Source organism: Jatropha curcas, chromosome 9 (genome assembly GCF_041381405.1).
Source record: "Jatropha curcas cultivar XTBG-Jc1 chromosome 9, XTBG_Jcur_1.0, whole genome shotgun sequence".
Lineage (NCBI taxonomy): Eukaryota > Viridiplantae > Streptophyta > Magnoliopsida > Malpighiales > Euphorbiaceae > Jatropha > Jatropha curcas.
In genome coordinates, this window is record NC_143159.1 from 22,105,131 (window position 1) to 22,177,219 (window position 72,089).

Below are 72,089 nucleotides of genomic sequence, written 5' to 3' on the forward strand. Positions count from 1 at the left end.
ACCAGGTGATTTAACCTCAATTTTCGTTTACTCATGGTGTTTCTTTCAAGAAATTGTATTTATTGATTGCACTTTCGTTCATGGAATTAACAGATTATGGTCTAGGAGGAGAAGTTTCAATACGTGGAGATATCTACAGTTATGGGATTTTATTATTGGAAATGATAACAGGAAAGAGACCGACTCATGATATGTTTGAGATTTCCAAGGTTATGGTAGGAGTTGAATGCTCCATCGAGTCACCAAGAGATTGAATGAACATGACTAAGGTTGTTCATGAGCTGCTCAAGGTTAGGGCTGTACTTGAGAAAACTACAACCAAAAACCATAACAACAGACATCGGTACCTGTATTTATTTATTTATTTATTTTATTTACTTTTTTTTTTGTATTTAATTTATTTTTCTAATATCTGTTGGTGCTAGACAATGTTATTTCATAATGAGCTTACCGCGTTATCTTGGAGGACAAACAGAGTAAACAAGAGCAAGGTTGTAAGTTCATTTTAGCTAAACGTGAACAAGATCCTGGCCAGGTGTTAGAATTTGTTAGATATTTGTAGAGAGATCTTTTGTGGTTCAATTCCATAAATTAAGGAAATGAAACATAAACAAACAATGGTGTTACTTGTGAATGTGTGTGCATAATTTAGGAATGTTGTCTCAATAAAGATTTTTTTTTTTTTTTGTTGTCTTATAGATTGTCTAATAATAAAAGTGTATGTACAATCAGACAATAATTCTAGTTCGAATCTCTCTTTTTGATACTTAAAAAAAAAAAAAAAAAGAGAAAGGTTTTAGTTATTGTATTACTTAAAAGAAACATTATTTTGTAACCATTATATTGGACATATTGTTTAGTTGATTTTTATTATTTATCACAAGATTATTCAACTTTAATTTTTGACCGTCATAGCTAAAAAGATTAAAAAGAAAAACTTTATTATAGTTTTATTTTAGTCTAAATAAATGTTGGTTATATTTCAAAATTTTTTTTATTTTAATTTAGGACAATGATACGACAGAATTAAAAGTGTTGTCAATTTTTTTAAGTTTGAAGAAAATTATCATTTCTGGTGATGACTACAATTTTCATCTCCCGTCCACAAAAGACAATTATAGCTCATTTTTCCTAATTCAAAATTTACATCATTCTCATTTTGATTTATTTAACAACAATAATATTTGGATTGCAATTCTGAAATGGGTGAAAATTCATTGTTTTATTTTATAAAAGAATTTCTATAGTAAATTCTTAATTCTCTCTCCCTTGTTTGGGTCGTTGTTGGTATGGTAATGTAGAGAGTAAGTTTTGGCTTTGCATTGCTTTTCATTACTTTCTTTTTTTTTTATTGCTTTTCATTATTTTTTTATTAATTAATTTTTGATTGGTTGTGATATGAATTGTGAGGGTGGTGGTGCTTTTATGATCTTTTAGCTTAAGTTTTATGTCAGTTTTTTTGGAGATTGTGAACACCTCAATTTTGTATCTCAGATAATTGGAGTAATCCATCAAATGGAACCTGAATAGAAACTCAAAATCAACGCAAAGTCGAGAGGCGAGGCGTACTGATTCAACTCTCTCTACGGTATCATTTTCAAAATAGGTCAGTACCAACGGAAACTAGACTGAAATATCTTTCCAACGATTTAGGACATGTATTGGAGTTGAAATGAGCTGCAAACCCGTCAAACCGGACGAAGGACCAAACCAAACTAGATATGTGAACAAATAGCTTTTCTTGATGTGTGAAGAGGTGATTAGGAAAAGGAGAGTTCGAAAGTTTTGTGTAGGTTGGTCAGCTTTTTAAAAGTATTTTTGAAAAACTGTATGGCATTCCCAGTTCCCACCATTTCATTCTTTTGGTGACTGTTACATGTTAATGGTCATTTGAGAATTGTTATCCGTCATCTTTTCGTCTTTTCTCTTCATAAATAGGGGAAGAAATAATAGGTTCTGCAGCCTCATTTGTGCCTAGTGACTCCTCTTTATCTTCAAGGGGGTTTCCTATAAAATTGAATCATCATTTTAAAAATTATTTTGATTGGTGTTGAAAGGATACTCATATTGTTTTGGAAACATATTTTTTAAATCACTTGAAAAATGCATACTAAGGCATAATTTAATGGTAAGTGCATATATAATCTGATAATAGATTTAGGTTCGAATCTCAATACTAAAAAAACAAAAAGAAATCACGTAAAAAGTTAATGTTGATGCGCTTTTAACACATATATTCATAATATTTTTCTTTTCCAAGTTCAACTATTCCTTAATTTCTTGCTTAATAATAATAGTTATGACCTATTCAATTTATTGAAAAATTATAAAACCCAAATAAAAATAAAAAGCTAGTCAACAGTCAAATCTTTCTGCATATAGAATATTGACCTAAATGTTCAAACCTTACCAGTATAAATACCCTTCAGCCTTTTCTTTTGAAACATTCTTCCCAAAAAAACAGAAAAAAATAATCTTCACTTAGTTTTGCATTGGGAATTGTCTTCAAGAAAATTATGAGGCTACTCAACATTACTCTGGCTGCATTCTTGCTTCTTTTTTTACATGTGCAACTATTCCAGGCAACTAGAATATTATCTGGAGACCTGAACAAAGGACTTGGTCTTCAGTCTCTTCAAAGGGAACCTGTCCCTCCGTCAGGTCCCTCAGGCTGCACCAACGGTCCTGAGAGCGGCGGACCAAGCTGTCCTAATACTGTTAATGTCAATCAAATGAATTTTGCTGGTAATGCTCTTCCTCGCGCTTATCCGCGTCCCATGGTTCAGTTTGGAGTCGCTGCTAATCACAAATAAGAACATTAATTCACAACAATTCTAGCCTTTTTCTGTTCTTTCATTCTTTTTTTTTTTTTTTTTTTTTTTTTTGTAATTTTTTTGTAATCAATTTGTACATCTTTATTGTGTAAGATATACATAGATTTTCATTTATACTATTCAAAAAGAACATTTTGTAAATTTTTCAATGAATAAATATATTCTGGTTATTTGAAACTTCTCTTTTCTTTTTCATTTATGTATCTATAATATATGTAATGTTTATTCATATTTATTTACGAAGCTGACCATCATTTCTGGAGAAAACTTCCGAATCGATTATGCATGCATACTGTTTCTTTGTTTGTAACAAATGAACGTAAATAAATATTAATTTGATTTATAAACGAGAGTCGTATATTAAAAAAAATCAATTGTAAACAAGTTTTCATGTTCGATTTAACAATGAAAGTTTTTGTAAGAGAGTTACTTTAGTTGTTTGTTAATGAAACAAAATAGAAAAATGATTGAAATTTTCATTCTAACCCAATTCTTGGTTTTGGTTTGTGGATTCTTGCCTGAAATAATAGACCAATTGCTTGATTTGAAGCTTCCATGTGCAGAGGAGACAAAACTAAAATAGCCAAAATTTGCGTATTGAAATTGAAGTCAGAAAGTGGAATAGGCAGCTTCAAATCCAGCATGCCATCAATTTTTTTAATTAGCTTTCCTTTGACTGATGCTAATTAAGTCAAAGCTTACTTATCATTATATTAAATACGCTCATGATATTTTCTAAGAACTGAACTAATTATTAAGACCATTATTCCTTTTATTTTTATTTTTTTATTTTTTTTATTATAACTTAAGGTGACTGAACATATGAGGAAAATAAATACCCTATGTGTTTTAGTATTACAGATCAACTTTCTCATATTGTAATAAATTTATCACGGTACAAAAAATTTAGAATTTAATTATAATTTGAGAAAGTCCAATTATAATTTTTTTTTTTTTTTTTTGATGGAAAATACGACTGCATTAATCACTGGAATAAAATTGATACAGGTGCTCAGGGATGACATTTCATACTCTAAAAACAGCTTCTCCATAGGAGGCCCTCGCAGGTATATGAGCTCCACGATTAGTCGGACGACGAATCCACCTAACATGAATTTTAGGCCTACGAGCTAAAATCGTTTTAAAATCCTTAATAACACAACCAATTTCAGAAAAATCATCTAAGAAAGAGCCAAGAGCATTGATTGCCCTAAAGTTGTTACTTTGTTGATTACAATTAAGTAAATTGGTTTAAAATTCAAATTGTATGATTCTCCTAAAGTTTAGGATTAAACTTGCTTAGAATGAATATATGACCTGCATCAAACTAATGAAAACATTAATTTTTTAAAAGTTGTTCTTTTTTTTTTTCAGTATGTGGTAGAAATACCTTCATTTTAACAAAAAAAAAACATTTATTTTCATTTCTTTAGTACATGAGTGAGCTTAAATACCGTATTTAAGCAAGCCAATCCCACCATATTTATAGTGGATATATGTTTGTTGCTTTTAAGGTTACTTGTAAAAATTTGATACGTATATGGAGAATGACTAAGCATTGACAAAAATCTGTTATCTAAAACTATATATTTACTAATAAGAAATTATTAAAAATATTGTGGGCTTTGATTACCATTAAGGATCAGGTAAGAAAATGCTTCATTTGTGCAAGTGGTTGGCGGAAGTAGTAATAAATTACCTAGGCTAAACATATACGTTTTCAACTACTTAGTCGAATTTCGATATTTCACATCTTTTTAAAAAATTATTTAATTTGTTTAAATTATAATGAATTATTGACTGAATTAATTTTACTACTCTTAATTTATTATTTGAGTAAAAAACTATTCAATCACTATTAATCATATACAAAGGGGTAAAAATAGAAAAAAAAATTATTTTTTATGAAATTTAGAAATGTTATAATTATTTAGGGATATAGTAATCTCTCAATTGCGATAAATATTTGGAAATAAAAGAAGCAATTCAAATTCTTAGTTTCCATTTATCACGTTGAAGTAATACCTTGCTAGTTTTTTTGCAAGAAAATTTAATGTGAGACTTTGATCAGGCTTATATCTTTGACTAGCACATGTGAAGAAAACTAATAGAAAGAATAATTGCAGACATTGGAAATTTCTCTATTGCTTGAGAGTTAGGATTGCTCCATTACGGCGGCTAGGATTTCGTTTCAGCAATGATGACATTCTTTCTCCATAGGGAAGTTAGTTTCCACTTGTCCTTGTTTTCTCGGTTTTCTTGTTCTAGTTGTAGCTGGTAGTTTTCTATTTTCATAGTATTCTTTTATAAGTTTTTACGTTCCTTTGTTTTCGTCTATTTTTATTTGTTTCTTAGGGTTTATCGTTTTGTCAGTACCTGTCTCTTAACTAGATCCTTTTGTTTGTTTGCTTATATCAGTTGTTTATCTATTATTCTATTTCCATTATCATTAATTTGCAGTGGTGCTATGCGGAATGGATAAACAAAATACTTGTCGTATACCTAAGCGAAAGGATAAGAACGTGATTACAGAAGATGAAGCAGAAGTATTGGAGGCTAATATTGAAGAGGAAATTGAAAATACTGATACAGGTTCCCTATGTTTGGTGGGAAAGTTATGGATAAACCGAAGCTTCAATAAATTCGCACTTATGGAAACTATGGTAGGAGTTTAGAGAACCAAATATGGAAATTGAGGCCAACGAATGGAGTAAAGACATATATCTTTTCCAGTTTAAGCAGCAAAGAGATAAGCAGGAGATGCTATCTAAGGAGCCAGCGGATTTTGACAAGCATATACTGGTTCCAAAAGAAATTCAAGGGGAGGAAACCGACAGATATTGAATTATTTTCTACTTTGATTTGGTGTAGAGCTTATGAACTACCAATTAATTGTATGAACGGGGGGATGACAAAATCCTTAGTGAAAAATTGGTTCTTTATGGAATAGGGTTCAGATAGTAATGTTACTTGGGGAAAATTTATAAGGTTTCGAGTTTTACTTGATTTTGATTAGCCTCTATCTCGAGGTTCGATGGTGAAGATGGCTTCTGGTAAATCCATTTGGGCCCCATTTCGATATGAGGGCTTGCCAAATTTCTGCTTCCTATGTGGCAAATGTGGTCATTCATTCCGAAACTGTGATGATAGTGAAATAGAGAATACTAAGGTGGAAAACACGCAATATGAGGACTGGCTTAAAGCTTCTCAAGAAGAATGAGGAAAGTAAATATGAAGGAGAAGGACAATAAAGCTAAAGAATCAGTTGCAAGGACGATGATGTTTTCTGAGGACAGACGGAATGAGAATCAGCCACAAGGAGGAGAAGAAGATACTGTCCAATCTGTTTCCCATAAAAGGAGAGAGGAGCCCGTTAATGACCAGGTCCTTTTGTCCCAAACTATTGATTTTCTTAAGCAGTTAAAGGATATGTACTGCAAGAAAAGTGAATATTGTAGAATATTTATAGTCTTATGTATTTTTACAGTATATACTTTGTATAGTATGTGCAATTTGTACAAAATATACAAGTTTGAGCTTTTAGGCCCAAGTGGCCCTTTTGTTTGATCTTGTCATTTTTCTCATGGACTTCAACATTAGACTTCTTACTTGGGCCTTCCATTTGGGTTAGTGTCAACAATAATAATTATTGATAAATATATTTCAGGGATATTATACTAAATGTCAATTTTTAAATTTTATTTTTTAAAAATGTCAGTTTGACTTTAAAATTTGAATTATTGTCAGTTATGAGATATTTTTACTTTTGTACCATTTTTTAATTTGTAAGGCTCGTAAGGCGTTAGTTTGTTAGTATTTTAGTGTTTTAATTTCTTAATTTTTCCTTTTGTATTAATTTTCTATTTTCATTATTGTTTCCTTTTTTTTTTTTTTTTGCTGTGTTTCTCAGTCAACATTCTTTGTGCCAATATTTTCACAAGCGATTAAATCTTCTTCTTCTTTCAGTCATAAACATGAGAAATCGCATGCATGCACGCTCGGAATGAGAGTCCTCACCAAAAAATAGATTTTTGTTCTACAATCTCATTTTCGTTTCGCTTTCATTTCTATTCTTCAATGGAAAATCAATACCTAATTGACGATTTCATCTTCATAGATATTGTTTTTATTTTAAAGAGATAAGGTAGGACTCTTGATTTTATTTGGATTAATACTAATGCGGTATATATATATATATATATATATATACACCGTATTTACCGTTAAATCGAAAAATCTAGTTTTTTGGTCATTTGTTTATTCAATTATGAAAACAAATCACAATTATTTCGTGTATATATCTAGTTTTTCTATTTTCTTTTTCTAATTTACTTGATTCTTTAGAGATTGTGGTGGGTTGAAGGATAGGCGGTTAGTTTTAGGGTTGATTATGTTTGGACTTTGTTTTTGGCATGCTTATTGGAGGTGAAAGATTGCATCATTAGGAGATTATTTTGAAGCAGAGGTGGTTACTTTTAGAATAGTTGCTTTTGTTTTAAGAGTTGCCATTTCTTTTGCAAGGTTAATTTTAGTATTTTTAAATTTATTTTGATCAAATTTGTTATTATCTGAATAAATATTCTTTTCTGACATATAGTTAACTTTAAAACTTTACATTTGACATTTGTTAAATTGCCCCTATATTTTCAAACAGGTACCGTTATTTTCAGAACACATTTTCTTTATAAATGTTAGAGCAACAAATTATTCATAATGTTACAATGACGAAAATGCCCTTAGAAGCAAGAAACATGGTATATACATGTTCTATTTGGCAAATATACAAAACACTTTAAGTGCAAAAAAAGATAAACAAAATATGTGAAATTAATTAAATAGGAGCAAAATATACTACTTAAGTTGTGTAAATAAAAAATAAACTGATTAGTAGTTTAGGGTTTCTCTCTTCCTCTTTTCTTTCTCGTTTATTTAACCCTAGCTTTCATTTGGGGTTGTCGTTGTTAATCAGCGGTAGCCCCCTATTTTTCTTTTTTCTTCTCACTCATAATCTTTTATTCTTTTTTAATAAACTCAAATCTATTTTCTTTTAATAGATTTATTTTTTCTTTTTTTTATTATTATTGTTACTTTGTCTCCATATTTGAAGTTCTTTTATCCCTCCTTCTATAAGGGTTTAGTCATTCTTTGTGAATCTTTGTTCTTAAAAGGTATGATATTTGCTTTTATTTGATTGGAGAATTGAAATCTTATTTTACTGATGTATATCTTCAACCAATGGAGCCTGACAGTGAAGCCTGTTCCTCTATTGATGCTATTAACACATAGTGGCTTGAACTTATCCGTTTATGTCATACACAGCAAGTTGTTGGAAAAACAATCCAAACATAAAAAATCTGGAGAAGTTATTTTGTGGTCCAAATCAATTAAAGGATCAGTTGCTAATATGAAGCTTTATATTGGTCAATGTTATCTTCAAGCGAAAAATCCAATATGATTTATATTAGTTTTAGTTTTATTATTCAAAAAAATATAGATAAATATTTTGTTGTTAAAGGATTAACGAATTTTCTATTAATTATGATAGTAAGTTTTATGTCTGGTCAAATTGAGTATTTGTAATACTTGATTTTATTATTAATGAATTATATTTCTCAAAAAAGTCTTTTGTTTTTGAATTTATAACAGAAGTTATTTCACCTTCAACTCTATATCAAAATTCCTGCTTTCATCTAGCCTCTTGACACATAAATTGCTCCAATATTGAATCGTAGACTGAGATTCGCTAAGCTTGATGTCTGCAACCTTAATTACTAAATTGATGGAAAGATCGGTTATTTGACATCTTCAAGTGTCAATACTCTTCAAAATTGATTAAAAACTTAAATAACGCCATATTTTCTGACTTTTTGCTAATGCAAAAGTTTTATTTATGTGCATTATTAAAGCATGAAATTTGTTTATGCAAACCTGTGGCAATAATTGTTTATGCATAAAAGATTTATTTTGTTAAGAATCTCATATTACAGACATAAAAATGTGAGAAGCTACCTAACTAATTGGTCGGTGCTAACCTCTTAATATGGGTTAAGCCAAGTTCAAGCAAGTCTAAATAATAGATTTTCCATCTCATGAGTTCGATCTTCCCACCTCAATGGCTCAATTCAGTTACAGGGAACGATTAGTAAGCCCACATAAGTTATTAAAATGCATATTTTTATTTAGTTGCATTCACCCCATTTGATTACAAAATAGAAGATGAATCAATATTTATAATGATGGATATAGAAAAACGCTATATAGAAGCATAGAGGAATGGAGCTGAATGAAGACAGCAACAGAATAATTCCTCTCCTGATAATCTTTGGTTGCACTTCTCTGTCAGCCAATTTTGGGTACCATAGTCACGACATGATTGTCGTCGATGAAGACCCTGACCCTATCGCACCGGAAATCCCCTGACACACGCGACCCTTCTTTGACAGTATTGGCCTTAACCTTTGGGTTCTCTGTCATGATAATAACCGTTGCTGCTTCCCCATTAGTGCCAACTAGCTCCGGCCATGAACTCTTACCTGCAATTTTCCATGAACATCATTGGCTAAATCTCATATATATACTGTTTTCTATTAATAATAAGGTTTCAGTAGAACTCACCTTCACAACTTGACATTTCACTTCTTTTTGCTTTTTCTCTGTCGACTCTCTCTTTGAATGATGGGCTTGGGAGAATACAGAGAGTATTTATACTAGAAAATGCTCCCGGTTCATTTTCAAGTTAGCCGGCAGGAACCGTAGAGACGGGATAGGTTAATACAAACTTTCCTTCTCTTTTTTTTTTTTTTTTTTTTTTTTTTTTTTTTTTTTTTTTTTTTTTTTTTTGTGTGTGTGTGTTTTTTGCTGAGATGGGCCATTTTGGACGATGGTTTTTGGAGCTTGTTAATTGTCTAAAGCACTGGGCAGCAACCATCGCCATGAAGACAAGACACGATCAATCTTACAATAACATTTTCCTTATACAAGACACACATGTAGGACGCGTACTTGGAAAAAACCAAGAACCAATATAATAACTGAGAATTTAATTGTTACTTTCTCGTTTTTATCTTTTCCATTCCCATCCCAAGTAATGATGTACTAAGCATCAGTGACTTGCATGATTCTTACTCTTGAAAATTTTTGCAGGTAGAAATGGCAGCTTGTGTCGGCTTTGTATTAGAATTCCAATGGCAACTGCTAAACTATTTTGCGGGATTTGGGAGTTTTTGTGAGAAGGCAAATAAGGGCAATAAAAGAAAAATACTCCAGGATACTAGTGAAAACTTTAGTCTGATAGAAACCAAAATAATATTATACATTAAAAGGTGAGAGGAATGAACAACGCACTAGGGAGAAATGAATAATTCTAAACCTCAGTTCCTTCCAGCTCCTAATACTGCGTTGATTTCTGGACACTAATGCCTAAAGCAAATGGTCAAAAAAAAAAAAATAATCATCTAGCTGCAGATATGATTAAAAAAAAAATCATCCCAGGTTTCTGTATCCTACATTTTATTTTCCAATAATAGTTGGCCTGCTAAAGTTCTGGAATGTAAAATCTATTGTGTAGTCTTCTTTCTACCACGGCCCCTCCTTGAAGTGCCTGTAACTCTCTTTGGAGGTTCTTCATCACTTTTCTCATTGTCACTGCCTTCATCAAAACTGTCTGTTTTGTCTGTGGATTCTTCCTCTTCTTTTGGCAATTTTCCTGAAGATTCCTTCTTTGAGAGCTGATCTCGAAGCCCTCTAAGTTTCTGTTTCTTTGAATTCAAGACCCCAACAAACTGGAAGCAGAGGATGACCAAGTCAATCCTAAATGTGACGAGAGATGAATGATGAAGATTAACTCTATTAGCTAGTTTCTGTTGCAGCATACTCAACAATTTAACAAGTAAGAAAACCCTTAGCAATGGACTCTTGGCTGAATTGCATCTGAATTTAGCATCTCCAACCATTACCATGAGAAGCTGGTTCATTCTTTCCATTTGATCTAATTCGCCAAATTGTTTTACAGATACAATAGGAAGACAGCCTATTCCATTTCATTCACAACAATTAAAGGTAGAAAAGCATAAATACTCAACCTAAGTCCTTGCCTCAATTTTCTCAATAAAAAGTTAAAACTAGTGTTTCATACTGAACCTCTGTCATGTAACAGGTACATGCAGTCAAACATTTGATGAGATACTGGCATATCCCAAAATCAAATTCACAAGGATATCACAAATCAAATCCAATGAGTCGAGAAAAATTCGGCGCATTTACCAAACATGGGATTGATATTTTGGCGTTTCCTAAACTTAAACAAGCTTGTTACTTGACATTTTGATACTATAAAAACATTACCACTGAAGTCTGAGCTACAGTAAATTCAACTTAACATAAAACCGAAGAAACTAAAATCTTCAACAAAAGTTCTTTTGGAATATAATTGTACCAATCTTCTGCATTGTACTTTATAAAGCAACATCAAATAACAATGCGACCACACTTGTAAACAAAAGTAGCATCCTGTTAACAAGAATTCAAGACTCACCTTTGCATATATTGCAGATTCAAATTCCATCTTCTCGCTGTTAAATTTCTCACTTTGTGCCAAACACTTCTCAGCTTCCTCCTTCATCCGCTCAAATGACCGAGTCTTGCTGACAACTTCTTCCTGTAGGTACATGGTACAATTGCACCCATACATATAGCACCTAATTACAAGTGATGCTACTCATAATCATCTATTTAACATGCACCAAACGGAAGTTACTCTGCATAAAACAATAGAACAATAAATTAAAAACTTACACTTAGTCTTATATTTGCATCGATCAGAAAATCCAAGATTCCTGCAGTAGTCCTCTTACAGTCAGGCGAAGGCTTGCATTTCCATCGCCATTCTAACCTAGTCCCTTCCTTTTCAAATGTCCATGACAACTACAAACACAAATCATCAAAAACCTTAATTTTCAAAATTTTCGAAAATTTTCCGTTTCTCTCGAACTTTCTCAGCAATTTAAAAGAGAATAGCATAAACATTAAATTAAAAATTGTAAAACCCAAATTAGGCAAATTACTAACTCGTTTATGGCCATCACCGGCATCCGCGAACCGATAGACAGAACCAGGCTGTTGAAACCCTAAGTATTGCTCAGCTAAATGAACATACTCAGTCACCGGCTGGTCCCACTGCGCTGCTCTCTCTTTCACATCCTCTTCTGTCGCTATCAATTTGACAAATGAACAAAGAAATTGTGTTCAACAACTAATAAAAGCACAAGAAAATAAGAGTATATACACAGAGAGGAGTCGATAGGTTGTCACACCATGGCAGACCCAAGCGTTGAGCCCATCAGTGATAGAGAGGTTAAAGTGAGTATCGAACCATGTTCCTTTGACGAAAATTGGTTCGGCCATGTCGGCGGAGTGTTCGAGCTTCAGGCACGTGTGCCTAGCTACTGCTGCCTCCGTTGTATCCATTTTTGAAGGTTGTTTGAGTTTCTTCTTAGAGAAGCTGTTAAGAACAGTAAAGTCTACAAGTTTCGGGGTTTTATTAAATCCGGAAAGTGGGAGATGGGCGATCTCTGACTTGATCAGTTGATCCTTCCCGCTCTCTTTGTCTCCAAATTTTACTAGTTGGGCCTAATTTTGGGCCAGCCTTTATCTTTGACTTTCAGTGGACGCTCATGGTCTGCAAAAACAAGTACAAGCCTAAATTTATATGTAGAAAGTGCTTTTTTCCTTTCTTCTCTTTCTCTGATACTCCTGCTCCATCAGTTACTAGGGTTTTTGTATAGCCACATGACAATAGGCTGAACATAGAGATATCTATAGAGAACCTACTTTCAAACCAAAATTGAAACCAATCAGTATGCCAGGTTAGGAGTTGACTACAACACAGGAACTAATTTCAATCTAAAAATAATTTATCTTTCCTGTGTGGAATTTTCTTATGAGTGAAAGTTTATTGGATTCGAAAAATATAAATTACTTATAATGATGTTAATGGTGTTTTCAAATTAATTTATATCAGCATCCACTGTTCTTTTTCCAATGTTATCCTCGTTTGGTATATCGCATGTCTGGGTTCAAACCTAAAAGGTTACTGGAGGTCATCTTGTTACATCTATTTCAGTCACTAAATGCACACAATAGTTGCATATCCGTCTCTGTTTGCTATTTCATTTGTCTTTGCAATTCTAAAGACTTTTAATTTAAGATGCTTATGCCAGAACTAATACAAGGTTCCTTTTGTTTTAACATTCAATGTACCACTGCTTATTGGCATGGAGTAAGGCACTTGTAGAAGCTCTGAAGAATACATTTGATAGTCAAAATGTATCCTTTGTAGAGACTGATGGGAGCAGGTATAAAGCGGAAACAACCCTCTTCGAAACCATATGAGGCAAACTAAAAACATTATCGAACAAATCAATAAACTGACCTCTTGAAGCGCAGAATCGCTCACCGGTCTTCTTTCCAGAGATCTTGGAGTCACCCACGATCTTCTGCAGTAATCCCTAACTATCTCTCTTTTGGAACTCTCTGAGTGGCAGAGAATAGAATAACATCCGTCTCTTTATTCTTAGGGTTTTCCAATCTTATATTAAAAAAAACTCTCTTCGATAGGAAGATATTTTTTAATATAAAATAAATTAAATAAAAAATTATTTAATTAAAATAATATCAATTATTTTAAAACTAAATAATTTATCTATTATTTAATACACCCTTAACTTTCCAAATAATTAGGGCACTACAGGGACCACAGGAATAAAATAAATCAGGCTACTAATTATAATAAGAACCTATGTAGACCAACATATTCTTATTATAATTAATCATGAATTATTCCACTAAAAACTCATGACTGAACTCCTTATTTATTTTACAATTCCACAACATAATAAAATAATGTTCCCCACGTTAAGATTACAGATGCTGTCATTTAAATAACTTACTGACAATTTATTTAAATCACAATATAACTTTAAGATTGTCGCTCAACTTATTTCATGTGTCGGATTCAATATCCACCTGCAGGGTTTACACTATGAAACCTTATAAGCTTACTTAAAGTGCATCATCAATCTCTTAACCGAGACATGGATTCTATCATTAATTAATATTTCACAAACACAAAATATCTTTGCCCAATTCACCGAGAATATTATTCCAATAATGAAACTCACCCTTTAATGAATCAAAGCACAAGACAATCAATGTTTGGTCATATTAAAATAAATCAAGATTAAGAACAATAATCATTATTTCTAATGTCCTAGAGAATATGTTTAACAGTCAGTACTAAACATCCATTCTCTACTTGGTCCAATTAAATACATACAAAATGTACTAATCACAATTATTGTTCATATGCTAATAACATTTATTTAATGCAAATTTCCAATTAAATACAAAGAAATAATTGTCAATAGAAAATCATTCATAGCTATACTATTACATATGCATGGTTAATAGTATATCTCTATCAGAGACTGCTAGATTTGCAGGGTACGCAAAAAATCCAAGTGTTTTCTTAAAGAATGGAAGTTACTCTGCTTTTCTGGAGTTGTTTATGGAACAGGGTCCCATTCTGGAGGCTTAAGGTAGACTAATTTTCACTGGTAATATTATCCCTTCATAGACATGTGAATAATGAATATGGCTTTGATGATGATGATTTTGTGCATTGATATCGTGGGATTCTGTGGCTCCAGTAATAACAAAATCTTATGTTGACCAGTGCTAAGATTAAGGAGAGAAGTATGTAATTATGTAAATATTTCATAGTTGTATTCTTTTCTACTGTATGAATAGCTGTATCCATGAAGAAGAAATATGTAATCCTGAGAGTTTCTCTTATTTGTAATTTGGAATCCCTTTTCATTGACATGGTATCAAAGCCTCGTTGCTCTGTATCAATTTTACAAGGTGTGATCTAAACTTTAAGCTCTCTTTACTTGTTGCTTTCTTGTTGACATTGAGTATGAAAAATCAGATAGCGTATCAATCAAATTTAATGGTAAACACCTATGGTCTTTGGGAATTTATTTTCAACTATATGTTGAAGGAAAAGATTTTTCTGGAATTCTTGATGGTTCAATTTCTACACCTAAAGATGTAAAGGAAAAGAGTCAATGGAAAATTAAAAATGCTAGTGTCATGCGATAGAGATATACTATTAACCATGCATATATAATAGTATGTTTTTAGTGTTATTTCTTTGTACAATTATTTCTATGTATTTAATTGCAGATTTACATTAAATGAATAAATTTTTTAGTATATTTTATAATAATGGTGTTAGTACATTTTGTATGTATCAAACTGGACTAAGTATAAAATAGTTGTTTTATACTGACTATTAAAACTGACTATTAAAACATATTATCTAGGATCTTAGAAACAAGATTTATGTTCTTAATCTTGATTTAATTAATATAATATACATTGCTTTGTGCTTTAGTTGATTAAAGAGTGAGTTTCATTTATCGGGACAATAATTCTCGGTGAATTGTTCAAAAGCAATTTGTATTTGTTAAATATTAATTAATGATAGAACCCGTGTTTCGGTTTAAAGGATGACCATGCGCTTTAAGTAAGCTTATAAGATTTCATTGTGTAAACCTTGCAGGTGAATTTTTGATTTGACACATCAAATAAGTTAAGCGACTATCTTAAATATTAAAATTGTTATTTAAATAAATTGTCAGTGATTTATTTTTTTTAACAAGCATCTGTAATCTTTACATATGAATATAAATTATTATGTTAAAGCACACAATCCCATTAAGACAGTATAAAAACATTCAAGATCTATCAACAAGGAATGATCTAAGAGATTACGTCCAAAATTTGCTCTAAACGAACATCGATGGTGTATCAAATGGTGAATACAGTTCAAAAATAGGTGCACAAAACTAGTTTATGCGATCATTCAGTTAGGCCTAATCCTGTCATTTTCGTATCATCAATTCACGCCTCAAAATAGCCAAGAGCAAGCCTTACTCTAGTTTCATTAAATAAGGCCACACCTCGTTGATTCTCAGATTAGAATTTAGCGCCGCGTTGTACAAGGTCTAGCCTTATCGAATGTTGATCTTACAGGACCATGTCCTATGACAAGTTTGATGCACCATTTATCAAGTTCTCATTAACTTCTATTTTTCATCAAGACTTTTATGCTATTCTAATTCTTAATTAGTTCTTTAGGGTTAGAAGGAAAAGAATCCATATAAAATAGTCCTTGAATATTCATTATTCTTATCTTTTCAATCATAAGTGGTGATAAGTGTGCAAGAGACTAGGAATTTAGCCTTGAAATCAAGATGGTTATGAGATACGAACCTTTTCAAAAGTATGACAACCAAGTTGCAGCTGAGAAGGAGAATGGGAAAGCAACTCAAGGAGCCTCTAATTCAGGTAGTACCAATATAGAAAAGGCAAATACCAAAACTTCAGCAAGTGGAGGAGGTAACAAATGTACTAATTGTAATATTTTGAAAGCTCCCAACTCTTATACAGATTTACACCTATCACGTTTTACATGTGTAATGTATCAGGCAACATTCCAAAGAACGTTCACAAAGAAAATCAGTTGATGTGGTAGGGAAACAAGATGAAAATGAAGAATATATGTTTTGTGCACTTGATGGGGATGATGACGAGGAAGAATATGAATAAGGAAAGTATTTATGCAGTGAGAAAGTTCATTCTTTCACTAAACTTAAAAGACACAAATCAAAGATGCAAGCTTTTTAGGACCGGATGCATATATGAAAGGCCGATCATAGGTTTATTTTTGTAGTTATTTTAATATAGATTTTTATTTGGATTTTTGGTACTTTTAATTACTTTAGGAAATTTTTATATAGCTTTAGTTAAGTGCTATTCAATTTTAATTTTTGCTTCCTTGATTTTATTAAGCTCAAATTAAATGATTTTTGAGGGATTTTTATTAAGATTGGAAAAAACTTACCTAGATGGGTCTATGGCCTCACTTATAGATCAAACAAATAAAGTTAAAAATTCTTTAAAAAGTGTTCTGATTTTATCTTTATTTTCCAAATGTATATTTATAAATATCATCGTTTCAATAAAAATCATTAATTTCATTGATTTAGCACATAAATCGAGTCATGGATCCGGTTTAGGTAAGTTTTTCTGATTAGGAAGTAGCTAATTATGGAAACAAGGGAGTTTGAAGCTGAAAAAGGCAAGAAAAAAAGATATGATTTCAAGAGGTAGTATAAAACATAGCCTGCCCATGTTATTTTGCACAGCCGTATTTTCTTAGTTGCTGGAATTTCAATTTGGCCCGTGTTTGAATGTTGAGCCCATGTCATATACCGAGATTTGGACATGTTTTTATATGAGACCATGTGAATGTTGAAATTTTGGAAGGAAAAATGGAAATGCACAAGATGATTAATAATGTTTTGTACTTCATTAAATTAACAAAAGAATGTGCCTATTTATAGGCTTACAAGTGAATCAAATAAGATCTAAAAATACTCCTAAAAATCATTAATCCTAATAACAAAAATATCAAATTCTATGCAGAAAATCAGCACTAAATAAAATTGAAATCTCAAAATATTTTTAATAATATTATTTTGAATTAATCCTAACATTCTCTCTTAATTCAAACATAATATTTTTTATTACAATAATTAACAATTAAAAATTTTTAATCTAGCATTTGAAGCACCTCTCTTCAATTAATTTTGTTGCAGCACATCTCTCCAACTCATCATTTTGATGCACTTCTCTCCAAATATTGATGCACTTCTCATCAAACTAGCAAATGAATTTTAATTGTTCTTTTTTTTTTTCTTTTAAAGCACTTGTCTTCAAATATTGATGCACCTCTCATCACTTTCTTTATTCTGGAGCACATCTCTCCAATGTTCTCTTGGAGCACTTCTCTCCAATATTCTCTTGGAGCACATCTCTCCAATACTCAAAGAAGAGTTCCTTACTCTTGCACAAAATTTGATTGATTTTTATACCTGCAATCTTTTTGAATATGACCAAATTTCTTACAATTAAAACATTGAGGTTTACCTTTATGCTAATAATGATCTTCATCATGATTATCTTTCTTGCATATGCCACATGGTGGAAATTTTCCTCTTTTTGATAAAAATTTGTTCGTTTTCTTGGCAACAAAAGCAGCCTCTATAGTATTATCTTTTCTAAATGCTCTCCGTTGCTCCACAGCTTCTAGTGCATTAGTTAGTTCACCAGCGGAAATTTCAAAAAGATTTTTTGTATCTTCAAGAGAAGAAATTTTGGACTCAAATTTTTTGGGTAGACTTATTATAATTTTTTCAACCACCCTTCTTTCAGAAATTTTTCACCAAGTAATCTAATTTTGTTAACAATGGACATGAGATTGTTAACATATTCTTTGACACCTCCAGATGTTTTCATTTTTTGCATCTCAAATTTTCTTTTAAGATTCAAAACTTGCATCAATTTCGTCTACTCGTTGCCTTGATACTCATTTTTTAATGAGTCCCATATCTCCTTTGCTGTTTCACAAGTCATAATACTTGTGAAAATTATATCCGAAACAGAAGAATGAAGGCAGATTTTTGCTTTGAATTTTTTGGCATTTTCTTCGCTATGATTCTTAATTTGAACCATAGTTGGGTTGGATGGCAATGGAGGGATTTCCTATTCTGTTTCAACATGCTCCCATATGTCATAAGCTTGTAAATAAACTTTCTTTTTAACAGCTCATAGCTGATAATTTTCACCAATAAAAATTGGAGGTTAAGAAAATGGAATAGTATTTGTGGCCATTTAACAGACAGGCTCTGATACCATGTTGAATTTTGGAAGGAAAAATGAAAATGCACAAGATGATTAATAATGTTTTGCACTTCATTAAATTACCAAAAGAATGTGCCTATTTATAAGCTTACAAGTGAATCAAATAAGACTTAAAAATACTCCTAAAAATCGTTGATTCTAATAACAAAAATATCAAATTCTATGCGGAAAATCTGCACTAAATAATTGAAATCTCAAAATATTTTTAATAATATTATTTTGAATTAATCCTAACAATGAAGACTCACCTTAATTGATTTCTTATCCTAGTCAATCAATACACCTAATTTAGAAAGCAATCAATGATCTAATTCTTCTTTAATGCGATTGATTTCTTTCTCATCAAGAAAAGTTATTTCCCCAATTAGATCCAATGAAGCCATGGATTTACGAAGTCTAAACAAGGAGAATTATATACCAAAATTTCAAACCTTCATTCTACAATTTCATTCTCTACACAACTTTTTCTCTCTAAAGACTTCAAGTAAAATCAATGGAGATCGAGATTCAAGAAAGCACTTCAAGTCAAGTGCAATTAGTTTTTATTTTTAAATTTCTACTTCTTTTGTTTTCAATTTTCTTCATGCTATTGAGAATATTACAAGTTTATTTGTGTTTAATTTCTTTACTATGTTGAACTAAATTTCTTTACTAGGAATTTGATGTAACTTAATATGATTCTAATTTATGAAGTTAGATTATCATTTTCTTTATTTATGATAAATTTATTATTGTGCTTAATTTTCCAAACTGACTATTTTCCTTTGAGTTGATTTATTTCAATAAATATTATTGAGAGAAGAATTATTGGTAAGGAAAAGGTAATAAATTTAATGGAAGTAATAACTTAATACAAGAGCTAAGGTTTGACTCATGGGAGGTTTTATGAAATAACCATAGATTTTAACGATTTTAATTCATATTTGATTATGACAATGGAGAGATAGATAATTGAATTTAACATAATTAATGCAAGAGCTAGGGTTTGACTCATGGGAGGTTTTATTAAATAACCATAGATTTTAACGATTTAATTCATATTTGATTATAACTATTGAGAGATTGATAATTGAATTGAGTTAAAATAATTAATAAACTCTTGAAAAAGATCATTAGTGAATTTATGTTATTTCTTCTATCATGAACTATTATAAATTGATTATCAAACTAATGGAATAAATTTGATAAAATTAAATAAAGTCAAATTCCCCAATAGCTTTTATCCATTGAATTTTTCTCTAATTGCTTTGTTTGATTTCTTTAAATTTAATTTTAATTTTTGCTTCTTTTCTTTTAATTTTTCAAACAACCTTCGTAATTGTCGTTTAAGTAATAATAGGTTAAAACAATTTTTATATTTGATATACAATTCTCGTGAGAATGATATCTTACTCGGTCTTTATCACTTGTTACAAGTTCTTACACTTGCAAAATTAGTTATTAGCGAATGTGATCATTGATGGTGAAAGTCAAGAAAATACTATTGGTAGAGTAGTTGTTCAAAAGCTTTTATAAACCTAAGCTCACCGGCATCCTTATATTATAGGGTGGATAAAGGAAATAGGAAGAATACAATTCAGGGAACTCTGAAAGGTTCCTCTTCCTGGTAAACATGTTGATGAGACTTATTGTGATATTGTTGACATGGATTCTTACCATATTTCGCTTGGTAGACTTTGACAGTTTAATTCTGATGCAAAGCACTTGCATCTCCAATGATAACGTAGATTTCTCTTATTTAATTGTCACATTAGAAAAATGGAAAGATTTGTTTTAAAAAATAAATACTCTTTAATGCATATGCATATTTGATATGTCAAGGTGATGTGTCAAAAAAATTGTTTACCACACTTTTTATTTCTAGATGGTCTGTTAGATAATATGAAAATTTATTTTTTTTTTAGTAATTGATTGCATATTGAATTATGGACCTTAAGATGAGAAAGAAGGGAGAAAGAAGGGAGGAGATGCACTCTTATATTAATTAGGGAAAGAAAACCTACCAAAGCTTCTAAAGTGGAGGAAAGTATTTTTATTTCAACTAGTTTTTAATATTGTGCATTGCGCTTGTTGCTTCTCATTGTAGTTACTCGTTAATTAATTTATAATTTTCTTTTATTATTCATCAAGAATTACATTCATTTTTTTATTTATTTTTAAATAAAAAATAATTGAATATAATAATTAATGAAATATAAATAAAATTATAAAATCAATTGATAATAAGATAAAGTATTTACTACAATTCAATTTTCTTTCATATTCATGTTCTTCAATACAAAATTGGAATGAAGATATTCATAAATTCAACAATTGAAAAAAATCATTCTAATTTTAAAATTTTAATTTTATTATAGAAATATGAAAATATTACTCAACAATAACATAATAATAATAATTTCCTTACAGAAAATAATGATTTTCTATTAAAAATAAACAATAATAATTATAATAAAAAAATAAAATAAAACAACTTGTATGAGTAAATACAAGTTAAAAATTGAATACATGAAATAATAATTAGACTTAAGATTATAATATTTTATGCATAAACACAAAGTAAAATTTAGAAAATTTGAAGGTTCAATTATAACTGATAATGAATAATATTAATAACATGTAGAATAATATTGATTTTAAGTTAAAATTAATAAAATTAAAATAAATACATCAATGATGAGCAATTATATGTCCAAAGATGAATGTTTGACATGTCCTTGATAGCAAAATCCTTAATAGTAAAAGTAAAGAAACCATTGGTAGTCAAAGTAAATAAAATTTACAGAGATAAGGTATATATATATATATATATATATATATATATATATATATATATATATATATATATATATATATATATATATATATATATGGTGATATATAATATAAAATTTCTAATTAAGATAGGACAAAACTTCTTCAATATTATTGTAATTCTTAACTAAGAATTTTATATAGTATAAATATGAAAGTTGCAAAGTTGGAGAATCGACTATTAGATACTCCTATAATGTTATTTGCTCGACAATTATATGATATTTTGTTCTACTTGAATGTTACCTAAATGGATTATGATTAAGCAATTAACATTTTTATATCATATTTTCAATTTTCGATAATCTGTCTAATAATGCAAAAAGTTATTGAATTTTGAATATTCAAAAACTTAGTGATAATAGTGCTAGTACATATTGTAACCTAACATACAAGGACACCTTAAAAGGTTCAATATATCCGTATCATACCCGTGTCAGATATGAACACCTCTCGAATACTCTCCGACACGTGTTGCACACTTTAAAAACGTGTTCTATTATGTATTTTTTTTTTATATATAATTTGAGATACTTTAAGTACATCTTGAGTATACTTTAAGGATACTTCTAAAGATACTTAGAGACACATTTGAAAATTAAAATGTAGAATATCCTAACAAAAAAAATAAAAACATAAAATATAATCAACTTTCAGTCCTCGGCAACGACACCAAAATTTTGATGTTTGTCGATTCCTCCAAAAATTAATTACTGAATTTAACTGCAGACGTGATGAAGTCAGGTCGAACCATAGAGATTGAAATCTTAAATTTTGTGTTATTTTGTAATCAAAAGAAAAGCAACTAATAAACTTAAATTGGAATTCAATCTAACAAACATTCAATTCAAGGTGATTTGTAATCCAATGCATAAATGATTACAGATAAATTATGAATTAATTATTCTTTGAATACTTAACTGAAACTTACCAACAAGCACGATAAATTCCCTGACTTCCCTATTATCGTTAATTTGAACCCAGCACCCTTATTAACTTTAATTATTAAATGAACCATAATTAAGCAATCCTTTTCAATCTAATAAAAGCATTAAGAACATGAAGTAGTTAAACTTGCATAGCAATTTAAAAAGCATAAATTGTTTAATTCAACCCTATTGTTTCTTTAGATTATTACCGAAAACTTGGAACATAATCAGTAAAACCTAATTGCTACTAACATTCAATCTTACACAACAATTACGGATTATGAATATAAAATCACACTTAATCATACCAAATAATTGACTAATAGGCCTTTTTAGCAAATCATTCAATAAAACTAACACCTTAAATGCAAGAAACAACAGATATTCAAAGAGAATCAATTTAAAGTAAGAACATGTCTCACAAATATACAAATGGATGTTGACTCCTTGAATTGAACTAAGAAATTAGCCACTCATGCCCATGGCTTACAATCACTAAAACAAAAGAATAAAGAAAGATACTCAAAATAGATGATGAAATAAGTAAAAACCTCCATCTCTTACTTGTAACACCCGCCGCCCAGTCCCGAGAGACCCGATGGCGGATGTCACATTCGGTGCCGGAGGCACCGTCTTAACTTAACGTATAAATCAGAAAATCCTAGTATGAATTAGAAGTGATTTAATATTAACAAGTTTAACAAGTAGTATTATTTGTTTTAAAAAAATGATTTGGGAGAAACCTATAGAAAAACTGCAAGAGTTTCCCCTAAACATAGACATTGCCAAACAAGTGAATACAAAACACTCCCAATTTCAAAACTCCAAACTCCATCAAACTCCAAGAACAACACAATAACACTCTTCTAAGGTCTAACTACAACATTTGCGTATGCATCAATTAGATACATTTAGTTAAACATATTACTTTGAATTTTCTGCACAATAAATAAGTTCCAAGTCTATCTTCCAATAAATACACCCAATTAATTTACAATAATATACTTACAGTATAAATTACATAATAGAGTCTCCAAAAATGGACTACTTATACATGCCATCATACTTAATTACATAACACACTAATCAACTACCAAAATATCTCTTCAGCTCTGATGCTACTCTTTTGGTCTTCAATCAGCAATATAGACTCCAACCTACGCGTGATAAAATCAACACGCTGAGTATAAAACTCAGTGGTGCTCATAAAACACAACAAACTAATGTTGCGATGGCAACACACTTAAAATATCAATTTTCATCAAAAGATTTACAATCATAAGATCATTAACGCTTTAATATACATTTACATTTATAACAAAATGATCAAATAAAACTATTAATATTTTATTCATTCAAATCATAAATTCATTATTTGAAAGTGTAGTACACCAATACATATACTGGTTATTTAGAAAACCATGTAACGTAATATCCTGCTTTGACAATTCATTTAATAACATATAATCATTTATTTCCAATCTACCTGAAAAATATGTTTACAAGGGCTCACATACACTTAGGAGAAAAAGAAGCAGATAGGTTTTCAGAACAGATTCAGAATGGCCTTAGGTCGCCAACAGATTCAGAACATATAGATCGCGTCCGCCCTAACAGAACAGAAAGCACCCACGTGCCTAGCATATGATCATAGCTTCTTATCAGAATGGCATCAAATGCCGAGCATGCTCATCAGAAATTGTCTATGTTAAGTAATTATGTTTAAGTATGATTCTAAAGTAAGCTTACATTATGAATTTAGGAAGACTAACGAATAAGACAAGTTTTCTGATAAGTGATATGAAGATTGATTAATTAGATCAAGTTGAACGGTGTCAAATTGGTGGATTTAGTGAGTATAAGTGAAGAAAACAAAGAGAAGAGAAAGAGAGGCTCAAGTTAAAATGGAGGAGAAGAAGAAAGAAGTTCACGTTAGATGGATAGGAAGAGGAAGAAAACATGTTGCTCAAATAATGGAGTTGACTAAAGGGTAATTTGGTCCTTTCACCAAAATTGGATGACTAGGATTGAGCAATGTAATTCAATCTAATGGCTACAAATATTCTCCAAATTAAATTCCTTCAAAATATTATTTATCTCCATAAAAATTCTTAAATTTAATCCTTAAAAATAATTCCTCTAATTTCCTATAACACCATCTCAAATTTACTCCATAAAAATAATTTCTCTAATTTCTTTAATTAATATAACAACATAATTCACTATTCACTAATTCTCTAATTTCTCCAAAACATATTCATTACTTACTTTCTACCCATAAAAATAATGTATACATACTCCAAAAATATTAAATAAAATAGAACACATAGATAGTAAATTTTCCGGACCAAAATAATACTTATTCCCGGACCGATGGCACTATTCACAGACCGATAACTTACTATTTCAGACACAGAAAAATGGGGCGTTACATTACTGCTCCCAAAATCACTCTTTTTATAGCCTCAAAGACAACAGAAAATCCCCAATTAATTGGGGATTTTGAAAGCAATCAAATCAAAATCTTCTCATTTTGATTTCTCTTCCTTTTTTTAGCCCTTATCTTTTCAAATCTCTCTTTGATTCTTTAACAAACTTGAAGATCTCCTTCTCAGCTTTCCAACGAGCTATCATTCGCCCAAAACAGATACTCACAGCTCAAGATATGGTAAAAACACCGAAATAGGTCTTCAATATACGTTACAGCAGAACGTTCAACTTGTCTGTCGTTTTCAACACTCAAAAAAAAATGTCATTTCACTTAGTGTTCATAACGATTGTAGATCTGGTTGTTAAGGTTCAAATGGGCCTAGGCTGAGTTTATTTGGACATGTAAAACTTCAGATATGGATTAAACACTGAAACCTGCTGTGTATGCTCATTCTAAACATTTCTCCTGGATGCAGAGCTACTTTTGATCAACATTGAGGCTGAAGTGGATTTTGATCCTTTTAGACATTTATAGAGTTTTGTTTCATCCTTCCGATGAATCAAACGGATTCCAGTTTGGAGGCCTACAACTTCAGATATTCCTGAAAAATTGAACAAAGGTCAAGACAATAAAATTGCTGAAAAAATTTCTTAATGTAATGATATTATTTCAAAAGTAACTAAGATCATGTCTAATTGATAAAAATTGTCTAACCAACTAAGTTAAACTTAAAAATAATTAAGAAATACTAAAAATATTGAGAATAAAAGTAACAAATTATGCACATATCAGATTCCCCTCAAGCATGACTCAACTTATCAACCTACTCAAAAAGAAAATTCAACCAACTCTTCACAATCCTCAAAAAAAAAAAAAAAAAAAAATACTATCTTAATTACAAAGTAAGGTTAAGTTGAATAAGTATATCTGAAATCCATAGAGAATAGAGTTGAATTTAAATTCTTCCTAACACAAAAGACGAGGCTCAGACATTGTGATTTAAAGCATACAATTAAAATTTCATATCAATTAAACTATTACTTGAAGAATTATTTGATAACCTGCCATGTCACAGAAAGTCTCGCAAATCACATAAAAATTAAATAGGAATGCTGAAAATTGTTTACTATTATTATTACTGTTTAGTAAATTTTGAGCATTATTGTCTTGCCTGAGATGTCATCATCCTTTCGGCACAAGGACGCAGATTGGTGATATCCGTACCCGGCTACTTGGAGTCACAAACTCAAGTGGCTACTAACACTACTTTTATCCATTACCGGACAGCGGAGTAAACTATCTGCTCATTTTAATTTCTTATTATTATTTTATTTTCAGTATTTTTTCTGGTTTTTTAACAATTTAGTAATCTTAAATTCAAAAGTAAACACACACACAATGCTCATTTCTATGCCCAAGCAGTTTATGTAAGAATTCTAAAGATAATGGGTATGAATTATAATCAAGAAATTTAGAAATTTCACCATTTTTAATTCAAGCCTCAAATCTTATGTCAAAAAGAATCACTACATTCAACAAGTTATTCTAAATGCACAAGAGATAATAACTAATCAAGTTAACTTTACTAAACAAATCAAGAAAGTCTTTCAATTTCTCAAAGAATTGTTCCAAAAATTTACCTATTCAGCCACCTAATCAGTCATTTAAAGTGAATTTCAACACCTAATATTTTAGATTTCAAACTCTAATCTGCTTCCCCACATTTAGTTCATTTATTGTCCCCATAAATAAATTTAAAAAAATAGAGGAAAAAGAAAACACATTGCGGCGGCTAGCCACCATAGGTTGCCTCCAAAGCAGCGCTTTTGTTTATCGTCGATAGCTCGACAAAGTCACAAAAACTCTTCAATTCAAATAAATTAGGTCACTCAATTTGATCTTCTCTAATGAATGCTCTTAAAACCCCTCATAAAATGGCTTGCGTCTATGACCGTTGACTTTGAACACCTTGTTAGTTCCTAAACTTTGAATTTCAACAGCACCATAAGAAAATGCATTAGTAACAATAAAGGGTCCAATCCAACGAGAAGGCAACTTACCAGGCATTAACTTCAATCTAGAAGTATACTATAAAACTTTTTGCCCAACCACAAATTGCTTCATTAAAATCAGTCTATCATGAGATGCCTTTGTCTTTTCTTTATAAATCCTATAATTCTCATAAGCCTCAAGTCAAATTTTCTTCTAATTCCTGTTATTGTAACTTCCGTTCCACACCAGCAGTATCCAAATCCAAATTACAATATCTAACAGCCCAATAAGCCTTATGTTCTATCTCAACAGGAAGGTGACACATCTTACCAAAGACCAACCTGTAAGGGGACATACCTATCAGTGTCTTATAGGCAGTCCTATAATCCTACAAAGCATCATCAAGTTTAAGGCTCCAATCCTTTCTATTTGGCTTCATTGTCTTCTCTAGGATAGACTTCACCTCTCTGTTAGATACCTCAGCCTGCCCACTTGTTTGAGGATTGTAAGCTATAGATACTTTATGAAAAACACCATATTTCTTTAATAATGCCTCCACATCTCTATTACAAAAATTTGTGCCTCTATCACTGATTAAAGCTTTAGGAATTCCAAATTTGCTAAAAATGTTTGACTTGATAAATCTACAACAACTTTAGAATCATCAATTCTGGTGGCTTTAGCTTCCACCCATTTAGAAACATAATCAACAGCAAGTAATATATAAATAAAACCAAAAGAAGGAAATGGACCCATCAAATCAATACCCCACACATAAAAAATTTCACATACAAGTATTGGGTTCCGTACATTTCATTCCTATGGGATATATTTCCTGTTCTTTGACATTGTTCACAATTTTTGCAGAAAATATAAGCATCACGAAATATGGTAGGCCAATAAAAACCATAATCCACTATCTTCCTAACTGTTCTCTTAGGTCCAAAATGACCTCCACATGCAAATACATGACAAAAAGTAAGAATTGATTTAATCTCATTATCAGGAACACACCTCCTAATAATTTGATCAAAACAAAATTTCCATAAGTACGGTGCATGCAACTCATAATACTTAGACTCACTTTTCAATTTCTCTTTTTTTGCTCTGTTTGAATCAAAAGGCATAATCTTAATAACCAAATAATTTACCAAGTCAGCATACCAAGGGATCATACCTTGTAGTTTGAACAATTGCTCATCAGGAAATAATTCTTGTAAACGAATTGGATCCTCTTGTGTTAATAACCTACTCAAATGATCTGCTACTAGGTTCTCAACACCTTTCTTGTCTTTAATTTGAAGATCAAATTCTTGCAAAAGAAGAATCCATCTAATTAACCTTGGTTTTGCTTCCTTCTTTACCAAGAGAAACTTCAAAGCCGCATGATCCGAAAATACAATCACTTTAGAACCAAGCAAATATGGCCGAAATTTATCTAAAGCAAAAACAATAGTTAAAAACTATTTTTCAGTGGTGGAATAATTGCGCTGAGCTGAATTTAATGTTCTAGATGCATAATAAATCACATGAAAAAGCTTCCCAACACGTTGCCCTAAAACTGGTCCCACCGCATAATTACTCGCATCGCACATAATTTCAAATGGTATAGTCCAGTTAGGAGCCTGATAATAGGAGGCGATGTTAATGTAGACTTTAGCTTGTCAAAAACCTCCTTGCACTCTTCACCAAACTCAAATGTAACATCTTGTTGCAAGAGACTAGATAAAGGTACTACTATCTTAGAAAAATCTTTGATAAACCTTCGGTAGAAACCTGCTAACCACTCAAGCATCTGATCAATGAATGGTAATGGAAAGTGGTCCTTCCTTATTGAAGAATTTAGCTTGCGGTAGTCTATGCACACTCACCATTCACTTTGAATCCTTGTCGGAACAAGCTCATTATCTTGATTTGCTACAACAGTGACACCTAATTTCTTTGGCACTACTTGAACTGGACTTACCCATTTACTATGTGAAATTGGATAAATAACCCTAGCATCCAATAACTTTAAAATCTCCTTCTTCATAACTTCCATCATTTGTGGGTTCAACCTCTTTTGAGCTTCTCTACTTGGTTGAGCATCATCTTCTAACAAAATCCTATGCATACACACCGATGGACTTCTACCCTTGATGTCAACTAATGTTCATCCAATAGCTTCTTTGTGAATTCTCAAAACTCTTGTCAATCTTTCTTCTTGAATCTTTGTTAACTTACTTGAGATGATAACTGGAAGTGTTTCATTGTCTCCCAAGTACTCATACAACGGTTTGAGTTCAAGAATTGGTGCATCTACAATAGAAGGCAATAATTTTGTGTGATCATGTAAGTCAAACTTGGAAACCTCATACCTTTTTGGAACTAAAGGTAATGACTGCAATGCGATTATTGCATCTTGAACCTCTACAATTAGTGGCTGATTGGTACTATCTTCATGAATTCCTTAACTAATCACCACTTCTAGCTCATCCTCCTTGCTTAACTCAAAGGCATGCTGCATAAATGTATAAATTACGTCAATAGAAAAAATAGAATGAACATCAATAGAAAACTATATGGCATAAAAAATATTAAATTTAACAATTTCTCCATCAAACTCCATGGTTAAGGTACCATCATTGACATCAATTTTTGTCTAGGCAGTTTCTAGGAAAGGTCTTCCAAATAAAATCAAACCTGAATTTGATGTGGGAACACTATCTCCCATATCTAAAATATAAAAATCTACTAGGAAAATCAATTCTCCAACCTGCACCATAACATCCTCAACCACTCCCACTGGGTAAGCATTAGAACGATCAGCCAATTGAATAATAACACTAGTTTCCTTCAAAGTATTCAAATTCAAAGTTTGGAAAACTGAAAATGACATAACATTAATAGATGCTCCTAAATCTGTCATTGCTCGTTCAACTTTAGAATCACCTATTTTGCAGGGCATAGAAAATGAACCTGGATCCTTACACTTAGAGGGTAATTTTCGTTGAATTAATACTGACACATTTTCCCCAACACTGACTTTTTCATTATTCCTCATTTGCATTTTTGTAGTACATAATTTCTTAAGAAATTTAGCATACCTGGGAATTTGTTTGATTGCCTTAAGTAAAGGTATATTAACCTCTACTTTCCTGAAAATCTCTAAAATATCATTCTCTTGTTCTTTTTTATTTGTCTTGGCCAAACTACTAGGAAATGGAGGAGGAACATAATTATTAGCATCATTCACTTTAAGTTTAGAATTACCTCAACTTCAGGAACTTCAAAATCCTTTGCACATTGCTGCTTCTTTTTTATTGACTCACGTAGATTTTGATTATCAACTTCTCTCCCACTTCGCAAACTTATAGCACTCGCATTTTCTATGGGATTTATCAATGTTTGTGAGGGAAACTTACCAGAACCATGAGCTTTAAATTTACTCACAGATGAAGCTCACTGGCCAATTTGCTTCTGTATGTTCTGAATGCTATTCCTAGTCTCTTGTTGAAATTGTTGTGTATTGTTAGCCAAAGCCTTAACAATTTCATCAAGCGACATACCTTGATTTTGGGAAGAGGAGGGCAATTGATTTACTTGTGGCCTCTACTGCTGGTATCAATTTTGTATCGATTGATTCCTAAAACTCAAATTCGAATGGTCTCGCCATCCTGGATTATAAGAATTAGAATAGGGATCATACATGCGTTGTTGCTGTCCAAAATTACCTACTGCGTTGGCATGCTGCACTAATTCATCCTCTTGGAGTGTAAGACACATGTTAGTAGCATGACCCGAGACAGAACAAATTCCACATGCTTTAACAGTTTGCATGTTTCCTACAGCCAATTGCCTCACTAAAGAAGTTAAATCAGAAATTTGCTTCTCAATATTAGATGTACTTACCTCATTAACTTTTTTAGGTGTGTGATTCATTCTCATTCTGAATTGTTGGGAGTTTGCTGCCATGTTAGCAATCAGCCTCCTTGCATCTACTGGTGTCTTATCGACCAAAGTGCCTCCACTAGCACCACCTATCATACTACGGTCCATTGGTAGAAGTCCTTTATAAAAATATTGGATCAAAAGCTGCTCACTAATTTGATGATGAAGACAGCTTGCACATAACTTTTTAAACCGCTCCCAATACTCATACAAACTCTCTTCATTATTCTGTCAAATGCCACAAATTTCTTTTCTTATGTTGGCAGCCCAAGAAGTAGGAAAATACTTCTCTAGAAGCATTCGCTTCATCTCATTCCATAAGTTGATGGATCCGGGAAGAAGCTAATACAACCAATCCTTAGCTATGTCTTCTAATGAGAAAGGGAAAGCTCGAAGCTTAATTTGCTCCTCTGGAACTCCTTTAGGTTTCATGCTGGAACACACCACATGAAACTTCTTCAAATGCTTATGTGGATCCTCACCTGAAAGGTTATGGAACTTAGGCAACAAATGAATTAGTCCAGACTTTAATTCAAAAGCAACATCTAAAGTAGGAAATTGAATACACAAAGGTTGTTGGTTTAGATCAGATGTAGCCAATTCTTTTAAAGTTCTAGCAGCCATGGTTTCAATTTCAGAATATGACTCTGAAACTGATTCCCTCGGAGAATTTCTTGAACTATCCGTAACCATTCGTTCAGACGAAGCTCGACTCAAATTAGCTTGTTTAGCTAATTTCCTCAAACGCTTAGCTATTTTCTCTACTTCAGGATCAAAGAGAATATCACTAGATTAAGAACTTCTTGTCATAAACCAAATGACTAAAATTTTCTAGTGAATAACACAATACTGCAATTTTTACGACACCATGAAAACCACAACAATACACAGAGATAAGAACAATATCCTAACAAAAAAAAAATAAAAACAGAAATATAATCAACTTTCAATCCTAAGCAATGACGCCAAAATTTTGATGTTTGTCAATTCCACCAAAAATTAATGACTGAATTTAACTGCAGAAGTGATGAAGTCAGGTTGAACCATAGAGACTGAAATCTTAAATTTTGTGTTATTTCAGAATCAAAAGAAAAACAATTAATAAACTTAAATTGGAATTCAATCTAACAAACATTCAATTCAAGGTGATTTGTAATCCAATGCATAAATGATCACAGACAAATTATGAATTAATTATTCTTTGAATACTTAACTGAAACTTACCAAAAAGCACAATAAATTCCCTGACTTCCCTATTATCGTTAATTTGAGCCCAGTACCCTTATTAACTCTAATTATTAAATGAACCATAATTAAGCAATCCTTTTCAATCTAATAAAAGCATTAAGAACAAGAAGTAGTTAAACTTGCATAGCAATTTAAAAAGCATAAATTGTTTAATTCAACCCTGTTGTTTCTTTAGATTGTTACCGAAAACTTGGAACATAATCAGTAAAACCTAATTGCTACTAACATTCAATCTTACACAACAATTACAAATTATTATTATCAAATAACATTAAATCATACCAAATAATTGACTAATAGGCCTTTTTAGCAAATCATTCAATAAAACTAACACCTTAAATGCAAGAAACAACAGATATTCAAAGAGAATCAATTTAAAGTAAGAACATGTCTCACAAATATACAAATGGATGTTGACTTCCTTGAATTGAACTAAGAAATTAGCCACTCGTGCCCATGGCTTACAATCACTAAAACAAAAGAATAAAGAAAGATACTCAAAATAGATGATGAACTAAGTAAAAACCTCCATCTCTTGTTGCTCCCAAAATGACTCCTTTTATAGCCTCAAAGACAACAGAAAATCCCCAATTAATTAGGGATTTTGAAAGCAATCAATTGAAAATCTTCTCATTTTGATTTCTCTTCCTTTTTTTAGCCCTTTTCTTTTCAAATCTCTCTCTGATTCTTTAACAAACTTGAAGATCTCCTTCTCAGCTTTCCAACGGGCTATCATTCGTCCAAAACAGATACTCACAGCTCAAGATATGGTAAAAACACCGAAATAGGTCTTTAACATACGTTACAGCAAAATGTTCAACTTATCTGTCATTTTCAACACTCAACAAAATGCTATTTCACTTAGTGGTCTCATAACAATTGTAGATCTGGCTGTTAAGGTTCAAATGGGCCTGGGCTAAGTTTATTTGGACATGTAAAACTCCAGATATGAATTAAAGACTGAAACCTGTTGTGCATGCTCATTCTAAACATTTCTCCTGGATGCAGAGCTACTTTTGATCAACATTGAGGCTGAACTGGATTTTGATCCTTTTAGATATTTATAGAGTTTTGTTTCATCTTTCTGATGAATCAAACGGATTCTAATTTGGAGGCCTACAACTTCAGATATTCCCGAAAAATCAAACAAAGGTCAAGACAATAAAAATGTTGAAAATTTCTTAATTTAATGATATTATTCCAAAAGTAACTAAGATCATTTCTAATTGATAAAAATTGTCTAACCAACTAAGATAAACTTAAAAATAATTAAGAAATACCAAAAATATTGAGAATAAAAGTAACAAATTATGCACATATCAGTTAGTCAAGCCCACATCTTCTTAATTATCCCCTTTTAACATGAGATGCTCTCATCACAACTTCACTATTCCATATTTACAATTGGGTTTCAGGCCAAATCTATTCCATAATTGGATATTATGGTTTGCTAGTGTCCCAGATTATCCTATCTTGTGTCATTTGATTTCATAAATAGCCCTTTGTTTACCCTTTGCTTATGCACACTAGCTCTTCATAACTTTACACTAGGGTGGTTGTGATACCATTTGTAATAGTCCACCTATTTGTTTTATAGATCAGCTGTGAATTAAAACAGTCAATCCAAGCCAATCAAGTATGGTGTCGTTGGTTTTCTCACTTATGTGAGTAGGTATGGTCTTGTTGTCTTCTCATTTCTTGAAAGTGAAAGGTCTTGAGTTCAAGTCATTTTGATCATAGTGTTTTTGCCAATTTAGTGAGTCCAAAGCAGGCTACCCCCTATTGTGTAATCCGTAGTATTATTTCGACCTGTCAAGCCTTCCAATGAATAAAAAAAACAGTCAATGCAACATAGTAGCTTGCCTTATATGAACCACTTTCATTATATGAGACACTTGTAATGCTAGCTAGCCTAAAATAGTACAAGTTCTCAACTCCCTAGAATGTTCAAGCTCCTACATACTTAGATGTGGATACTATAATTAAGTGTGGTTTGGTTAGTATTTTTATCATCCATACAATGGAAGGTTTTGGGATCAAGTCTACCTTCTATATTGTAGTCTATCTCGACTCATTTTTTTTTTTTAATTAGAAGGCATATGATTTGAAGTAAAACTGTAGACTGTTGAAACTTAAAACTAAAACATAAATAAAATAAATAAAAAAAAAACAAACCACATTATATTCATGAAGATCACCACACTATTAGCTTAATGATATTAATTGCAAAAAAAAATCTTTACATGCTATTTTTAGCTATAAAATTATGGAAATACTTAAAATGAGAAAAAGTTAATAACAAAGAATCTACTATCCAGATATCCTAATAATTTAACTAATTGAAACTTAGTTCTAGTTTGGCATTTAACACTATAAATGCCTAACATAATATTGCCATAAAACATCAACCTTAAAACATTCTCAATTTGGGAGTGCTTCTAAATCCAGTGAGGCTGAAAAAAGAAACTGGAGGGAATGGATTTTCAAAAAACCAATTGCCTTTTTACTTTTGTCTCTCTCTTTATTTTCCTTACAACTAATACTACAGCTCGTTCTTTCTATCTTAATTCTAAACAATCTGATGGTGAGACGAACACAAGTAAATATCAAGTTAAAGAAACTCCTTTTTTGAACCCTAGCCTTGAACTATTTGGCAAGAGTCCTAGAGGACGACTACATTCTAGTCTTCCTCCTACCCCAAGTCCTAAAGGATCACATGGTAAGATGAATATAGAAAACTCTCAAATTGAAGATATAGTTTCTTGTCCAAACTCTCAAACTGATGCTGACATTTTTCTAGCTTCTTCTAATACTTCTAATCAATCTATATAGGAAGTGAAAAGACAGGTTCCAAGTGGTTCAAATCCAATACGTAATTACCAAGAACATGGATTGGATCTTTCTGCAAGACTAACATGAAAATGTGGCTTTTACCATTTCTAATGAATGATATATCATATAAATAATTTGTAATATGTTGTCTATCTTTGTCTTTTTTTGTAGTCTTTTATTTTTATTGTTATTTTTACCAAGAACATATAATAAAAATATTGGTTCTAATATTAAGATATATTAATTGGTGAGTAGGAACATATAGGGATGGAAAGTGGGACGATAATTTTGGGTAATCATTCCAATCTGATCAGTTTAGTGTGTGTTTAAGATATTATATGTAGGTTTGAGAATGGATGAATAGTAAAATTACTATCCATGACAAGTATAAGTAGGATGGCTAAAATCTAGTTTTTGGAACTGAAACCATTGGTTGGAATCAAAACCGGTCAAAACTAGAATCGTGACTGAAGGGTTACGGTCTGATTTAGTTTTAAGTTTTTTAGAATAGAATCAACGGTTCTGAGAACTGGGCAAAACTGAAGTTTTGACAGCCGGTTAGAACCGGTGAAAATTAACCCTCCTAACAACGATAAACGACTATATAACAACTAGTTTTAAGGGTATTTACGAAAGTTATATTTTTGGATTTACTATAAATATCTATTCTTTTCAATAAGTCCTCAATGCATCACCGGTGCAAATAGCAACTAAGTAAGGTAAAAAGAGTGAAATTGATACAAGGTAAGTCAAAACTTTATGGGCTTTGATTCCTCTAAAACCCAAGACTAAGAGGATGCGAGGCAAACTTAATTTTAGAAAAGAAATTAAGTTCAAGCCTTTTTATTTTTTTTCTTAAAGTCTTTTTAAAAATTATTTCATAAATATTTAAATTTTAAATTTTGAACAAAAAAAGTTCCCTAATTTTTTATTTTAAAATTATGTGAACTGCCCAAATAACCTATCAATGAACCGTTTTGAACTGTCGATTTTAAAACTATTAAAGAACTAAAACTGGAACCATAACCAGCCGATTCCAAACCAGAACCAAAACTATCAATTTTCGGTTCCATATTATCTGGAATCGGAACCATAATTTGGAATTTGAAACCGGCGGTTCAGGGATCACGGCCACCCCCAAGTATAAGTTATTATCCGTTACCCATTATATTAAATAGTTTTGATCATAAATCTGCGGGTATAAACTATCCATTACTACTAAAAAATATTCAAATAATTTATGTTTATGGGAGAGTTGAGAAGAACTAAAAGATGATTGCTCTGATACCATATTAAAATCGATGAAAATGGAAAAAACTTGATTAATTCTTCATTTATTGGACTTAGAGTACATATATACAAGGATATATTTAGGAAGCTTCAAGGAGAAAAATATCTAGAAAAAAATATCTAATCCTACTTAGTAGACAATGGCAACTACTCATCCAACAAACTCAACAACTTAAGAACTAACCTAGCTAATGTTTTTCTTTTCTTCAGTCAAGAAGTTGAATTTGGCACGAGTCTGGGGAGGAGGGAAATAGTAGCAAAGTAGTAAATAATTTAAAATGATCTGTTTCATCGTTTCACTTTGTGTTTTGTTCATCATTTAGTTGCGTTTTGGATCCTACATTAAACCATCATAATAGTTATTTGCCATTATTGTTGCAAGCCGATAAAATACCAACATTGAAGCTTAGGTTCTTTGCTTAGATCTATGTCTAAAAAAAATGAGAAAAGCAAATATGTTTTCCCTTGATTTTGTTATTTAGAACCTGTTTGGAGCAAATGAACTCTACAAAATTTTGTAGAATTCATTTGAAAATCGAAAGTTTTGCGTTTGAAATGCAAAAAACAAACAAAAAAAAAATACAGACTTGAATTTTATAAAATTGAGTATGTCTGATTCAAATTCTACTAAAATTGATGGAATTTGTAAATGAATTCCACAAAAATAAACCATTGAAATATATTTGACAAAACTACCTCTTATGGACTAAACTTGTCACTTCGATCTCTGCCTCTACTTTTTTTTTTTTTTTTTTTGAAGATAAAAGACAAATTCATTAATCCGAATAAAAACAAACTAGCTCTTATAGAATAGTACTCCACTCAACAAGATGAGCTTATTTTTATGTCAAAGTTAGGTGTACCTATACACGTGATGAAAAGAAAAACAAAGTTGGCAGAAGTTGGCAAGCGACCTTGACGAAGATGGAGTGCCGTGTATAAATGATACACGGCTCTCTCATCCTCCTCTCCTATAAATAGGAGAGGATTTGCTCCGTTTAACACACACCAACAAGACAGAGACAGTGAGAGCAATTGTGAGAGAGAAAAATAGTGAGATCATTCAAGAAGAAAAATTAAGCTTAATTTTTCGGGTATTCTTAAATAGAGGGTTGTGAGTGTATGTAAACACTGTATTTATTTATCTCCTATAAAAGATCTGTGGCAGTCCGGAGACGTAGGCAAGATTGGCCGAACTCCGTTATCAAATTGTGTGTTATTATTTTCTTTTGCTCCCTCGTAAAGGGGATTTTGCATAATTTTTTCCCAACAACTGGTATCAGAGCCGAAGGTTTCGGCAGGTCCAACCGGTCAGATAGCAGTACCGGATTCGTGGATATATTTCAAAAATAAATATACCACGACGACGAGAAAATTACGACGAGTCTATTGGTGTTGTCCGCTCGGAAAGTCGTTGCAGAATCGACTTAGTGGTGAATAGTAAAACAGTAACTCAAAGTTGGTGGTGAACAGTACTATTGGAGTTACTGTCTGTTAAGCCCAAGTACTATTCACGTATACGATTACTATTCACATATAGTACTATTTACGTGTACTGTTACTATTCACGTGTATATAGTACTATTCACGTATACTAACAATCAAGGCGGAGTTAGACTCGAGTGGGAGCAATGGCTGCAGATGAAGGAAAGTGGAAAATTGAAAAATTTGATGGTGCAGATTTTGGTTTTTGGAAAATGCAGATAGAGGATTATCTGTATCAGAAAGGTCTTTTCCAACCTCTCTCCGGAATAAAGCCAGAGGCAATGAAGGAAGAAGATTGGAATCTTCTAGACAGACAAGCACTCGGGGTTATTCGTTTAACCCTCTCCCGCAATGTTGCCTTCAACATAGCAAAAGAAAAGACCACGGCGGGTCTTATGGCGGCTCTTTCCAATATGTACGAAAAGCCATCGGCCGCAAATAAAGTTCACTTGATGAGGCGGTTATTCAATCTACGAATGACGGAAAGCGCATCGGTGGCCCAACATCTCAACGAACTCAATACAGTGACAACCCAATTGAGTTCAGTTGAAATTGAATTTGATGAAGAGGTACGAGCATTGATACTTTTGTCTTCCCTACCAGAAAGTTGGAATGCTACTGTCACAGCTGTGAGTAGCTCGTCCGGAAGCAAGAAGTTAAAATTTGATGATGTTCGTGACCTAGTTCTCAGTGAAGAGATCCGACGGAGAGAGTCAGGTGAACATGCAACTTCTTCAGTCTTGCATACAGAATCGAGAGGAAGACATTCAACCAGAGGGAATGGACGCGGTAGATCGAACTACTGAGGCAAATCAAAGGACAGGAGGTCCAAATCCAGGAATCCCAGCAATTTCAATAGCACAAAGACCATTGAATGTTGGAATTGTGGAAAAACTGGTCACTACAAAAATCAGTGCAAGAATGCACCTAAGCACCAGGATGAGAAGTTAGAGGCAAATGTTGCCTCCACCTCAGGAGAAGATGATGCGCTAATATGCGCTTTGGAGAACAAGCAGGAGTCTTGGGTTTTAGATTCCGGTGCATCATTTCATGCAACTTCACAAAAAGAACTCCTTGAAAGGTATGCCCCCGGAAACTTTGGAAAAGTATACCTTGGTAATGACCAACCATGTAATATTGTTGGTAAAGGAGTTGTGAAGATTAGGTTGAACGGGTCTACATGGGAATTGAAGGATGTCAGACATATTCCTGACTTGAGAAAGAACTTAATCTCAGTAGGCCAGTTGGCCAGCGAAGGCTACACAATAACCTTCCATGGTGATAAGTGGAAGATTACAAAGGGTGCAATGATGGTTGCTCGTGGAAGTAAGAGTGGTACTCTTTACAGCACAGGAGGAGCAAGCTATTCCATTGCTGTTGCAGCAAACAGTGAAACTCCCAATTTATGGCATCAGAGGCTTGGCCATATGAGTATGAAAGGAATAAAGATTCTACACTCACAGGGAAAACTACCAGGTCTTCAGTCAATTGAAATTGACATGTGTGAAGACTGCATATTTGGAAAGCAGAAAAGAGTCAGCTTTCAGACAAATAGAAGAACCCCAAAGAAGGAGAAACTTGAGCTTGTACACTCTGATGTGTGGGGACCAACTACTGTCTCATCCATTGGTGGGAAACACTACTTTGTGACTTTTATTGATGATCACTCTCGGAAAGTTTGGGTTTACTTTCTAAAATATAAGTCAGAAGTATTTGATGCTTTCAAAATTTGGAAAGCTATGGTTGAAAATGAGACAGGACTGAAAATAAAAAAGCTTAGAACCGACAATGGTGGTGAATATGAAGACACCAGATTCAAGAAGTTCTGCTATGAGCATGGAATCAAGATGGAGAGAACCGTGCCAGGAACGCCTCAACACAATGGTGTAGCTGAGCGCATGAATCGAACGTTGACAGAAAGAGCCAGAAGCTTACGTGTACAATCAGGCTTACCAAAGCAGTTCTGGGCAGAAGCAGTCAACACAGCAGCTTACTTGATCAACCGAGGTCCATCGGTACCATTGGAGCACAAAATACCAGAAGAGGTATGGAGTGGAAAACAAGTAAAACTCTCACACTTAAGAGTTTTCGGTTGTGTAGCATATGTGCATATAAGTGATCATGGCAGGAATAAGCTTGATCCCAAATCTAAGAAATGCATTTTCATTGGCTATGGCGGTGATGAGTTTGGATACCGCCTCTGGGATGAAGAAAACAAGAAAGTGATCCGCAGCAGAGATGTGGTCTTCAATGAAAGAATAATGTACAAGAACAGACATGACACAGTTGCCAGCGACTCAGAGCAGAGTGGGCCAGTGTTTGTAGAGATGGACGATATCTCAGAAAGTCTGCCGAATGAGTTAATTAAAGATACTCAATTAGAGGAATCAACTGACACACCCCAAACTTCTCCTCCAAAAGCTTTAAGAAGGTCTGAACGTCCTCCAAAGCCTAATAGAAAATATATGAATTATTTGTTATTAACAGATGGAGGAGAACCTGAATGCTTTGAGGAAGCATGTCAAACAGCAGATGCCAGCAAGTGGGAGCTTGCCATGAAAGACGAAATGAAGTCTTTAATCTCCAATCAAACATGGGAACTAGCTGAGTTACCCGTAGGAAAGAAGGCACTTCACAATAAATGGGTGTATCGAGTGAAAGAGGAACATGATGGTTCTAAGAGATACAAAGCTCGACTGGTAGTCAAAGGGTTCCAGCAGAAGGAAGGAGTTGACTACACCGACATATTTACACCAGTTGTAAAACTCAATACTATCAGGTCTGTGTTGAGTATTGTTGCTAGTGAAGGGCTCTACCTTGAGCAGTTGGACGTAAAGACGGCGTTTCTTCACGGAGACTTGGATAAGGAGATATACATGTACCAGCCAGAAGGATTCTCAGAAAAAGGAAAAGAGAATATGGTGTGCAAACTCAAGAAGAGCTTGTATGGACTGAAACAAGCTCCAAGACAGTGGTATAAAAAGTTCGACAGTTTCATGCACAATGAAGGCTTCCAGAAGTGCAACGCCGACCACTGTTGCTTCTTCAAAAGATACAGGTCCAGTTATATCATTTTACTGCTTTATGTTGATGATATGTTAGTAGCAGGTTCAAATATGGATGATATCAGAAACTTGAAGAAGCAATTGTCAAAAGAATTTGACATGAAGGACTTGGGTCTAGCGAAAAAGATTCTTGGAATGCAAATCACGAGAGATAAGCAAAAACAGGTGTTGCAGTTATCTCAGGCGGATTACATCAATCGTGTATTGCAAAGATTCAATATGAACGAAGCTAAGCCGGTCAGCACACCCTTGGCTAGCCATTTTCACCTATCCAAGGACCAGTCCCCTCAGACGGAAGAAGAGAGAAAAGACATGGCCAAAATTCCTTATGCTTCAGCCATAGGAAGTTTGATGTATGCGATGGTCTGTACGAGACCAGATATTGGCCATGCAGTGGGAGTTGTTAGCAGGTATATGTCAAATCCAAGGAAAGCTCATTGGGAAGCGGTGAAGTGGATTTTGAGGTATCTACGAGGCACTACTGAGAAGTGTTTGTACTTTGGTAAAGGAGAACTAAAAGTACAAGGTTATGTAGATGCAGACTATGGAGGCGACATTGATCACCGAAGAAGCACCACAGGTTATATTTTCACTGTTGGTACTACAGCTGTTTGTTGGATGTCACAGGTACAGAAGATTGTAGCTCTATCCACAACAGAAGCTGAATATGTCGCAGTGACAGAAGCCAGCAAAGAGATGATATGGCTTCAAGGTTTGTTAACAGAGTTGGGTTTCAAACAGAAAAAGAATGTTTTGTACAGTGATAGTCAGAGTGCAATACACTTGGCAAAAAATTCAGCATTTCATTCCAGAACCAAGCATATTGGACTTCGTTATCACTTCATCAGATCTCTATTAGAAGATGATGTGTTAATACTGGAGAAGATCCAAGGAAGTAAGAATCCAGCAGACATGTTAACAAAGGTGGTGACCATTGACAAACTGAAGTTGTGCTCGACTTCAGTTGGCCTGCTAGAATAAATAGACCAGAGAAGATTGCCGCAGAATTAATGTGTGAAGACAGATTGAAATCAGTCTTCAAGTGGGAGATTGTCAAAGTTAGGTGTACCTACACACGTGATGAAAAGAAAAACAAAGTTGGCAGAAGTTGGCAAGCGACCTTGACAAAGATGGAGTGCCGTGTATAAATGATACACGGCTCTCTCATCCTCCTCTCCTATAAATAGGAGAGGATTTGCTCCGTTTAACACACACCAACAAGACAGAGAGAGTGAGAGCAATTGTGAGAGAGCAATTGTGAGAGAGAAAAATAGTGAGATCATTCAAGAAGAAAAATTAAGCTTAATTTTTCAGGTATTCTTAAATAGAGGGTTGTGAGTGTATGTAAACACTGTATTTATTTTTCTTCTATAAAAGATCTGTGGCAGTCCGGAGACGTAGGCAAGATTGGCCGAACTCCGTTATCAAATTCTGTGTTATTATTTTCTTTTGCTCCCTCGTAAAGGGGATTTTGCGTAATTTTTTCCCAACATTTTAGGCAGCTTGAGCAAGCGAATGAGCCCTTATGTTTGCTTGTCTCATACTCCATCTAATTGACACATTAGATTTCCATAAGAGTCTTACAATCATTAATAATAGATCCAAAATAAGATAAATCTCTATAAGTAGACCTTAAAACAAAAATAATATTTTGAGAGTCAATAAAAATGCATCCAGGTGCAAGATGCCTGTCTTGAATCCACGCGAGGCAAGACCTTAAAGCCAACTCTTCAACGATAAGGGGGTCCTTATAGCTCTCAAACATTCAATATATAGCTTGAATAAAACTTCCTTTTGCGTCTTCCAGGGCTACTCCAAAACCAGCCGAATGCAATTGATTAAATATTGCACCATCACAAAAGCTTGCCAAATGCAATCGTTTTTACCTTAATTTTTCAGGTTTTACATAGCTGTTGGTTCTCCTATCCTCTATGGATAGATATATTAAGTTCGAATGTAGTAAAGCAAAGATATCCTATCCGTAGATTAAGAAATTTAGGCTCCATTTATTTCCGGAAAATAACTTACATTTGGAAAATATTTTTCAAGGAAAATGTTTTCCTTTTTCCTTGAAAATATTTTCCAAGTTGAAAATATTTTCCAAATGATTTATTTTCTATTGTTTGGTTGCAATTTGAAAATTAGTTAAAAATATTAAAAATTTTAATTCGCATGACCATAAAAATAAAAATACTAATAATATAAATTTTATATTTTAAAAATATTATTGTTAAATATGAAAATAATGCAAAAAAAAAAAATAAATTATGAAAGTCGCCGATGGTAGTCGCTAACTGTCACGACCCGTTTCCATGGGCCGGACCGGCACTAGGACCTGGGTGGGCTTAAGGCCCCCGAAGTCCGTAGTAAGCCTATATTATGCAAATGTCATTTCCTATTCATAACTGTGGATGCAAGCCCAATAATTTATTTCAGTTATGTATCACTAATACAGTTCATATATTTAATATGGACTTTTATTATTCATTTACAACCCAACTGGAATACAATTGCGGAACTCTACCTTTACATTTACATCGTCATTTCTATCATTAACAATCTTCTATAATTATTGTCTCAACTCCATAGGATTTTTCTTTCTTCTATTACCTGGAAAAAAAATAAGTAGGCAGGGATGAGCGCCAAACTCAATGAGTAGGGTTAGATGACCCTCTCACCCCACACAATCACACAGATGCGAAAATATTTTTATCTGGTTACCGTTTAATTATATGATCATGCAGTTTGTCACACAAATGGCAATACAACAGCAATCACAAGTATTATCACCTTCATATAATCACATCACGTGGAAATTAGTCAGTGGAGTCACCAAAACCCCCGATGAGCCGTCCTCCCACATGGCCCATCCTCTCACGTGTGCACCAGGGAGCCGATCCCCTATTCTGGCCGACCGGTCTAATCCTCACTTGACCAGCCCTCTCATTGTTTTTCCATTCTCTCTGTTTTTTTTTTTTTTTAAATACCAACAGGAGGCAACCCGGTCGTCTCCTTCAAATCTAGATCATCAGGCGCTCACAACAGGAGGCCACCCTGCGGGCTGCGATCAAACCTAGATTATCCGGTGCGCCCAAATAAAGAAGCCAACCTGTGGTTAACAGTAACGGTAACAGTAGGTGCACACGGGGGCGCCGATCTCCCATTTACCTGGCTAACAGTAATCAGTATCAAGATCCATATACAGTAACAGTCTCACAAACCCATGGTGACCCACTTCATCCTAATTCCACACAAACAAGGCACAACAATATCACAGCACAAGTAATCAAGCAATATTTAATATCAACAAATAGTGCATCACAATATGGCGATAATGCATGATAACATTTAACCATGAATGCATGAATGCAGGCGGATGAGGCAAATTATCTAACACTACTCACAAATCTTTATTGTCTTCTAAGGGGACTGCCTTTCTAGCCACGTGCTTCCAGCCTTTGTCCTCGCATTTCGGAATTTTATAAACCTCTAAAATAAACAATAAAATTCTAAGTAAGAATTTTAAATTTGAAGATTCTATTTCATATTCGTTTACTAATTTTGGTTACCAGTCATTTAATTCACTTATTAATTTAAACTATATATATTTATAGATATATATTGGGTTTCTTTATTTATTTATCACTCTAATACTCTTATTCTATATTTTTAATTTCTATAAATAATTTAATTTCTATAAGTAATTTAATTTCTATACTTAATTTTATTTTCTACCGAAATTTCGGCAGCATCTCCCCTAAAAATTAGACTATCCACCTGTTAAAATATCAACAATTTAACAAATATTCAACTCAATCCATACGGCCCATCCGTCAGGCAATTAATCAAATAAAATTTTTCCCATCCTCCTTCAATCTCAACATCCCCACACAACCAAAATTATAATATACAATAACATTATACCTAAACTACCTTAATCTACACTTTAATCCTATTAATATATCATTATCAAGGTTCCTTAATTAAATCCACACGAATGGAATTATACTAGAATTAAATCAATGCAAAATAAATTAGCTAATCACAAAACTAAGAAAAACATTCTAAAAATAGTCTAAAAATTAAATTTATATACCCAAAATCTTGCTGCCGGAATTGTTCGACTGGAAAAAGGGAGCTACGTGTGCCGGAACTAAGAGCAAGTGAGAGCAATGGCATTGAGTCGACCAAACCAGGTTGCTGCGCTCACCGGAACTGCGAGCAGGTGGCGCGATGAGCTAGAGGAGGAGCTGGCGCTGCACGATCTGGCCGAGGGTAAGGTGGGACTGCTGGCGGAGCTGCTGCGGCGGCCAATTGCGGCGAGGAGCACCGGTGGCGCGCGATGGCGTGGGTGGCGCGGCTCTTCTGCTCTGTCTCACTAGAAATGCAAGCGCAGTGAAGAAAGGAAGGAAGAAAGAAAGAAAATAAAAGAAAGAAAAGAAGAAGAAGAAGAAAGTGGAGGAGAAGGCTTTGGTGGTGCTGCGTACAGGTGGAGGCACAGAATGGTGTAGGGGAGGGTGAAGTATGCGCTGGAAATAGGGGGAGAAGAGGGTTCTAGATGTGATTTGGGTGGGTTTGGGCTGGTTCGGTTCGATTCAGCCCAAATCTCGATTTTTACTTGATTTTTTTGACTTTTCAATTGGTTTTCGATTCGGTTTATCACTGTACAAATTATTAATTTGCATTTAAATAATTAGATACATTTTCCACGCTGTCAGTTTATTAAATTTAAATGAAAAATCTTTGAAAATAAAAATTCGGGTTATTTCAGTCTTCCCCCCTTATAAGAAAATTCGTCCTCGAATTTTGAAAATAACAAGAAACTAGGATGCGACAGTTGTTTACGACAATGGTGGTTGTGCTTCTCACATAATGCTGCAAATGCTAAAAGTTATGACATTCACATTCAGGAGAATAATTATCCTTCTAAGCAGCTAGAAGGGTGAATCAAGACGATGAGGTAAATATTTTTGAGTTCGTTAGTCAGAGCGGCGAAACTAATTTCTTTATTAAATTTATTAAGTAAGATAAACCAATGAACAGACCTAAGGAGAAAATCTAATATATCGGGAGGGTAGGATGATTATAAGATGAATCCATCCCCAAAGTTATCTACCTTATTACCATTGTTAATTTAAACTTGAGTTGTACTGTATCTACAAGTCATCAAATCAAGTAAAATTTTCATAACCCCAAGCACACAACTCAAGTCAAATATTCATAACCCCAAGCATAGATTCGACACTAATATTCACCTTTACACGTAAGAATTTAAGTCCCTTATAACATATTTTCAAGTAAGAGTTATTAATCTAATTGGCTATATATCATGTGACCTACATTGATGTATCGCCTCATTTACCTTTCACTAGCTATTATAGGCAATGATTATCACTCAATAAGACGCTCATACACAAACCAAGTATTAAGTCTTCTGATACAAGAATCCACATATTCAAATTTACTACTATCCCAATTTAGAATCCGTATTTCAAAATTCAAAACCTACATGCTGACTCATCCATTTTCCATAAATTTCAAATATTAATATCATTGCTCCAATAATCATGGAAGAAGTTTATAATTAGATAAGATGGTTGCTACCAATTCAAGGAGGTTTTCGATTATCATCAAGTTCTACCATTAAGTACCATTTAATCCTTTCCAATTAAAGAGAACAAAGTCATGGTATTACTACAAGCTTATATCAAACAAAATCATGACATTTCTCTAGCTAGTTGCTATCAACAGATAGGAGATCCTAACCTCTATCCCAAGCTCATCACTCATTTATCAACTTCACCATTTTCCAACGAAAGATAGATATACAACCTCTCTTCAAATCCTACTAACAAGAATCCCATAAAAACAAGTAGTACATCAACTATATAGAGAGAATTTAAATTCACAATCAAGTCCCTATTTTAGTTATTGACTTCTGTATTCCTCTTTCCAATTTGTCATACCATACCATTTCTTAACTAATTATGACAAGAACTTATGCAACTAGCCAGGTAAGCTGTTGCCATGCCGGATAATTCTTAATTTATTTTCTAAAATTTGCAAACACCATTCTATTATCCAACTCCTGATTAACTATGTCCTGTATTTTAAGTTTATTCTTAATCCCATGAATGCCTATGAATATTCAGATAATAATATTATTGGGTTATTCCTTTTCTCCAAGCCTATCGTAATGTCTATCACTTCCAAAATTTGTAAAATTTATACCTAATACAATATCCTCAACCTTAATTATGTTCCCTCTATATTCTGTACTCAAACAAGGTTAATACCTCATTGAATCCTTCCACATCAGAATTACAATGTACCAGTCCTCGAATGGATTTAACTAATGAAGTATTCCCTTAAACCACAAGATATATCGTAAATTGCCATCTATAACACAATTATATTCATTCAATCATAATTGCTACCAATTACTAAGAAATTCGGAATAGGTTTTTACATTGACTCCAAATTATATTTCAATCATTCTCACCTTAATTGGTACCTCGATCACTCCATAGGTAATTTAAAATAATAATTTATCTAACTGACACACATGAGTTGGCATTCCAACATAATTAAGATGTAATCTTAACCATCTCGTTACCCATCCAATAATCTTATAGTTTATGTTTTCAATCCTCGAATACTTGTGTGTATTTTCCTTACTAAATTCGCAAAAATTATCCCAAATTCACTGGTTTGTTCTTACACAAATCTACAATAATCCAAATGAATCATAAATTAAGACCTCACTGCTTATTATTAAATGAAAATGCTCCAAATACCTTTATGTTCTACTAAGATCATAATTATAACTTTCCTTCTCCATCCAATAAAATAAGTAACTTACAAAATTACACTAAGTAATAGGAATTTCTTATTTTAACTACTTTACATCAAGAAATTATATTTATTCACAATCATAGTCATATGATTCTTTAACAACTCTTATTCTCAATTATTCTTACGCACAACACTTGGCACTTACACATAGTATATCGATAGGCTCCATATATAAATTCGGTCGATATAACTCGTAAATTATTATTATACCTTATAGATTTTGTTAGTATTATTATTATTATTACTATTACCATTATTACTGTTACTATTACTATTATTATCATTATTCTTATTTTATGTCACATATACTTTTTATTATTTTCTTTTATTCTATATATATCTTTATATCTATTTATCGATTTATTATTATGTTATTTATTTATACATGTATTATTATATATATACATAGATTTTTTTTTTTTCCATAATCATGAAATCTCACAGTATACAAATTTTTATCTTAGATCCCCTGATACATCATTACTCTATTCTAATCACTCTTAATAATAGTGATTCCTAATTTATCAAAACTCTAAATACTAATTACCCTCATTTAAACCATACTAATCTATACTCCTCATATTTCTGTAATGAATTCTTTTCTTAATATCCATACAAGAACAGAACTAGCTCCATTCTTACTTATCTAATTCATTGGTATAACATCAAGTCAATAATAGGACAATTATCCCTTAATGTCCCATATCATTCATCAATTCACTTAACTATCATGGTTCACTATTTATATAACATAATTATCTTAATTTCTTAATATAAGTCATTTACTTTTGCTCAGTTCATAGAATCTCTCATTAAACAATAGTCCTTATTTATACATAAAAAGGCTAAATCTTGTTGCATTTAACTCATAATCACGTCTTATTAAACCATAAGGTGCCACAATCCACACAATCTCCATCATCATTTATATAAAGCAATTTATCTCTTACTAAGAATCACAATGTACTTTTCTTATAACCACAATAATTTATATTATTCCCTGTATTCATACACTTAAAAAGAAATAGCTGATGAACACCACAATAACAATTCATTCCATCAAGCAGAAATTACTTCTCACAATTAAAAATCACTTCTCATAATTAAAAATCACTTCATAAAATAATTCCACCAACATTATTTTGTACAACAAAAATTACTCATCATCAATTACTATTGCAAATCACACCAATTCATTTAGTATTTACACCTTATAAATATTATTTCTGTAATGACACCAATGTATATATTCCATCCAGAAAAATGCTTACCTCAATAGCCATAATAAATTCCACCAACCAATATCACATAAACTTCATCAAATAGATATGTTCAAATCAATACTCTAATTACATACATCCTAATGTCCTTGAATCCGAATCATCTAGTTTTCTTATTAATTAACACTAACAACTCATTCTCAACATAAATACACTAGCATGCTTTTATCATTTAACTTCAACCTATTAATCATATATCACTTATTTTCTTACATAATTACATTATTGAATTATTTATTCCATAGAAGAAAATTTAAATTTTTAAGCTAAGGACACAGTTTCCATTAGAAAGAGTACACTGGTTGATCAGGCCACTGCACTTCCTTCTAATTTCTCCTGCGTTTCAAAGCTTTGATTAACTGTTAATATAATTATTTTTCCCCATTTATTTATGTATTTATTATCATTATTTATTTTATTTATGATTTTGTAACCGCCTTAGTGCACAGTGCGTCCACCTGCACCAAGACCATTTTCTATTTAGTGTCTCTCCTTAGTTGGTTACGGCCGATCCCAACGTAGGAGTTTTATATTCAATTTCCTATGTTCCGCAATTGATTCCTAAGGCCCAATTTAATGCTCTGATACCAACTTTGTCACGACCCGTTTCCATGGGCCGGACCGGCACTAGGACCTGGGTGGGCTTAAGGCCCCCGAAGTCCGTAGTAAGCCTATATTATGCAAACGTCATTTCCTATTCATAACTGTGGATGCAAGCCCAATAATTTATTTCAGTTATGTATCACTAATACAGTTCATATATTTAATATGGACTTTTATTATTCATTTACAACCCAACTGGAATACAATTGCGGAACTCTACCTTTACATTTACATCGTCATTTCTATCATTAACAATCTTCTATAATTATTGTCTCAACTCCATAGGATTTTTCTTTCTTCTATTACCTGGAAAAAAAATAAGTAGGCAGGGATGAGCGCCAAACTCAATGAGTAGGGTTAGATGACCCTCTCACCCCACACAATCACACAGATGCGAAAATATTTTTATCTGGTTACCGTTTAATTATATGATCATGCAGTTTGTCACACAAATGGCAATACAACAGCAATCACAAGTATTATCACCTTCATATAATCACATCACGTGGAAATTAGTCAGTGGAGTCACCGAAACCCCCGATGAGCCGTCCTCCCACATGGCCCATCCTCTCACGTGTGCACCAGGGAGCCGATCCCCTATTCTGGCCGACCGGTCTAATCCTCACTTGACCAGCCCTCTCATTGTTTTTCCATTCTCTCTGTTTTTTTTTTTTTTTTTTAAATACCAACAGGAGGCAACCCGGTCGTCTCCTTCAAATCTAGATCATCAGGCGCTCACAACAGGAGGCCACCCTGCGGGCTGCGATCAAACCTAGATTATCCGGTGCGCCCAAATAAAGAAGCCAACCTGTGGTTAACAGTAACGGTAACAGTAGGTGCACACGGGGGCGCCGATCTCCCATTTACCCGGCTAACAGTAATCAGTATCAAGATCCATATACAGTAACAGTCTCACAAACCCATGGTGACCCACTTCATCCTAATTCCACACAAACAAGGCACAACAATATCACAGCACAAGTAATCAAGCAATATTTAATATCAACAAATAGTGCATCACAATATGGCGATAATGCATGATAACATTTAACCATGAATGCATGAATGCAGGCGGATGAGGCAAATTATCTAACACTACTCACAAATCTTTATTGTCTTCTAAGGGGACTGCCTTTCTAGCCACGTGCTTCCAGCCTTTGTCCTCGCATTTCGGAATTTTATAAACCTCTAAAATAAACAATAAAATTCTAAGTAAGAATTTTAAATTTGAAGATTCTATTTCATATTCGTTTACTAATTTTGGTTACCAGTCATTTAATTCACTTATTAATTTAAACTATATATATTTATAGATATATATTGGGTTTCTTTATTTATTTATCACTCTAATACTCTTATTCTATATTTTTAATTCCTATAAATAATTTAATTTCTATAAGTAATTTAATTTCTATACTTAATTTTATTTTCTACCGAAATTTCGGCAGCATCTCCCCTAAAAATTAGACTATCCACCTGTTAAAATATCAACAATTTAACAAATATTCAACTCAATCCATACGGCCCATCCGTCAGGCAATTAATCAAATAAAATTTTTCCCATCCTCCTTCAATCTCAACATCCCCACACAACCAAAATTATAATATACAATAACATTATACCTAAACTACCTTAATCTACACTTTAATCCTATTAATATATCATTATCAAGGTTCCTTAATTAAATCCACACGAATGGAATTATACTAGAATTAAATCAATGCAAAATAAATTAGCTAATCACAAAACTAAGAAAAACATTCTAAAAATAGTCTAAAAATTAAATTTATATACCCAAAATCTTGCTGCCGGAATTGTTCGACTGGAAAAAGGGAGCTACGTGTGCCGGAACTAAGAGCAAGTGAGAGCAATGGCATTGAGTCGACCAAACCAGGTTGCTGCGCTCACCGGAACTGCGAGCAGGTGGCGCGATGAGCTAGAGGAGGAGCTGGCGCTGCACGATCTGGCCGAGGGTAAGGTGGGACTGCTGGCGGAGCTGCTGCGGCGGCCAATTGCGGCGAGGAGCACCGGTGGCGCGCGATGGCGTGGGTGGCGCGGCTCTTCTGCTCTGTCTCACCAGAAATGCAAGCGCAGTGAAGAAAGGAAGGAAGAAAGAAAGAAAATAAAAGAAAGAAAAGAAGAAGAAGAAGAAAGTGGAGGAGAAGGCTTTGGTGGTGCTGCGTACAGGTGGAGGCACAGAATGGTGTAGGGGAGGGTGAAGTATGCGCTGGAAATAGGGGGAGAAGAGGGTTCTAGATGTGATTTGGGTGGGTTTGGGCTGGTTCGGTTCGATTCAGCCCAAATCTCGATTTTTACTTGATTTTTTTGACTTTTCAATTGGTTTTCGATTCGGTTTATCACTGTACAAATTATTAATTTGCATTTAAATAATTAGATACATTTTCCACGCTATCAGTTTATTAAATTTAAATGAAAAATCTTTGAAAATAAAAATTCGGGTTATTTCAGTCTTCCCCCCTTATAAGAAAATTCGTCCTCGAATTTTGAAAATAACAAGAAACTAGGATGCGACAGTTGTTTACGACAATGGTGGTTGTGCTTCTCACATAATGCTGCAAATGCTAAAAGTTATGACATTCACATTCAGGAGAATAATTATCCTTCTAAGCAGCTAGAAGGGTGAATCAAGACGATGAGGTAAATATTTTTGAGTTCGTTAGTCAGAGCGGCGAAACTAATTTCTTTATTAAATTTATTAAGTAAGATAAACCAATGAACAGACCTAAGGAGAAAATCTAATATATCGGGAGGGTAGGATGATTATAAGATGAATCCATCCCCAAAGTTATCTACCTTATTACCATTGTTAATTTAAACTTGAGTTGTACTGTATCTACAAGTCATCAAATCAAGTAAAATTTTCATAACCCCAAGCACACAACTCAAGTCAAATATTCATAACCCCAAGCACAGATTCGACACTAATATTCACCTTTACACGTAAGAATTTAAGTCCCTTATAACATATTTTCAAGTAAGAGTTATTAATCTAATTGGCTATATATCATGTGACCTACATTGATGTATCGCCTCATTTACCTTTCACTAGCTATTGTAGGCAATGATTATCACTCAATAAGACGCTCATACACAAACCAAGTATTAAGTCTTCTGATACAAGAATCCACATATTCAAATTTACTACTATCCCAATTTAGAATCCGTATTTCAAAATTCAAAACCTACATGCTGACTCATCCATTTTCCATAAATTCCAAATATTAATATCATTGCTCCAATAATCATGGAAGAAGTTTATAATTAGATAAGATGGTTGCTACCAATTCAAGGAGGTTTTCGATTATCATCAAGTTCTACCATTAAGTACCATTTAATCCTTTCCAATTAAAGAGAACAAAGTCATGGTATTACTACAAGCTTATATCAAACAAAATCATGACATTTCTCTAGCTAGTTGCTATCAACAGATAGGAGATCCTAACCTCTATCCCAAGCTCATCACTCATTTATCAACTTCACCATTTTCCAACGAAAGATAGATATACAACCTCTCTTCAAATCCTACTAACAAGAATCCCATAAAAACAAGTAGTACATCAACTATATAGAGAGAATTTAAATTCACAATCAAGTCCCTATTTTAGTTATTGACTTCTGTATTCCTCTTTCCAATTTGTCATACCATACCATTTCTTAACTAATTATGACAAGAACTTATGCAACTAGCCAGGTAAGCTGTTGCCATGCCGGATAATTCTTAATTTATTTTCTAAAATTTGCAAACACCATTCTATTATCCAACTCCTGATTAACTATGTCCTGTATTTTAAGTTTATTCTTAATCCCATGAATGCCTATGAATATTCAGATAATAATATTATTGGGTTATTCCTTTTCTCCAAGCCTATCGTAATGTCTATCACTTCCAAAATTTGTAAAATTTATACCTAATACAATATCCTCAACCTTAATTATGTTCCCTCTATATTCTGTACTCAAACAAGGTTAATACCTCATTGAATCCTTCCACATCAGAATTACAATGTACCAGTCCTCGAATGGATTTAACTAATGAAGTATTCCCTTAAACCACAAGATATATCGTAAATTGCCATCTATAACACAATTATATTCATTCAATCATAATTGCTACCAATTACTAAGAAATTCGGAATAGGTTTTTACATTGACTCCAAATTATATTTCAATCATTCTCACCTTAATTGGTACCTCGATCACTCCATAGGTAATTTAAAATAATAATTTATCTAACTGACACACATGAGTTGGCATTCCAACATAATTAAGATGTAATCTTAACCATCTCGTTACCCATCCAATAATCTTATAGTTTATGTTTTCAATCCTCGAATACTTGTGTGTATTTTCCTTACTAAATTCGCAAAAATTATCCCAAATTCACTGGTTTGTTCTTACACAAATCTACAATAATCCAAATGAATCATAAATTAAGACCTCACTGGCTTATTATTAAATGAAAATGCTCCAAATACCTTTATGTTCTACTAAGATCATAATTATAACTTTCCTTCTCCATCCAATAAAATAAGTAACTTACAAAATTACACTAAGTAATAGGAATTTCTTATTTTAACTACTTTACATCAAGAAATTATATTTATTCACAATCATAGTCATATGATTCTTTAACAACTCTTATTCTCAATTATTCTTACGCACAACACTTGGCACTTACACATAGTATATCGATAGGCTCCATATATAAATTCGGTCGATATAACTCGTAAATTATTATTATACCTTATAGATTTTGTTAGTATTATTATTATTATTACTATTACCATTATTACTGTTACTATTACTATTATTATCATTATTCTTATTTTATGTCACATATACTTTTTATTATTTTCTTTTATTCTATATATATCTTTATATCTATTTATCGATTTATTATTATGTTATTTATTTATACATGTATTATTATATATATACATAGATTTTTTTTTTTTTCCATAATCATGAAATCTCACAGTATACAAATTTTTATCTTAGATCCCCTGATACATCATTACTCTATTCTAATCACTCTTAATAATAGTGATTCCTAATTTATCAAAACTCTAAATACTAATTACCCTCATTTAAACCATACTAATCTATACTCCTCATATTTCTGTAATGAATTCTTTTCTTAATATCCATACAAGAACAGAACTAGCTCCATTCTTACTTATCTAATTCATTGGTATAACATCAAGTCAATAATAGGACAATTATCCCTTAATGTCCCATATCATTCATCAATTCACTTAACTATCATGGTTCACTATTTATATAACATAATTATCTTAATTTCTTAATATAAGTCATTTACTTTTGCTCAGTTCATAGAATCTCTCATTAAACAATAGTCCTTATTTATACATAAAAAGGCTAAATCTTGTTGCATTTAACTCATAATCACGTCTTATTAAACCATAAGGTGCCACAATCCACACAATCTCCATCATCATTTATATAAAGCAATTTATCTCTTACTAAGAATCACAATGTACTTTTCTTATAACCACAATAATTTATATTATTCCCTGTATTCATACACTTAAAAAGAAATAGCTGATGAACACCACAATAACAATTCATTCCATCAAGCAGAAATTACTTCTCACAATTAAAAATCACTTCTCATAATTAAAAATCACTTCATAAAATAATTCCACCAACATTATTTTGTACAACAAAAATTACTCATCATCAATTACTATTGCAAATCACACCAATTCATTTAGTATTTACACCTTATAAATATTATTTCTGTAATGACACCAATGTATATATTCCATCCAGAAAAATGCTTACCTCAATAGCCATAATAAATTCCACCAACCAATATCACATAAACTTCATCAAATAGATATGTTCAAATCAATACTCTAATTACATACATCCTAATGTCCTTGAATCCGAATCATCTAGTTTTCTTATTAATTAACACTAACAACTCATTCTCAACATAAATACACTAGCATGCTTTTATCATTTAACTTCAACCTATTAATCATATATCACTTATTTTCTTACATAATTACATTATTGAATTATTTATTCCATAGAAGAAAATTTAAATTTTTAAGCTAAGGACACAGTTTCCATTAGAAAGAGTACACTGGTTGATCAGGCCACTGCACTTCCTTCTAATTTCTCCTGCGTTTCAAAGCTTTGATTAACTGTTAATATAATTATTTTTCCCCATTTATTTATGTATTTATTATCATTATTTATTTTATTTATGATTTTGTAACCGCCTTAGTGCACAGTGCGTCCACCTGCACCAAGACCATTTTCTATTTAGTGTCTCTCCTTAGTTGGTTACGGCCGATCCCAACGTAGGAGTTTTATATTCAATTTCCTATGTTCCGCAATTGATTCCTAAGGCCCAATTTAATGCTCTGATACCAACTTTGTCACGACCCGTTTCCATGGGCCGGACCGGCACTAGGACCTGGGTGGGCTTAAGGCCCCCGAAGTCCGTAGTAAGCCTATATTATGCAAACGTCATTTCCTATTCATAACTGTGGATGCAAGCCCAATAATTTATTTCAGTTATGTATCACTAATACAGTTCATATATTTAATATGGACTTTTATTATTCATTTACAACCCAACTGGAATACAATTGCGGAACTCTACCTTTACATTTACATCGTCATTTCTATCATTAACAATCTTCTATAATTATTGTCTCAACTCCATAGGATTTTTCTTTCTTCTATTACCTGGAAAAAAAATAAGTAGGCAGGGATGAGCGCCAAACTCAATGAGTAGGGTTAGATGACCCTCTCACCCCACACAATCACACAGATGCGAAAATATTTTTATCTGGTTACCGTTTAATTATATGATCATGCAGTTTGTCACACAAATGGCAATACAACAGCAATCACAAGTATTATCACCTTCATATAATCACATCACGTGGAAATTAGTCAGTGGAGTCACCGAAACCCCCGATGAGCCGTCCTCCCACATGGCCCATCCTCTCACGTGTGCACCAGGGAGCCGATCCCCTATTCTGGCCGACCGGTCTAATCCTCACTTGACCAGCCCTCTCATTGTTTTTCCATTCTCTCTGTTTTTTTTTTTTTTTTTTAAATACCAACAGGAGGCAACCCGGTCGTCTCCTTCAAATCTAGATCATCAGGCGCTCACAACAGGAGGCCACCCTGCGGGCTGCGATCAAACCTAGATTATCCGGTGCGCCCAAATAAAGAAGCCAACCTGTGGTTAACAGTAACGGTAACAGTAGGTGCACACGGGGGCGCCGATCTCCCATTTACCCGGCTAACAGTAATCAGTATCAAGATCCATATACAGTAACAGTCTCACAAACCCATGGTGACCCACTTCATCCTAATTCCACACAAACAAGGCACAACAATATCACAGCACAAGTAATCAAGCAATATTTAATATCAACAAATAGTGCATCACAATATGGCGATAATGCATGATAACATTTAACCATGAATGCATGAATGCAGGCGGATGAGGCAAATTATCTAACACTACTCACAAATCTTTATTGTCTTCTAAGGGGACTGCCTTTCTAGCCACGTGCTTCCAGCCTTTGTCCTCGCATTTCGGAATTTTATAAACCTCTAAAATAAACAATAAAATTCTAAGTAAGAATTTTAAATTTGAAGATTCTATTTCATATTCGTTTACTAATTTTGGTTACCAGTCATTTAATTCACTTATTAATTTAAACTATATATATTTATAGATATATATTGGGTTTCTTTATTTATTTATCACTCTAATACTCTTATTCTATATTTTTAATTCCTATAAATAATTTAATTTCTATAAGTAATTTAATTTCTATACTTAATTTTATTTTCTACCGAAATTTCGGCAGCATCTCCCCTAAAAATTAGACTATCCACCTGTTAAAATATCAACAATTTAACAAATATTCAACTCAATCCATACGGCCCATCCGTCAGGCAATTAATCAAATAAAATTTTTCCCATCCTCCTTCAATCTCAACATCCCCACACAACCAAAATTATAATATACAATAACATTATACCTAAACTACCTTAATCTACACTTTAATCCTATTAATATATCATTATCAAGGTTCCTTAATTAAATCCACACGAATGGAATTATACTAGAATTAAATCAATGCAAAATAAATTAGCTAATCACAAAACTAAGAAAAACATTCTAAAAATAGTCTAAAAATTAAATTTATATACCCAAAATCTTGCTGCCGGAATTGTTCGACTGGAAAAAGGGAGCTACGTGTGCCGGAACTAAGAGCAAGTGAGAGCAATGGCATTGAGTCGACCAAACCAGGTTGCTGCGCTCACCGGAACTGCGAGCAGGTGGCGCGATGAGCTAGAGGAGGAGCTGGCGCTGCACGATCTGGCCGAGGGTAAGGTGGGACTGCTGGCGGAGCTGCTGCGGCGGCCAATTGCGGCGAGGAGCACCGGTGGCGCGCGATGGCGTGGGTGGCGCGGCTCTTCTGCTCTGTCTCACCAGAAATGCAAGCGCAGTGAAGAAAGGAAGGAAGAAAGAAAGAAAATAAAAGAAAGAAAAGAAGAAGAAGAAGAAAGTGGAGGAGAAGGCTTTGGTGGTGCTGCGTACAGGTGGAGGCACAGAATGGTGTAGGGGAGGGTGAAGTATGCGCTGGAAATAGGGGGAGAAGAGGGTTCTAGATGTGATTTGGGTGGGTTTGGGCTGGTTCGGTTCGATTCAGCCCAAATCTCGATTTTTACTTGATTTTTTTGACTTTTCAATTGGTTTTCGATTCGGTTTATCACTGTACAAATTATTAATTTGCATTTAAATAATTAGATACATTTTCCACGCTGTCAGTTTATTAAATTTAAATGAAAAATCTTTGAAAATAAAAATTCGGGTTATTTCACTAACAATGATTAATAAATTAACAAAATATGGATTTATAAGGTTATAACAAGTTTGTCAAAATCCGGAAAATATTTCATGCTCTTGAAGATGGAAAATAATTTTCTTAAAAATGACTTAATTTTCCTTTGAAAATATTTTCCATTGACTTATTTTCTTGAACCCCCAAATAATGAAATATTCTGAAAAATATTTTTCTGCAAGTTATTTTATGGAAACAAACAAAACATTATAATGTTTCTTAACTCTAATTAATCGGTGTAGCCATTGTCACATGTCTAAAAACAAATGTTTTCCTCCCTTCTATTTCACACCTCAATATGTAACTTTTATTAGCTACTAGTTTTTTTTTGCGATGTGTTTCGCGCGTTGTTATTATTTAGTATTACTCTTTGTTTATACTCATCAATTTATTTTTATACAATCTTAAGTACGATTATAATTTTCTCTTATATTATCTATTTATCTCTATTTATATAATATTCATACTATAAGCGAATAATATTTTTCTTAAACTAATTTTAATATGATAAGACAACATTAAAAGCTAAGTATATTTAATAAAATAATTATAAATGATAAAATGAAAAAATTATTATTAATTATAAGATTAGACTTCAATTTTTTTATTAAATAACATGATCGATTAGGATCGATTAGGATCGACTTCAATTAATAATTATTATTAATTATAAGGTTAGACTTTAATTAGGATCGATTTTCTAAAAAAAAATAAATAACATGATCATATATTATTGGATGTTGATTTGAGTTCATGAAAATCAAATAAAAGAAACAAAACTCTAAAATAAATAATAGAAAGAGAACTCAAATACATCTGAACCTCCATATGAACAAATTTCGATCGGTGAAAAAATATCGTTTTGATTTTAGATTGGATACCGGTTTAGATTACTGGAGTTGGGATCCACAAATTCCGATTAATTGAAAGCTTTGAGGACCACATTATATTTACTTTTTGATTTTTTAGAATATTTTTCTTTTATTAATTTATGTTGAGATACAAAGATATATAGATATCTCATAATCCTATAATATGTGCAATTCTTCTATTTATAGAAAAAAAATCATTCAATCTGTTTTGCAGGAATTGAAAATGATTTAATACTATCAGTACAAAAAACAATGCAAAATTGCGACCGCATGGTTCAGTCGCAGAATTGCGACGCATTAACAACCGCTTTCTACGACGTTAGAACTTAGATTAACAAAATACTCAGTGATGGAATTGTGACCGATCTGTGACCGAATTAGCTACCACTTTGCGATGGATTGTGATTCGGTCGCTAATTCTCGCGCTGTCATTTACTGCGAGTTTTGTTTTCCTTTTGCGACCGAGTAGCGACGTAATGACAACCAATTTGGCGATAGATTAGCAACCGAATGATGAAGAGGTAGTAGATCAAATCATCATGGGTACCTTAGAAGACGAAGATCAAGAAGAAGTGGAAGAATAAGCAGAGGAAGAATATGATGATGAAGATGAAGACAGAAATACTTAATTAATGCATTATGTATTATGCATAATAAATTAATAAATGTATATATAACATTATTAATAAGGAAGAAGATCATGGGTACCTCAGAAGACGAATATCAAGAAGAAGAGAAAGAAGAAGAAGAGGAAGAATATGATGATGAAGATGAAGATAGAAATACTTAATTAATGCATTATGTATTATGGATAATAAATTAATAAATGTATATATAACATTATTAATGAAGAATTCTAATGTTCTTGACTTTCTTTATACATAGTTACCATATGTTCTACAATTCATATAATTGTATACATACATATGTAGGTTTTGTTATCTATAGTACAAATGGCTAGAGGCAGGGGGTTGATTCAAACGTGTTCGGCAGTGGTCCGCGTGGAGGTCGTGTCCGAGGACGCAGTACACTTGGGCGAGGAGGGACTATCCCTCCTCTTCTTCCTCCTTATTCGGGTACACCTGGGACTTCATCTTCTGCTCAGCCTCACGTGCCGCCACCACTTCCTTCTATTCCTTCCTCTTCTACCCATTTTCTGGACCAGCAGAGTCTTCACCAGCTTCACATTCACCTACTGCACCAGGTAATCATAAATGTCATTTACTGTCATTTCAGTTATATATTATTTCCCTGTATTGATGGCATTTGTCACGTTCTCCTTTTGCAGCTTCATCAGAGCCACTTAACAAGCTCAGTTTGGTAGTGTGACAGTAAGTACTCATTTACTTTTTTCTGTATTGATAGCATTTCCCTGTACTGATGCATTCGTCTACTTATAATTCTTTTTTTTTCTCAGTATAGATCGATCCTCTCGAGCATCAAGGCAAATTATAAGGATAATCAAGCTACACCTAGATAAAGATGGATACATATAGGATGTCGTACCACAAGAGTCGAAAGACTTTTATTAGGAAGAGTTTCAGGTACAATTTCGTTCAAGTTATATCTTTTAATGTAATTTAAATCTGAATCCATGGGCCTTCGCTTACTCTTTATGAAAATATTATTTTCCATTTTTGCAGAAGCATTTCATATGGGAAGAAGTTACGACTATGCTAAAAGTGGCATGCGAGAAATTGTGCGCTCTACGATACGTTGACTTCACTTATAGGATGCGAAAAAGCACTAAGAAGCAGCAATGCGTGTCTTAGGAGATATGAGAGAGCTGACAGACGGCTTGGGAAGATCTTGCATTCAAGAGAATGTGTGAGATATTTGCACAAAACAGACGCAGTGAGACTAGCGGTGACAGAGCATGACCTTCCCGACACACAGGCGGATCAATATCTGCTATAGAGACATATCAATTATTGGTAATTTAAGTAATTAGTTACAGTTACAAAACTGATATTTAATGAAATGATACCATATTAATATATCATGCATAAAAATTTATTACAGGCTGGAAAATGAGCCCACACCGATGGAGGTGTTCACTTACACTCACACAAAGGACCACGATGGAAATACATTTGTTAACAGATGTGCGTTGGGCGTCAATGTAAGTAACAATGAAGAATTTTAAATTTACTTTATAGTCTTCTCTTACGCGTACAAATTCAATATTTCAAAGCTTACAACTGCATTGATTAATTAATTTGTTGTTTTCAGCAGAGCTACAGTACAGCTTAGAGCGTGTTGTTTCTTCTCAAGCTGGATCTGAAGCTGAGCCCAAAATTGATGAGTTAGCACTTTATTTGGAGGCCATATGGGGCGAAAAGAAGAGAAAAGAATATGGCATCGGGTCTCAGGCATCACAGTTTTATTATGGCTCAGCATTTGACACTCCTGGAGCCTCCTCATGACCACAGTGTTGAGGAGATTAGTGCATTATGGGCTCGTGTTGATGTGCAGGAGCAACAGCTTGCAGAGCTTAGAGCGCATGTGATGCGGATGTCCGATCAGCATAGTGCTAGTACTTCTTCCTCTAATCCTCCGCCTGCTACAAATCCACATGTTTCTATAGCTCTACATCAGCCTCTATCGTCTCTCTTGATCCCGATATTGCAAACGATACCTTGGTCACTCCTACCAACACTACGACACATTCAGCGGATATTCCTGCCGACACTACGACAATGGATCGTGCAGAGAACTGACCTTATAAATTTGATTTCGAACCTTTTTAGCTTTCCGTGATTTTTTCATATTTTGTATAATACATTACATTCATAATTCCATTCTTACATTGTTATTGTGTTGTGATGTTGATGATGATGCTTATGATTGTGATGTATTTATATGTCGATTTTTGACAAGTGGAAAAAATTATGGATTTCAATATTATTAAATTATTTTGTTTATAACTATATGTTGCGACTGACTGGCGACTGTGAACAAGATCAAAGAAACTGATAGAAGTGGAATAAAGGTTTTGTTAGGAGCATAATCGGAGACTCCTTTTCATTGATAAAAGACATAAAAAACTTGTACATATATATTACAGAAAGAGATAATAATAGCAGACCTATTCTAAAGGGATACGTTGATAGTTTCCTATTCTAGTGGGATTAGTTTACATATATAACAAGATACATATCTTTACACCCCCCCCCCCTCAAGCTGGTGTTGGGGAAAAATCAACCAACCCAAGCTTGGAAACAAATGTACGATAGGAATGTGCGAGCAAGGACTTGGTGAACATGTCGGCAAGCTGCAATGAAGATGGTAAATGTGAAGTGCTGATGAGACCTGCTTGTAATTGAGTACGAACGACGTGACAATCAACATCAATGTGCTTGGTGCGCTCGTGAAAAACGGGTTGGCGGCAATATGTATAGCTGCTTTGTTGTCATAATGGAGGGGAATTGGACGAGCCACCTGTAAATGACAAGCAGATAAGAGTGAAGTGAGCCACTGAATTTCACATACAGTTGACGCCATTGCTCGATATTCGGACTCAGCTGAGGAGCGACTGACTGTGGATTGCTTCTTTGTTTTCCATGAAATCAACGATGTACCCAAAAAGATACAGAATCCTGTAACTGAACGGCGAGAATCACTGCATGATGCCCAATCAGCATCAGAAAAAGCTCTGACCTTCAAATCATTTTTTGCTGGTAAAAATAATCTTGTAAAGCTGGTACCCTTCAAATATTTGACGATAGTGAGGGCCGCCTTCCGGTGTTGGTAATGAGGAACTTGCATGAACTGATTGAGCTGCTGAACAGCATAACTAATATCAGGCCGAGTCATAGATAAATAAAGGAGGCGTCCAATTAGGCGTCTGTAGCTGCCGGGATCCTGCAAAGGTTGACCCATATCTGCGCATAATTTCAGGCCCTGAATATAGGGACTTTCGGCAATTTTGGCATCCTGTAGACCAGTATCTTGAATGATATCAGTGATAAATTTGTGTTGAGTTAAGTACATACCAGCATCTGTGCGGGACACCTCAATGCCCAAAAAATATTTCACATCACCCAGATCTTTAATGGTAAATTTCTGATCCAAATAAGTCTTTAAGTCGGAAAGCAATGCTGCAGATGGACTAGCGATCAAGCAGTCATCAACATAAACCAGAAGAGCAATGAAAGAAGCACCATCACCTCTAGTAAATAAACAATGATCAACAGAAGATTGCGTGAATCCCTTGTGTAATAAAGATGATGTCAGTTCTTTATTCCACTGTCTACCAACCTGCTTTAATCCATAAAGTGAGCGCTGCAATTTGCAAACCTGGCCTGCTTTAGCTTTATCATAACCAGGAGGAACCTGCATGTAAATATCTTCATCAATAGTGCCATGTAAGTAGGCATTATTGATATCAAGTTGCTGAACAGCCCAAGAGTTTGCAACGGCAATAGTCAAAAAAACTCGAACGGTGACCAACTTGGCTACAGGAGAGAAAGTTTGGAAATAATCCAAGCCGAGTAATTGATTGTAACCCTTGGCTACAAGCCGAGCCTTGTAGCGATCAATGCTTCCGTCTGCATTATATTTAATCATGTACACCCACTTACAACCAACTGGTTTAGTATTAGCAGGCAAATCAGTCAATATCCAAGTATTATTTTATTCCAAAGAATTCAGTTCAGCATTCATGGCATTTACCCAATTCATGTTTTTCTTAGCATCATTAAAATTGCAAGGTTCTTTAATTGTAGACAATTGTGCAACAAAAGAAATATGAGAGGCTGTGGGTGGAGTGTGGGTAGTGGGTAAAGTGTTGGTTTCATAGTTATCAAGCCAGGCTGGGGGTCGACGAGTTCTGGTGCTGCGGCGTATTTCGGGAGAAGGGAGCACATGTTCAGGTGAAACAGTAACTTCGTCTTCGCTAGTATCGGCAGTAACTGCTGTTTGGGAATCAGGTAAAATACGGCTTGGAGGTTGGGTGTCGGGTACAGTTGGGTTGATTTCGATGGGTGGAATTCGTGGGGAAAAGGAATTATCAGTGAAGTTGGGATCGTAATCAGTTATGCAAGAAGGTAAGGCAAAGGTGGAGACATCAGTTGGGTTAGAATTATGGAAGGAAAAAACGCTTTCCATGAAGATAACATCTCGGGATGTAAGAATGGTTTTTGTTGTTAAACAATAGAGTTTGTAGGCTTTTTGGTTCTGAGCATATCCCAATAAAACACAGGGGAAAGCACGAGGGTCGAACTTTTGTTTGTGAGGGAGGGTATTTGTGGCATAGCAAAGGCAACCAATTGTGCGAAAGTAAGAGTAATATACCTGTTTCCCATGCAGTCGCTCATAAGGAGATTTCCAATCCAAGTTTGCAGAAGGTAACCGATTCGCAATATGTGTGGCAGTCAATAACAATTCAGACCAAAAATTTGGAGGAAGCTTGGATTGATAAAGCAAGGTGCGAGCAATGTTCAGTAGTGTTCGGTGTTTTCTCTCAACGACCCCGTTCTGCTGAGGGGTATAAACACAAGACCGCTGGTGCAAAGTTCCCTGTTCCTGGAAAAAAGAGCTACATGCAGTGTTGACAAATTCGGTTCCATTATCGGTACGAATAACTTTCACCTGTTTCTCATAATGTGTGAAAACATATTGGAAGAAGGATTTCAAAGCAAGGAGAACCTGATCTTTGGATTTTAACATATATGTCCAACAAAACCGACTGTAATCATCAACTATAGTTAACATGTAAACAGCATTTGTGATAGATTTCAATTTATATGGTCCCCATAAATCAACGTGAATCATATCAAACACATGCATAGAGGAGATAGCACTGGTAGGAAAAGACAATCTTGTTTGTTTTGCAATTGGACAAACAGGGCACATTAATTCAGTGTAATCAGAATGAGCAACACCATCCACATGTTTCAAACGTTTAAAAGAAACGTGCCCTAATCTGGCATGCCAGAGTAAAGCCAAATGTTTGCTATGATCACTACAACGAGTAACAGAGTTACAACTTATTTGCTTGAAAAAAGAATCATTCGTCAGATAATAGAGGTCTCTGATTACCGTCCCCTTTGCCAACACTTCATTAGTCAGTAAATCCTGGAACACACAATGTTCAGGGAATGAGTGAACTGATAAACCGCAAGTCCTGGAGAGTAAACTGACAGATAACAGGTTACAACTGAAAGATGGAACATACAAAACATTGTAGAGCACAATTCTGGCATTCAGCCGAATATTACCAATGTGAGTCACTAACTGGGTTGAATTATCAGGCAGTCTGATGGTTGTGGGAGGATTAAGTTTAATGGCACGATCATAAAAGTGAAGATGGGGTGTAATATGGTCAGTTGCGCCAGTGTCTATAATCCAATTAGTCTTGCAATTAAAATTAATGCTGGTAAAAACAGAATTGAGTAAAGTACCTGCAAAGTTTACACTCCGAACATCCCCATCAGTATTCGCTGCACTGCTGCCCTTGCTCTGAAGAAACTTCTGAAACTCCTGTTGCAAAAAATTTGACATGGTGTGGGCAGGTGTCTCAAATCCTGTTGGTTGCGGCGGTGCCGAGATCAATGGTGTATCTGCAGCAGCGATTTGCATAACACTGTTTGCACTGTGATACTTGCGAACATCAATTCCTTTCTTTTGTTGTAGAGCAATAAACCAATCGGGATAGCCATGAATAAGAAAACAATCGTCGATTGTATGGCCTGTAGATTTGCACTTAGAACAATACTGTTTCTTACGATCCTCTTTGCGCATAGAAGAATAATTTCTCGTGGTCCCAGTGCCACGATTTCCTCGGTTGTCAGAAGAATTCCCTTGAACAAGCATAGCAGCTGCGGTTTCCGTAGAAGCAGTGGTATCAATTTGCACCTCTCGTTGTTTTTCAACACTTAAGACCATGGAAAAAGCTTTGTTGATCGATGGCAACGGATCGTGCAATAGAATTTGATTTTTCACGTTATCATAGTCATCGCCTAATCCCATCAGAAATTGCATCAAACGCCGATTATTATCATAATCAGCAATAGCAGTACCGATGTCGCAGCAAACTGGTAATGGAGCAAGGCACTGTAATTCATCCCATCTGCATTTCAAGTTAGTGTAATAATCAGTTACGGAACTGGTACCTCGTTGATATCCTGCAATCTGTCTTTCAATCTGGTAAATCATCGGTCCGTTACTTTCTCCGTAACATTGTTTGAGATCATCCCATAAAGCTTTTGAGTCTTTACAGTAAACAAAAGCATTGGAAATATCTTTGGAGATGGCATTCAGCAGCCATGAAACAACCATGCTGTCTGCCGTCAGCCATTTTTCATAGTCGTCAAAATCTGGCGACGGCGCTTTAATTTTTCCATTGATGAAACCAAGCTTCTTCTTTGCGCGGAGGGCAATCTGAACTGATCGGCTCCAAGAAAGATAATTGGGTCCGGTCAATGGGGAGCTAACAAGACTGAAACCGGGGGCTTCGGAATGATTAACATGGTACGGATCATCGGTATTACTTTTGGTGTTAATAGCAGCGAGAATCTTCGCTAAATCATCTGGAGACATCATCGTATTTACCTAGTTCAGGCTCTGATACCATGAACAGGATCAAAGAAACTGATAGAAGTGGAATAAAGGTTTTGTTAGGAGCATAATCGGAGACTCCTTTTCATTGATAAAAGACGTAAAAAACTTGTACATATATATTACAGAAAGAGAAAATAATAGCAGACCTATTCTAAAGGGATACGTTGATAGTTTCCTATTCTAGTGGGATTAGTTTACATATATAACAAGATACATATCTTTACAGACTGAACTGCAACTAAATTATAACCGTTAAATTTAAATTTGCGACAGATCGCCTACCAATCACTTTCAAATTTTGCGACTGAAATGTCATAATTCCAACTGAGAAATTTTGTGACCAGTTTGCAACAAGCTTTTAGCAGGAAAACACGACAGACTTTGGTGACCGATCTATTGGTGTCACAAATCGGTCGCTAATTTCATTTAGCGACCGATTTCTTAGGTTTATCGGTCCCAATTTAACGTTTTTTTTTTTTTTTTTTTTTTTTGTAGTGTATATAATGTGATAACTAATTTTTACGGAAAAATAAAATGAAATTAAAGTGTTGCCTTTATAAATATAAAAATTGAAAAACTTAAATATAGATAAATATATATAAATAAGAAAAAAAATCAAAATTTGAAAAAGTGATAAATATAAAACGCGTAAACCAATATTTTTTACATATGTTTTTTTATTTTCTTTTGCATTTTGAAGTTTATTTTAAAATTAAAATAATAATCTTTTTTAAGCAATTAATATTGTAAATAATCAATAACTGAAAATTTAATTAGAATAATATATTAAAATAATATAATAATAATATATTTTTTTTTAATCAATTAATAAAAATATTAAAAAACTTTAATTTATCAATATTAAAAACTGAAGTTATTTAATAAACTCAAACTATTATCAATTATTCAATGACTAAGGATATTTTAGTATTTCTAAATTTTCACTAAGATTATTATAGTTTTATCTCATTATTCCCTTCATTCTCACTTTTACATATAGCATAGATAGATAAACTATAATTCAAATATTTACCAACATATTTAGTAAGCTGTTAGGTATTAATAAATTTCTAATTGGATGAAACAGCTCAAGCAAACATCACTTCAAAAAAATTGAGTTGTTAATAATTTCTGGTAAATTACTATTTCCAACCTTAATTTTGATTTTTATTTATAAAATTTTATTTCTTATAATATCTATTGACCCATCTCAATTTTTTTAGGCATGACTAATTTTAAAATCTTTAACTATAAGCTTATAATAAAATTACTTACATTATATGCTAACAAGTAAAATTTATACAACATAATGCCGTAGGCTAATACAATGCTATCATATCTTTCAAAAAAATAAAAATAAAAATTATCAGCTCTTGTAAACATTCACCAGTAACTATATTGTTGTCAACATAAAATTAATTTCAGTGATTTAATTGATGCAAATTGAAATTCAGCAATAAGTTCATCACTATGTGGAAAATTAAGGGATTTTGATAAAAAGATAGAAGTTGAAGCATTGGTTTTGTGCTTAGATCTATGTCTAAAAAGAATTTAAAAAGTAAATAGTGTTTTTTTTCTTCTTAGGCTTTATAATCAATTTCACTTTGGTAGTCTGTAGGTGACAAGGTCCTCCAAATTAATTAACATGTTAGTTACTTATATTCTATATTTGCAGCTTGTTAATGATATCAACAATTATAGTATATTGACAAAGACAAAAATAAAATATTTTGTATTACATGTAGAGAGTTAAGATTTTTATTTTTGTTTTCGTGCATAATTTGATCCTTTATTTTATCGGAGCACAAGCTATCAGTTCATAAGACTGATAAGAATTTTATAATCTGCTCAGTTAATGTTGAAGCATCTCGTTTAATGTTTGTTATTTCTTGAAAAAATAAGAGTTGCTATTGATTTTATAATGTTTTCCTCCCAAAAAACTTATACTCATTTAGAAATTTTTTAATTGACTCTAATATCTCAGTGATATATAGATATGTATAGATTAATTTGTATTAACAGATAATTATTTTTTTTAAAATTAAAAGTGAATTATAACATTTATACATGTTAGTCATGTTATGTTAATGAAGAGAATAGGTGTGAGTTGGTTGAGAATAATTTTGTTGTCAGTCATTTTTCATTTCTCATCAATTTTATCATCATCATCACTATATTGGGATCCAAATTCAGAATTATATATGAATAGTAAAACTTTTACTTTTTCTGTGTAAATTCCAAAACCATTATTGTCAAAAAATGAAAAAAGAAAATATACTGCTTTGATTTGCCTTGTAGTGCTATAAAATAAATTCAAGCAAGACCAATATGGTTAATTGTTTTAGTAGTGTTTTATAATAGATGTTAAACGGTTTTACTAAATTTAGCCACTGGATGCACACAAGGTATATTTTAATGGTAAATATATATACGACCTAGTAATAGATCCATGTTCAAATCTCGTTTCCCACAATACTCAAAAAAAAATTAGCTATTGAATATTAATTGTTAGCGATTAATCATTTGGTAAAAATAACTGTTTAATTAACCATTAAATATATAATAATTTAAAAATTACTAATAAATATTACGTTACTAAACTCTGAAATCAATAAAAATGACATTTTGACACTAATTAAAACGTTAAATGCAGTAATAAAATATTACAACTGTATTTTTCTTTATCTATCTATGAAACATGAAATCTGATGTGGCTTAGAATAAGAAATTTGAAGTGATGACTTGCCATCTAACTTAGCATTATTTTTTGCATTTTTAATTTAATTAATATTTTTTGTGATTTTGCATATGTATTATGTTAAATAATTGCTATTAAATGGTGATATTAAATAAATTCTTGAGTGATCGTATTAATGACATCAAAACCAATAGCAAGGAATTGAAAAGGCAATCTAGCTGCACATAAAAAGTTTCTGTAGTTTTTTCTTTTCAATAGAAAAGATTTTGTTGTTTACAATTTATTTTTTATATTTACTTTTATTTTAGTTTTTTTTTCTATCATGTTTGTTTTAATTCTTAGTTTAAATTATAAGATTTCAAATATAAAATCCGTATTGTATAACTTGCATTGCAATAAAAATATAACAAACTTTATTGTATTTAAAAATCTAAAATTGTTACATGTCAATCAAATCTAAAATATAAAATATTTTATAAATTTAAAATATACATAAATTAGATTCCACCTTTTATAATTCGATCAAATTATCTACAGAAATTATTTAAATGACAAAACAAAAACACCCAATTTCCTAAAATTTTCTGTCAAAAATTAATAAAAAATAATAATATTTCACAACTCGCGCATTTTACCTAGACTCACGACTAGTTTTTACTGTTTTAGCGTTTGAAGGAAAGAAAATTTTTTTTTTGTTCAGTGTTCAAATATAAAATTAATTTCAATGATTCAGTTCATGCAAATTGAAATTTGGCATTTAAAATTCACCCAAAAATTTTGAAAAAATTTTTAAAATTTGAATTACACTAATAATTACAACTTTTTTTTAACTATTATTTTTAAATTTGCTAAAAAAATATATCTAAAATTAACTTCTTTTTTTTTTTTCAATGACCATAGAAATCCTTAAATTTATTCTTTTATAGTTTTTATTTAATTTAACAATTAGGCGGAAAAAGTTAATTTTCTATACGCAATACTATATATCTCTTTTTGATATATTTATTATGAAAATATTAATTTGAAATTAAAAATAATAATATAAATATATTAAGCAGTATCACATTTGATTCTTATGTCGAGCGAAAAGACGATTTTCATGTTTTTTAGCATATGTTCTATTGCTTGAGTATTAATCATAAATTCAAAACAAAAATAAAGAAAAGTTTAAGAGATAATATTTATGCAAAATATAATCCATTAAAAATTTCGATGAATAATAAAAATTATAAAAAAAATAAAAATAAAAATAAATCTATTGCTAGAAAAAACAGATTATTATATCTAAAAATATGTACTTTTTTGGTAAAGAAGGATAGCAAAAACTCTAAAAAGACATGCAATATCTAGAATAGGCTACACCAGCTTCATCATGTAACAACATTGAATCCATTCCTTGAGGAGGGACGTCAAGGATATGAGCATCCAAAGGATAATTGGCAGCTATCTCGGATAGAAAATTTGCAATTACAATTTGCTTTTCTATAGACATGTTCCACTTTGCAAACCCACCACTCTTGAATCAAATTCTTAATAGCCAACACAAGATGTTATAATCCCCTAGCTGTATGTTGTTCGCCATGCATAAGAAGCAAAACAACAAAATTATCACATTCTGCAATCAGATTATTGATGCTAAGATGTTTTGCTAGCTTACCTTCATAAATAACCCATAACTTAGCTTGAGGCATTGAGTACGTCAAAAGCTTTGAAACAAATCCCTGCACCCATGTATCAATAGCATCTCTCATCAAACCCCCTCCATAAGCTAAATTTCCAGCAACTGAATCATCAACGTTCAACTTGAAAAAATTAGGATTCCAAGCAACTCAAGTCGGGGTCTTCTGTATTTTATCCTTGACAGCCTCACTGCATAATAATCTCAGCATTCAAAACATTCTTGGAAAAAAAGAGAATCTCCTAGTTAATCTCTTTGATGGTGATGTGAATCTCACCAAAAACTCATTTATTTCTCCTATGCCAGAGATTCCAACATGCAATGCCGAATATCAGATACCAATCCATACCTGATTCATGGACCTCTTTGCTAGAAATATTCAGTATCACACATTCTGCTAAGGACACATGAGAGTCAAAAAATGACCGCACGTCCGAAACTTTAAAATCATACCAAACTTGCTCCAGTGTAACGTAGACCCTAAGTACATGAAGCTATGTTTCCTGCATATTTAAGTGAAGAGGGCAAGACAAATCATTAGTTAAACGTCTCTTATATCTTTATCCATTTATAGGGAGTCTATTATGCAATACCAGCCAAATAAATACCCTTACCTTTTGAGGACCCCTCCATTTCCAAGCCACAAACCAGTTTTTAGAAATAGAATTCTCACTTGAGCCTGCTATCCATTCACGGGCCCATTTAATAAAGAACCGACCATTATTCTATTAAAATATTACCGATTAATTTAGTAAAGACAACCATCAAAATGGACTACTACAATAAGTTGGCAAGCTTCAAGCCCAAAGATGGATGATCCAAGCCCACATTCTAGAATACTCCACAAATGAGATGTAATGAAAATATCTTACCTAACTCTAGAATATTTCTTATAATCTAGACCGTCCATTTTTGTAAACAAATCTTAGCCGT

General features: G+C 32.9%; 4 protein-coding genes, 3 long non-coding RNA genes and 1 other non-coding gene across 20 annotated transcripts in view; 2 read left to right on the forward strand and 6 right to left on the reverse strand.

The window, feature by feature from the left end:
• The window catches only part of LOC105636991 (putative LRR receptor-like serine/threonine-protein kinase At3g47570), a 3,394-nt gene extending 687 nt beyond the window's left edge, over positions 1-2,707 (forward strand). The window contains exons 1-4 of one of the 8 annotated variants that reach the window (XR_005177242.2): positions 1-5; positions 94-494; positions 1,495-1,606; positions 2,583-2,707. The exon at positions 1-5 is cut by the window's left edge and continues 687 nt beyond it. Coding sequence is in view for 3 of the 8 variants with exons in the window: in XM_020680441.3 (XP_020536100.1) it covers positions 1-5; positions 94-254 (166 nt within the window). In the remaining 5 variants the exon portion in view is untranslated. Of the gene's footprint in view, positions 6-93; positions 2,039-2,582 lie in introns of those variants that run through there. The other 7 variants (XR_016322386.1, XR_016322387.1, XR_002284718.3 and 4 more) reach the window with 7 other exon arrangements.
• Positions 2,708-8,765: 6,058 nt separating this feature from the next.
• Positions 8,766-9,650, reverse strand: LOC149493803 (protease inhibitor HPI-like). The gene is made up of 2 exons (XM_089725539.1): positions 9,450-9,650; positions 8,766-9,367 (listed from the first exon to the last, which is right to left on the reverse strand). Exons 1-2 carry the CDS (start codon positions 9,463-9,465, stop codon positions 9,174-9,176), a joined length of 210 nt encoding a protein of 69 aa, XP_089581665.1. The 5' UTR covers positions 9,466-9,650; the 3' UTR covers positions 8,766-9,173.
• A 452-nt stretch (positions 9,651-10,102) lies between these two features.
• Positions 10,103-12,414, reverse strand: LOC105634798 (DNA repair protein XRCC4). 3 transcript variants are annotated; one of them, XM_089725536.1, is made up of 5 exons: positions 12,146-12,414; positions 11,901-12,037; positions 11,628-11,756; positions 11,368-11,490; positions 10,103-10,615 (listed from the first exon to the last, which is right to left on the reverse strand). In XM_089725536.1, exons 1-5 carry the CDS (start codon positions 12,297-12,299, stop codon positions 10,391-10,393), a joined length of 768 nt encoding a protein of 255 aa, XP_089581662.1. In that variant the 5' UTR covers positions 12,300-12,414; the 3' UTR covers positions 10,103-10,390. The 3 variants fall into 3 exon arrangements, with proteins under 3 accessions (XP_089581662.1, XP_089581664.1, XP_089581663.1); XM_089725538.1 differs by having other exon boundaries at positions 11,901-12,043; positions 12,146-12,398; XM_089725537.1 differs by having other exon boundaries at positions 10,509-10,643; positions 11,901-12,043.
• A 14,637-nt stretch (positions 12,415-27,051) lies between these two features.
• On the reverse strand, positions 27,052-30,866 carry LOC149493804 (uncharacterized). The gene is made up of 9 exons (XM_089726353.1): positions 30,542-30,866; positions 29,584-30,062; positions 29,290-29,328; positions 29,052-29,208; positions 28,700-28,973; positions 28,422-28,591; positions 27,993-28,266; positions 27,307-27,448; positions 27,052-27,216 (listed from the first exon to the last, which is right to left on the reverse strand). The coding sequence occupies exons 1-9, from the start codon at positions 30,864-30,866 to the stop codon at positions 27,052-27,054; spliced, it is 2,025 nt and encodes a 674-aa protein (XP_089582479.1).
• A 46-nt stretch (positions 30,867-30,912) lies between these two features.
• On the forward strand, positions 30,913-31,019 carry LOC149493805 (small nucleolar RNA R71). Its single transcript, XR_016322744.1, has one exon. It is a non-coding gene; the product is annotated as a small nucleolar RNA R71 (small nucleolar RNA).
• Positions 31,020-43,069: 12,050 nt separating this feature from the next.
• Positions 43,070-45,038, reverse strand: LOC149493806 (uncharacterized). Of its 2 annotated transcripts, XR_016322630.1 has the most exons (3): positions 44,775-45,038; positions 44,083-44,167; positions 43,070-43,288 (listed from the first exon to the last, which is right to left on the reverse strand). It is a non-coding gene; the product is annotated as an uncharacterized LOC149493806 (long non-coding RNA). The 2 variants fall into 2 exon arrangements; XR_016322631.1 differs by lacking the exon at positions 44,083-44,167.
• A 4,465-nt stretch (positions 45,039-49,503) lies between these two features.
• LOC149493807 (uncharacterized) lies at positions 49,504-51,602 on the reverse strand. Of its 2 annotated transcripts, XR_016322466.1 has the most exons (3): positions 51,212-51,602; positions 50,520-50,604; positions 49,504-49,722 (listed from the first exon to the last, which is right to left on the reverse strand). It is a non-coding gene; the product is annotated as an uncharacterized LOC149493807 (long non-coding RNA). The 2 variants fall into 2 exon arrangements; XR_016322467.1 differs by lacking the exon at positions 50,520-50,604.
• Positions 51,603-55,942: 4,340 nt separating this feature from the next.
• LOC149493808 (uncharacterized) lies at positions 55,943-58,041 on the reverse strand. Of its 2 annotated transcripts, XR_016322470.1 has the most exons (3): positions 57,651-58,041; positions 56,959-57,043; positions 55,943-56,161 (listed from the first exon to the last, which is right to left on the reverse strand). It is a non-coding gene; the product is annotated as an uncharacterized LOC149493808 (long non-coding RNA). The 2 variants fall into 2 exon arrangements; XR_016322469.1 differs by lacking the exon at positions 56,959-57,043.
• Between the last annotated feature and the right edge of the window lie 14,048 nt (positions 58,042-72,089).

Bases quoted from the DNA above. Each gene is read 5' to 3' on its own strand.
- LOC149493804 (XM_089726353.1), bottom strand. From the start codon at position 30,866: ATGGACCGTAGTATGATAGGTGGTGCTAGTGGAGGCACTTTGGTCGAT. The intron at 28,592-28,699 runs GTGAGTGTGCAT...TTTCTACCGAAG, and splicing joins ACAAGGATTCAAAGTGAATG to GTTTATCAAAGATTTTTCTA. The intron at 27,217-27,306 runs GTATCTAACAGA...GATGCTTTGTAG, and splicing joins AAACAAGTGGGCAGGCTGAG to GATTATAGGACTGCCTATAA.
- LOC105634798 (XM_089725538.1), bottom strand. From the start codon at position 12,299: ATGGATACAACGGAGGCAGCAGTAGCTAGGCACACGTGCCTGAAGCTC. The intron at 12,044-12,145 runs GTGTGACAACCT...TCAAATTGATAG, and splicing joins CAACGCTTGGGTCTGCCATG to CGACAGAAGAGGATGTGAAA. The intron at 11,757-11,900 runs GTTAGTAATTTG...TTGTGTTTGTAG, and splicing joins CCGGTGATGGCCATAAACGA to TTGTCATGGACATTTGAAAA.